This window comes from Pelodiscus sinensis, chromosome 12 (genome assembly GCF_049634645.1).
Source record: "Pelodiscus sinensis isolate JC-2024 chromosome 12, ASM4963464v1, whole genome shotgun sequence".
Taxonomy (NCBI): domain Eukaryota; kingdom Metazoa; phylum Chordata; order Testudines; family Trionychidae; genus Pelodiscus; species Pelodiscus sinensis.
Genome location: NC_134722.1, coordinates 25,881,585 through 25,953,673, shown reverse-complemented (window position 1 = coordinate 25,953,673; position 72,089 = coordinate 25,881,585). Strand labels below are relative to the sequence as shown.

At 43.6% G+C, this 72,089-nt stretch overlaps 1 protein-coding gene across 2 annotated transcripts; it reads left to right on the top strand.

Moving 5' to 3' along the window:
* The first annotated feature begins 35,674 nt into the window (after positions 1-35,674).
* On the top strand, positions 35,675-46,378 carry POP4 (POP4 ribonuclease P/MRP subunit). 2 transcript variants are annotated; one of them, XM_075940184.1, is made up of 7 exons: positions 35,675-35,825; positions 36,102-36,154; positions 38,803-39,026; positions 40,847-40,924; positions 41,097-41,158; positions 42,110-42,211; positions 43,121-46,378. In XM_075940184.1, exons 1-7 carry the CDS (start codon positions 35,819-35,821, stop codon positions 43,159-43,161), a joined length of 567 nt encoding a protein of 188 aa, XP_075796299.1. In that variant the 5' UTR covers positions 35,675-35,818; the 3' UTR covers positions 43,162-46,378. The 2 variants fall into 2 exon arrangements, with proteins under 2 accessions (XP_075796299.1, XP_075796298.1); XM_075940183.1 differs by lacking the exon at positions 43,121-46,378 and adding an exon at positions 42,632-42,848 and having other exon boundaries at positions 35,676-35,825.
* The last annotated feature ends 25,711 nt before the right edge of the window (positions 46,379-72,089 follow it).

The following is a 72,089-nucleotide window of genomic DNA, read 5'->3' as shown; positions in this document are numbered from 1 at the left end:
CAATCAACTTTAGTTTCTTAACCTTATAGTGGACATTGGAGTACTTACTATAAACACTTATTAATCTTATTCCAGAATCTCTTCCATTGGAACACTTCGGTGTTCCACCCTACACTGGTCAACAGCAAATACACAAATTCAAATATTTGTATGCTAAGATGCAAATTTTGAATGGATTCTTCCTAATGTGTTAAACACACTCTCTTACCTAGCAGAATCTAGCGGAGTGCTTCTGAGAGTTCATGGGGATGGGCTATGGATTATTGCTTGCTTTTATTTATATATTTTAAAATTAATGTACATAGTGCTCATGAAAACTGCTATATTTATCACAAACAAGGTTCTCTGTCAACAAAACATGCATCACAAAGGCAGTAATTGTGTGGGTTTCCTCAGAATATAACTGAATCCTCTTCTGGAGGGACTTCTGAGAGGGTCGTTCGGTCTCCTTGTATATTAAGACTTTGGCTTCTCTGATGAGACTGCCAATCATAGTGATGGATTTATGACTGAAAGCTTCTCAGCTAGCCATTGGATTGGAACACCAGCTTATTTCATATCTGCCACCATGTGATGGTAATTTTGAATCTCTACCAAGTTGTGCTAAATTCAGGCTGGTGACCCACATGTGATAGGCCCATGTCATAATTTGCTTAAATCCATTCAGTTGTTCATGGGTATGCAGTAGATGCTCAGCTACACAAAAAGCAGAACTTTGGAAGTACATGAGATGGATCCTGGAACACCTTCTACGTCATCCCTGTTTTAAGATGCTGGAAAGGAATATTCTTGTTCTCAGAAAGAGGTGGTGAGTGGGATTCCCCTTTATAGTGGGAGAGAAAAAGAGGGGTGAAAAGAAGAGGTGAATACCTGATGCTGCCTAAATTCATGACCAGAAGAATGTTCACAGACAGTTCTTCCATCTGAAAGTACTTTATGGGGTTACTAATGTTAACAAGAGCTGTGGTAATTTACTGATAAAGTGTTAGTCATGGCAATGGATTTTGAATGAGTTCTTAGATAAGTTGCACTTTATGCTGGTGAGGATGGCAACACTTGTCCCAGGAAGAAGCAGAGGGAAGTGACAAAAGGGTAAATAGTTGAAGCATAAAGTGGAGGAATGTTGTAGTCTAGTGCTCCAGTGGTCCCCAACATGGTGCCCGCGGGCACCCTGGTGCCCTCCGGGGCATTTATGTGTGCCCGCCGAGTGATCAGGGCTGGTCCTGCTGTGGGCGCGCAGCGCATGCATGGTGCCGGCCCCGGGTGCGTGGCGTAAGGGCGGCCCCGCCCCTGGGTGCCCGGCAGCCCCAAAAGGTTGGGGACCACTGGCTTAGTCTATACTCATGAACATAGTATCTGATTAGATAACATGATTTGCAGAAGATAGGCACGCTATACATCTCATAACAATTAACTTTATATTTTGGTCACATCTGCAGACGCCTATGACATCAATTAAAGCTTTGTGCACTGGGGGAAAGTGAAGTTACTAAGATTTTTAATGTTTTAGACTTTAATCACGTCTTCATCATTACTGAGGTGAGAATTATTATACACTAATGTAGGAAATAAGAGTTTCAGACCTCAATTGAAAAGTGAGACAGTAAACCAAGGATTTGGTGAAAAGGTTTTATTTGAAAAAGTATGAATCTTAAATACATCTTAAATCTATTAGGCCAAATTCAGAACGTGACACATAGCTTTACTCTACTATAGCATCTTCAATACTTATATTCTGACCTGACTAGGTCCCATAAAGAGCTGTGTATACAATCAAAAATAATTTCTTCCCAACATATAGGTCACAGCGGTGAGAAACTGCATTTTTGCCCCCTCACTCCTGGACATATTTTCTTTCTGGTGCTGTCTTCAAAGAATCTGCAAAGTGAGCCATCCAGATTTGAGCACCTCCCCAAGAAAGGCGCACTAGTTTTGTCTCACTTGGCCAACTCTTTCCTCAAATATACATATGTAGCGGAAATAATTTGCAGTTGACCCAGTATTTTGAGAGCATACAGGGGAGCTAGTTGGCTGACAAAAAGGGAGGCAGGACTGGTTATAATACAGTGGTAGTCTTAAAACTTAAATGTAGTGATAAGAAATATTCAGAAGGAAAATGGCGCTAACACCTGACACACTTAAAATGATATGTTGGGAGGAGGTTTTGCAGCTTTATTGCTTCTGAATGTGTTGGGAATTTTTACTGAAGTGCTTTGGAGAGTGCTACTTCCCCTGAAAAGGGCAATAGCTTCACTTCTCCTGATTCACATTCACAAAGGGCAACATAGCTTCACCGCTCCTACTTTAGTTTTAATGGCCAAAGCCTTGCAGCACATTTTGCTCTTTCATAAGATTCAGTCATTCTGATAGTGTATGCTGTCAGGGTCCATTAGGAATAGGTACTGTGTACTATCCAGCTTTCAGATGGTTTTGTTTCTTACAGTTGCCTACCATAACAAGTCAGAAGGTCCTTCAGAACCCAACACTAGGTTAATTGAATCTTTGACATGATACATCAGTTGCTGTGGGCAGGATTTGTACATTACTTCTGGTATCATGGGACAATACACATAAGTGCAGTACCACTGCGTGCTAAGAGTACGCAAAGATTTTTATGTACCAAGGCTAATAACCCAGTACACAGTTTAATGGACCTTTGAACTTTCATCATAATGGCTTCAGGCTGCCCTATCAATCTGGTTGCAGCTACACTTGTGTCAATCCACTGACATAAATGACATTAACTCCAAATTTACAGCAGTGCTACAGTTCAAATATGGCCCTTTGTGTACTCAAAATGCACAGGACAAATTAGCCTTTACAATACATATGTGCAAAATATGTGTTACACATCTGTAAAATGTTCCTTTTATGCCATGATCACTCAGCCAAAAATGTGTGATTTCTTCACAATGTTTCTCAAACTGGAGGCCCCAACCAAAAAGGGACTTGCAAGTCTATTAGGGGATTGTGGTATTGCTACCTTTTTTTCTCCACTTTTGTTGCCGGTAGTGCTGCCTTCAGATCTGGGTGCCTAGTCAGCAGTTGTTACTATCTACTCTGCCTTCAGAGCTGAGCAGCCAGAGACCAAGTATCTCAGTCCAGGATGTGATTTTCACGGCCATAAATTTGATAGATGTCTATATATGTCATCTTTAAAAATCAAATATAGACCACTAGCAACAGCAGACAGTTTTACAGACTGTCTACCAGGTGCACTTACATTTTTTAACGTCTTCCAGGCCTATGTCAGGCAAAGCTCCCAAAGAAGGCAGCTGATGAAATCCTGTCTCTATTGAAGTCAGTGGCAAAAACCCCATGGACTTCAGTTACACCAGGAATCCACTCCATAAGGAAAGGTAGCAGGTTTAGGCCTTTAGTTAAGAATGTAAAAAGGACGTTTGAAAAAATAGTTTTTCATTTCTAACATGAAATCAGATTGTGAGATTTATTTGAGCTGAAATTTAGTAAATAAACTGCTTCATGATGGAGAACGTGTCCATCAAAAACAGGTTGGTAATGTAAGTGCTGCCTCTGTAGCACCTTTTACTAAACAATAAATTTTGTGCCTTAGCCAGATGCTGGCTAAGTTCATTATTCATCATCCCAAATCTTCAGGTAGTTATTATTCAAACTCCCTTCATGCTACTGTTAATGAAATCGGACAGAAAATTGATGGGATCAAAAATGTTAGTCTTACTGCTTTTAACAAGGAGGTTGGAGGGGTGCTTTTGTGATAATATTAATTTGTAAGATATTGGTTTTAAATAGAAGGTTCTCCTTAGTGCAAAGTAACACAAGGCAATTCCTTCAGGGTAAGTTTTGCCTGATAGAGAACTGCAATATTTGGTCTATAATTTGGTTGATTTATTATCCCTGAAGTATACTAACTCCCTCTGAGACTAGAGTTTCTGCACATCAGGATAAAAGCATTTAACAACATTACATGGTTAGCATTACAAATCCTGGGAGAGCACTGATATAACAAATGAATGCAAATTAATTCAAATTGAGAGAGCGAGAATTTAGACGGGGAGACAATTTTATCAGAAAAAGGATGATGATTTTTTTCCAGTAAGCTCCTAGTACTGTAAATCACTGAATTCGATTAATTCAAGAGATGAATCATCAATTTGGTAGGGCCACATCCTGCTTGCTTTATGTGTGTGAGTTGTCTGGATGGGGCTGCTATCGTTGTGAGCATGACACACAGGCTCATTGGTGCCAGCCAACAAAGAGTTCTCTACTCTGGCAGCAGCTCCTAAGAAGTCTTACAAAGTTGCTACATCCAACACAGTCCTTTAATAATATTTATTGATATCATGGAAAATATATAATAAAATCTTATTAAATACTGCACCTGCTAATGCATGGGAGATGTATGTATAGATCACTGCTCAGGAGTTGTATAGAGGTGCTGAAATTTGTGTCCAAGGCAGTGTTGATAAACAGATTTTGTATCAGGCAAATATTGTTGATTCTATTAGCTATGTAACTTATGCATTGTAAGCTAAATCTGCATATGGAATAAACAGAACTGGAAAGATATCAGAGACTAAACACCGAGTGGCTGTCCTATTTTTGGGGTGCAAAGTTAAGAACTTTGGGGATGAAAGTAGAAAGCAAAAAGGGCACCATTCCCCCTTGGAAGCAGAAAAGGAGAGTGCTTTTTGCATTCATAAAAATTGGATGCCAGCTTTGTTGCCTGGTGGTTGCTTTAATGGGTAAATCATGTTAGAGAAGAATTTTTGCCTCTTAAATCAACCATTTGTTTCTCTTAAATCTTTAATAATAAATGTCATGATAACTTTCACTATAACTGTACCTCCATGCTGTGATTGTTAAAAAGGACCTGACCTTGACTTAAACCGATCAAGTTGTGCGTCTATTGTTCTCTTGGGACCAACAAACCTAGTCATTTCTGTGAGGTCCAGTGATAGACTGGACACCCCATAGGGGAGATTTCAGAGGGGCTCAGAGTCTGGTGTGTGCCTATTGTTACCTGCAAGGCAAAGTAAGGATGGGGGAGTCCTGTGAAGGTTAGGCTGGTGGTGTGTAGGGGAACTGACATCTGATTAAGCACAAACAGACCTCTCTTGTGCTGAGTCAGGGGGCAACAAAGTGACTCACATTCCTGGGCACCCTGAGAAAAGGAAACAGCAGGCAAGCAGCTTTTGAGCTCTGATGCAGTCTACAGAGATGTAGGAAGTCAGTCCATGTATAGTTCAAACACCATGAAGTTGCAGTGAACAGAAAGAACAAAGATCTTTGGCTCCAAATATACAAAGCTGTACAACTTGAGCTACAGTATTAGAGATCTCTTATTCCTGATGGCAGTAGCTATAGTAAACCTGTTATACTTTTTGGGGCCAGTCACTGGAGCGTCACAGGCACTGAACCAATTCAGACACAGTCTCAGAAGTAATCCAATAAAACTACTGTCACAGTATCTATTCTATGTTCACATGTGGAATAAATAGGGGGATGGGAAGATATATGAGCATAAAATACAAAAAAAAAGATTTTGACATTCTGACATTTATTTTACAACAAAAATGCAAATTATATGGTATGTTTAGTACAGGCAGTCCCCGAGTTACGCGGATCCGACTTACGTCGGATCTGCAGTTACGAACGGGGTTCCTCTCCCTGGTCTCCAGCAGACCAGGGAGAGGAAGCAAAGCGGCGGAACACGTGGGCAGCGGACAGTGTCCGCTGACCACGCGCTCCGAGGCTTGGCTCTGCTTTGTCCCCCCCCTCTCCCCCTGGTCTCCAGACCAGGGGGAGGGGGGGGCAAAGCAGAGCCAAGCCGCGGAGCGCCCTGCCAGCTGACAGCCCAGAGCGTCTGGGCTGTCAGCTGATCGCATGCTCCGCAGCTTGGCTCTGCTTGGCTCTGCTTTGCCCCGTCCCCCCCCCGTCCCCCTGGTCTGCAGACCAGGGGGACGGGTGGGGGCAAAGCAGAGCCAAGCAGAGCCAAGCCGCGGAGCGCGCAATCAGCTGACAGCCCAGACGCTCTGGGCTGTCAGCTGGCCGGGTGCTCCGGGGCTTGGCTCTGCTGTGCCCCGCCCCCCCATCCCCCTGGTCTGCAGACCAGGGGGCCGGGGGGGGGGCAAAGCAGAGCAAAGCCGCGGAGCACGCGGGCAGCGGACAGCCACAGCGCATCTGGGCTGTCCCGCTGCCCCCGTGCTCCGTGGCTTTGCTCCAGACACCTGTGGTACAGCAGCTGGGGCGCTGCCAGTTGGTCCCGTAGCGCCGCTCTGGGCGCTACTGGACCACCCGGGCAGCACCCCAGCTGTTCTGCCCCAGGCGTCCTGATTCAGCCACTGCTGGTCAGATTCAGCAGCGGCTAAATCAGGACGCCTGGGGCAGAGCAGCTTGGGTGCTGCTGGGTTGGTCCAGTAGCACCGAGGAGCGGCGGCGCTACTGGACCAACCCAGCAGCACCCCAGCTGCTCTGCCCCAGGCGTCCCCAAGTCAGCCGCTGCTGAAACTGACCAGTGGCTGACTACAGGAAGCCCCCGCCCCGGGCTTCCTGGAATCAGCCGCTGATCAGTTTCAGCAGCAGCTGACTTGGGGATGCCTGGGGTTCTTAAGTTGAATCTGTATGTAAGTCGGAACTGGCGTCCAGATTCAGCCGCTGCTGAAACTGATCAGTTTCAGCAGCGGCTGAATCTGGACGCCAGTTCCGACTTACATACAGATTCAACTTAAGAACAAACATACAGTCCCTATCTTGTACGTAACCCGGGGACTGCCTGTATTGCAAATTCTGATCTTGCTTCATTGTATAGATAGAAAATAAGCATAAAAAACCTAGTTATTAATAGGACACACAGAGCTTTGATATGAGAGCAAAATCCTGCTCAAATTTTCAATACTTGGTATACTGGACAAATCATCATAGAATCATAGAATACTAGGACTGGAAGGAACTTCGGGAGGTCATCGAGTCCAGTCCCCTGCCCTCATGACAGGACCAAGTACTGTCTAGACCACACCTGATAGACATTTATCTAACCTACTCTTAAATATCTCCACAGATGGAGATTCCACAACTTCCCTGGGCAATTTATTCCAGTGTTTAACCACCCTGACAGTTAGGAACTTTTTTCTAACATTCAGCCTAAACCTCCTTTGGTGTAGTTTAAGCCCATTGCTTCTTGTTCTATCCTCAGAGGCCAAGATGAACAAGTTTTCTCCCTCCTCCTCAGGACACCCTTTTAGATACCTGAAAACTGCTATAATGTCCCCCCTCAGTCTTCTCTTTTCCAAACTAAAATCAAGAACATCCTTTTTCAATTAATATTCTTTTTGTATGTGAAGAAGTGGAAGTTTTGGGGGGGAAACTGCATGTAAGTGTGAGCACAAAGAAACCAAACCAAAAAACTGTAAATTATTTAAAGAGAGCTGATCATCATCTTTGTGAATAATCATAAAAGCAGAATTGTATGTGTATATAGAGCAAAGTAGTATTCAAAGCACTTCACTGCTGGTCAAACGCTTTTGATGGTCTATTTTTGAAATGATTTGTGAAATGACAGCCTCCAAGCCAAAGTCGTCTCAGTTTAACCATACTACCACAGTGGCACCATCAGCAAGCTACACATCCGATCCAGAGGTGAGAAGATGGTCTATTCCCTACACTGAGTCAATCTTGCAACATTTGAACGGAGGACAAGAACAACAAAGAAATGTCATGTGAAAATATTTTTTCTTGTGATGATACTGTACTGAGTTGGCTCTGGGTTTAAGAGTCTCCTATGGAAGGTAGATTGTTGGGGGTGCAGTTCAGGCTCCCTTCTCTGCTTGGAATAGATTAGACCCGAAATAAACTCCATGACAAAATTGATATTTGTGTCTACATCTCCTGACTTCTCCCTTAACAGTGAGATGCTCTGTAGCTTTAAGTGACATCACCTGCTAGGAAACCAAGTAGGAAGAGAAGGAGGCATTTAAGGAATCTGGAATTTGCCATGGCCCTCTGAGACCAGTGTCACAGAGGGACGGGATGAGGTATGGTGCTAGGCATAGAGGCTGTGCTTGTGATGTTGAATTCCATGTAGCTTATAGACTACATGGTTTGAAGGGCCTCCACTGACACTTTGAGGTCACCAAGACTAATTTTAAAATAGGAAAAACTAAAAAAATACCTGTCTATCAAATCTGGACCATGGAGAACCAAACACATAATATTCAGAAAAATGTACTGTAAAAGAACACATTGAATCTATTCTTTAATGCCAAGGAGCTTGTTATCACATCCACAGTGACAGCCAAACCTTTCATTATAGCAGTTCATGAGAGTTCAAAACAAATGAAAATTAAGAATAAAATTGACAAGGAATGTGCAGCAGATAAATGAATGGATCTCTGTGTAATGCTGTAGATATGCCTCCCTTAAATGTGCCACATACCTAATGGAAAACTCCTCTCCAATTTAATAGCACTGAAACTAATAGGATTATATAGAAATGACTCAAATTGTAAATAATATATAGATGCATGTAGAGGAGATGGGCTTTGTTTTATTACCTACAGGTGTATAGCCATATCTTGCTAAAGGAGGATGCTTTAGTTCAACTTCTTGTTAATGGGCTTGATTCAGGTGAAATTTTAAAGCCTGAGTTATACAAGAGGTAAGACTAGCTGACCACAAAACATGCTCCTTACTGTCCTTAAAATCTTTGAATTCATGTGATTTCCAATGAAGCTACATATGATGGTTTTAGAAAAGGTATAATGTTTATTTCTTCTTACATGTCATAAGAGTCATAGTAGTTCCAGCCAATGTTCCCTCTAATCTTTTCCACTATGTGCAGATTTTGTCCATACAGGTGCAGAATAATTTGTATGTGCACTGAGGCATGTGCAACAGAAACAAAACCAAGCTGTGGGTATTCTGCTAATCAGCTGGGCAGCATCTGAATTTCTCCTGAGTGGCTGTGCAAGCACTCACTTTACAGAGAGCACTGGTTCTAACAGAAGGAGTATGGTCACCAGTGTTCCCTCCAATTTTTTTCATCTATATGTGGAATATTTCTTGTTATGTGTACCAAGGCAAGCGCAGATGTGCACCACAAATAGAAACACATGCTGCCAGCTGTGGGCACTCTGCTAATCAGCTGGCTGGCATTTGACTCTCTCCTTGGCAACTGCCCAAATGCATAGCTTCCAGGGAACACTAATGGTTACTAATTTCCACTTCTGGGCCATCAGGTGTAATATGCATTGTGTCTGGAACTGACTGTCAATATTGAGTCTCTCACCTAAATTCACACATGCTTTGGTAAAATCCTAATACCATACTTCTGGGGTTCATACACTCTATCTTTTTTCTAAATATTTTTATTTAAAGAAAATATTATAAGCCTCCAAGAACTTATATTTACAAAGTGTATGTAAAGTGTTGGATTTAGTGTTGCATTTTGAATTTATTTTATGTAATGCATTCATTCACTTTTGGTTTGCGCTGGATAGTTGCATTTCAGTAGTTCTGGATTGTCAGAATTGCTCCAAGAGATAGACACTATCTGAAAGGTAATTGTTACACTGAAATTTACTCCCTTTGACCATCCCCCAGGTAAATGATGTGCCCAGCATGAATATCATGGCTAAAAGCTAAGGGGAGGCACTCAACATAATGGAAATTCCATGTACTGTACTAGATTATTACTTGGATTGGGAGTCCCACAACGAAGTACGAGGGGAAATATGAACCTCTTTCCCCCCAACTCCAGGTGTAAGCAAGGGGGAATCAGCTTACCCTCTTACTCATTTGTCAGGACTGGGCTTGTATTTTTATATTGAGTATAGAACTACAGCAAATTACCACTGCCCTAAGAAAAGAGGAAGCAGGGATGAGATTTGTGACTCATGGGCGTGTGTGACCTGAATCATGGACACTCATGGGCTGGCATCGGCTTATGCACCACCCTGTTTTCAGAGCTATGCTCAAACTCCAGACCAAACCCAAGAGTGATCATTTTTGAGACAGAGTGTAGAGTAAGGAGTAAATGGATACAATTAAGAATATGGTAAATTTAGGGTATCAAGGAAGAGCTCCTCATGGGGTTATCATTAGAAGAGTAGCCTTCCAGTGCAATTGGGAAAAGCCCTATCATCCAAGATATTTATGGCTGCAATAGACTGGATAAAGCATTAGGAAAAACCTCTGTGAGGAACAATCCTATTGTGGCCTCCAGGGAATGGACCAATAGGGGTTTATTTTCTTCTTCTTCTTCTTTTGATCTCTTGGCACTAAAAGCCACATGAAAGGCCAGATAATGGATTCTTTAGTCACAGTGTTGATAGCTTACTCACAGTTCTTTAAGTAACTGTTCATCATTGCAAGGGATTCAAACCTCACCCTTGCAGATCAGCCTTACGAAAGGAGCTTAAACACACTGAACTATATGTAATTATACTGAGAGTGACAAGCTTCAAGGAGACAAGTTGGAACCTTCCTTAATGGTGTGTTCACAACTGTGGGGTAAATTAGATTCAGTGGCCAGAGTGTGAAATCACCACCAAGTTATGAAAATGATCAGGAAATCGATTGTATTCTACATCCTCCCTTATACAGTGCCCAATCTTGCAATTTTTACTCAAGTAAAACTGACAATGACTTTGATGAGAGCTTTGCCTAAGCAAGGCCAGCAGGACTGGGTCTAACGAACTCAAAGAAAAGCTGCATCTTTCAGTGTTCTTAAAGAGTTCCACAAGTCAGTTCACAATTTAAAATACAGCTTTCCTATTATACTGTAAGTAATCTTGCATCTCTGACAAGTATTAGGACTTTATCCATAATAGGCTGCAAACTGAAACATTCCAAATTGCCATTTCATTGCACAGCAACATACATTGCTTCAAGGTTTGGAAAGCTAGAAATATATATTCAGTATGTCATGCTGTGAATGAGCCATACAGTGCATGTGTGTGGGAGCTGTGTTCACTTGGGAATGCAGATAAATCATTGAATAAGGCTTGTGACATAGTGTGCATGTCTAAATCTGAGTTAGGCAGAGAAATAACTGTACTGAGTGATGATACAGATTGAGCTATGGCTGCCTGAGATATTGATCTCTCTCTTGGAACTGCAGCTCACAATGTGCAATGCAAGCTAAAGGTAGCAATCAAATAAGGCCACAAAACTTATAATTTAATTAAGGAAACATTAAATACGCTACAATCTTTACCAAATTTCACATCTGCAATATATTTGTGCTAGTTCAACATAATATAGTAAAAAATAATTTGGTGCAACAAATAATGCTGTATACAGTATAATCAATTTATAGTGACAATTTAAATGTACAGTGTGGTGGAATGAACATCTTCAGTTGGTAAAATGGAATAGAAGGTGCTAGATGCACTTTGGTTATAGTGACTCTCAGTTAAGTTGCTGGTTGAACAAACAATTTCATTTTAAGTGAGATTTCAGTGCCATTGAAGACCAGTGCCAAATTCCTTATACAGTGGAATCTCTTAGCTGGCTTTTAAGCATAATAATACTTAGTACTACTTCGATCCACAGGATAATGAATAGGGATGCACAAAACAGAAACATAAAATCTGGTACATGTTGGTGAATAAGGCATAAACCAAAACTGAGGTTTTCAGTTTCATTGGTTTTGCCTTGTCATATTTTTCAGCAATGCATGGAATCAGGTACAGCACCATCTTTCTGCTTCTGTAATTCTACGTGCTCAACCCGTGTCAAAATCAGACCCAAACAAACAGTAATATAAACATGTATGATGAATATGTGTCAAAGTCTGTGTTTATTAGCATGTTACAATAACAAACAAAATGTATGACTGCAAAAATGAAAAGCCGAGTTGCTACAAAATACAAGAATGGGGAACTAAAATGTATCAGTGATTACATGCATGCAATACATTAATGATTTTATTATAAGACCCATTTTGGTAGGTCATCTTGCATTATAGCCAAACCATTTTATTTCATTAAAAGCATCAGTATAAAGATTATCTATAATTTTTGCTAGTAACAGGAAAGTGTCAGTCAACAGGGGTGTAAATGTTCATGGAAAAAGTCAGCCAAGTTTAGGATCATTACCCAGTGCTAATTTAAACCTTGCCTCTGTGGTCTTTTCTAGGGGAGCAGTTTCAGAAAAAGCACTACTGATGTTCATTGATATAAAAACATCATGTGTTTCACACTGTATATTTCACTTGAATCAATGTTCACCTATTGCTGCTGGTGTGTATAAAGGATTGGAGGAAAACATTAGTTTGATTTGCTGCCTGTAACTGAAAGTCCAATTAATTTATAGAAGGAGAAGTATGAAAGCTTCAGAACAGTATTTCCTTTACAATGCAAAATTTGCTAGATGTTGTTTTTATAAACTGGAAGAGACCTATAGTTAGGGTTCTACCAAATTCACAGCCATCAAAAACATGTCAAATAGCACAGCTGTGAAATTGACCAACATGGACTGTGAATTTGATATGACCCTACCAACAATGGCTGTAATTCTTCACTTGAAAATAGTTGTGATGAAAGTCAATCTATTTCTTTTAATTTGAAAATTTTCTACACTTGCAAAATATAGTATCTGAAATGTCAAGGAGCTATCTGAAATATTGGGATTGAAACTTGGCAGGTTTGAGGAGTCTGAACATCTCAGACTGCTGTGAAATAGACTCTTCAATAATAAAAATGTTACAGATATTTATATTTTCTTAATACGCACTGAACCATATATAATAATGTGGCATTTTCATAAATGAATCCCACTGATAATCATTTTCACTGTGCAGCTCTACCTAATTGGGGTGTAATGAAGTGCGTAATTCAAATGCCATGGAGCTTGAGGGCCTAAAGAGAGGTTTAACTGAACTAGCAGACAGTTGTCATACTAGCTATCAGTAGAATTTCAGGCTCTAAAAAGAGCATAGAACATAGGTAGAGCATTGGTGTAGTACATGTTGGTTTGTTATTGCAGGCAACTTCCTGCCCAGTTACATTGTGGAAATCCACAGTAGTCAAATGCACAGTATTATTTACTGTGGGTACTTAAAACAGCTTAATTCAGGGGAAAATATCTGAATAAAAAGGATTAATATAACACCTCAAAAAAGGCAGGACACTAAGCCAAATTTTCCTTTCTAAGAACATGCATTCTGTAGTTTGCACTTATAGTTTAAATAAGATTTTAATTTTCTCTGTTAAACTTGCACTGATTTTTCTTTTTTTTTTAATTAGATGAATCTGAGACTAGAAGGCCAATTTATGAATGCGGAGAATGGAGAGAAGTAACTAATGGTGTCCCCCAAGGGTCCATACTCAGACTAATATTATTCGACATATTTATAAATGATCTAGAGAAAGGGATAAACTGAGGTGGCAAGATTTGCAGATGATAGTAAACTGCTCAAAATAGTTAAGAACAAAGCAGACTGTGAAGAGCTTCAAAAGGATTTCACAAAACTAGGTAATTGGACAACAAAATGGCAAATGAATTGTAATGTTGATAAATGCAAAGTAGTGCACGCTGGAAAAAATCCCAACTACACATACAAAATGATAGGGACTAATTTAGCTATAACCACTCAAGAGAGAGATCTTGAAGTCACTGTGGATAGTTCTCTGAAAACATCCACTCAAGGTGCACCAGCAGTCAAAAAAGCACTCAGAATGTTGGGAATCATTTAAAAAGAGATAGAGAATAAGACAGAAAATATCTTATTGCCTCTATATAAATCCATGGTACTCCCGCATCTTGAATACTGCATACAGAAAAGGTAAACAAAATTATTAGGGGGGTTGTGATGGGTGCCATATGAAGAGAGATTTTAAAAGTCTGGGATTTTTCATTTTAGAAAAGAGGAGACTAAGGGGGGAATATAATAGAGGTCTATAAAATCATGACAGGTATTATGAGAGGGTAGTGCAATTTGAGAGGTCCCACTACCGCACAGACAAGGAAAGGTGGAGAAGGAGAAAAGAGCGGTAAAAATTGCCCCATGTCCCTCCAATAGCTACCAGCACCTGCCCCTCCTGTAATAAGACCTGTGGGCTCCAGAATCAGGCTGGTCAGCCATCAACAGATCCACATATAGCAGGGTGACAAGAAGATGTCCTACTCATTATCGAGTGACTGCTGAGAAAGACATGACAAGTATGGAGTAAGTGAATAAGGAAATGTTATTTACTTGTTCCCATAACAAAAGAACTAGGGGTCACCAAATGAAATTAATAGATAGCAGGTTTAAACTAAACAAATGGAAGTTTTTCTTCACGCAGCTAAGTGTCAACCTGCGGAACTCCTTGCTGGAGGATGTTGTGAAGACCAGGACTTTAACAGGGTTCAAAATCAGTTCCATACATACAAGATGTCTAGGAAGGAGCATGGCGGAAAGGGATCTAGGGGTCATAGTGGACCACAAGTTGAATATGAGTCAACAGTGTGATGCTGCTGCAAAAAAAGCAAATATGATTCTAGGTTGTATCAACAGGTGTGCTGTAAGCAAAACTCGTGAAGTCATTCTGCCGCTCTACTCTGCACTAGTTAGGCCTCAGCTGGAGTACTGTGTCCAGTTCTGGGCGCCACATTTCAAGAAAGATGTGGAGAAATTGGAAAGGGTACAGAGAAGAGCGACAAGAATGATTAAAGGTCTAGAGAACATGACCTATGAAGCCAGGCTTCATGAACTGGGCTTGTTTAGTTTGGTAAAAAGAAGATTAAGGGGGGACATGATAGCGGTTTTCAAATATCTAAAAGGGTGTCACAAGGAGGAAGGAGAAAATTTGTTCCTCTTGGTTTCTGAGGACAGGACAAGGAGTAATGGGCTTAAAGTGCAGCAAGGGAGGTTTAGATTGGACATTAGGAAAAAATTCCTAACTGTCAGGATGGTCAAATATTGGAATAAATTTGCCAAGGGAGGTGGTGGAATCTCCCTCTCTGGAGATATTTAAGAACAGGTTAGATAGACATCTGTCAGGGATGGTGTAGACAGAGTTTGGTCCTGCCTTGAGGGCAGGGGGCTGGACTCGATGACCTCTTGAGGTCCCTTCCAGTCCTATGATTCTATGAAAAAAGAACTTAATAAATTCATGGAGATTAGGTCCATCAATGGCTATTAGCCAAGATGCGCAGGGGTAGTGTCAGAGGCTGGAAATGGATGATAGGAGAGGTATCACTTGATAATTACCTGTTCTGTTCACTACCTCTAGGGCATCTGACATTGGCCTCTATTGAAAGTCAGGATATTGGGCTCGATGGACCTTTGGTCTGACCCAGTATGGCCAGTCTTATGTTATATTTTTATGGGTTCTGAATGGCCTCCAAATTTGCCAGCAGAAACCCCAAAATTCTCTCACAGAAATTGCTTCTGCAAAGTAGGCCAGTAGACAGTTTGCACACACAGTTGTCACACTGGTACCTTTAAACTTGCAAAATTTCAGTCACAAAATAAAGTAAAAGCGATAACACGGCTACCCCTCTGAATCTAAAGTAAGGGTAGTTCAACTCAGTTATGTCAGCTGATCTACAGGTGGACCCTGACAATGACTATAGTCTTTATTTAACAATGGGGTGGTGAGATGTTTTAAAACTTAATGTATGAAAGGCTGGAAGGTTTTAAGTTATAAGTAGCTTACACTGATGTAACTTTTAGGATCAAAAATTAGATTTGTATACCGGTACCCTTTCTTTTTTAGCAAAGCAAACGTCAAATTTGGAAAGATTCATTAAGTTGTTGTTTTCATTTATTAGTAGCTCCTAAATTGGTTAATTTCTTTCCCATAGTAAATTCCCCATATTGTGAGACTAAATGCTGTAATTTCTATTGATCTATTACCACAGTCTATTTACTGAAATAATTAAAATGATTTATTAGGTCAGCCCAGTGTCTCCGCTGTTTAATAAATAATGTTGCACTGTGAAAGGCTCAGATATTCTTAAATGCTCACATATTGGCACCTACAAGAACCAGGAGTAAGGCTATATTGCCTTCTCCTAAGGGATAATTCATGGAAATCAGTGCAGGCATCGTCAAAATGCTTGTTCATGTGTAGGGTCTCAGTGAAAATGTAAGCTCAGATTCTGTTCTTGTTCACCGATGCCCATCTGAAATAACTCCTTTGGCATTAGTTCAATTAGCCCTGATTTGCAGTGTTATAACTGTGTATCATTGGAATTATTCTATATGGGCATTGGTGTAACAGCTCTCTAGGCTGTGGAAAGGCATTTTAGTAAAAGGCTGAGTACCACTGTTTGCTGCTCATGGCCGTATTGGTTAAAACTAATAAGAGTTTTCAGATTTTCCTAGTAAACTTCCCCATATGGCTGTATTTACATCATGCCCCAGATCCTGCTAGCTGAGATTAAACCATGCAACAGCAGCAATCAGCATGAACATGACTTGGGTTTGCTTTTTCAAGCAGACATGGAAAAAATACTGAGGTTGTGAGGGAGGGGAGTGGAGGAAGGGGAAGAGGAGATTCATTAGGTATATATGAGTTAGTAAATTACACTCAACGTGCATTGATGAGAAACCCAGAGAAGCATTGTTTATGGTAAAATCCACATCTTATGCTAATATACAGGTTGACTGAATATGTGTTTGAAATACTTTCTACTGGCTAAAGTCCTGATCCTGTAGAGTATGGTGGGGAGAGGGTGAGAAAGGATGACTTATTTGGGAGAGAGCTCTTCATCAGTGCAATGAGGATTCATGCTGATAACTCCCAGAAACACTAATAGAAGTTACAAAAGTGAATCACCTCATACCATGGACAGAATAGATTCCACAATAATTCTGAAAGAAGAATCGGGGCCCATGATCTCCACCTCAGCTGAGTGGATAGCTAAATAAAGCAATAATTGTAAAAATAATTACATTTTAGAATATAGGCTGCAGTATTTTAATTTTGAAGACATATGTATACTATGCCGAACTAAGCATGAAGCTTGCTTTATTATTGTAGTCTAGCATGCATTGTTTTGGCTTTATTCATTTGTGACATGATGGGGAGAAATTATACTAAGGAAAATGCCCTTTTGGAAACATTGAATTTTTAAGCTGTTTTGTTGGATGCACTTTGAAACAGACGTCATTATCTTCTTTCTTGACCTTAACCTGCCACCATTTCCATTTTGCTTCAAATGGATCCATTATTCTACAAAATGAATTCAGCTGGAACTAATTGTTTTATTAAATAAAGTTTATTTTTTAACTGACGCTCCAGGCACTAAGAAAAAACACTTCTTGCTATGGCTGAGGTAAGTCCAGGTCAAAAACTCAAAAATAAGTATTAGCAAATGGATGTAATCAAGCTGAAGGACAAGTGAATATTCTACCTCAAAGCTGGAAAAAATAAATGCGAAACAGCAGCTTTGTCTTCTGCTGCCTAACCAATGCTACTTTCACACATCAGGGGTGTATATTTTTAAAAGAACCCTGCCATACTGAAATATAACCGTAATTGTTTTTATTTTAAGTTCCTATAAATTATGCTTTCATATTCATATCTGGACTTCTAATAAGAGGCCTAATTTTCAAGCCAGCAACATCCCTTGGCATCACTGGTTCTCTGCACTGTTGAAAATTTGACTCCCTATTTTAGGATTAACTATGGATTTAGGACTTTAGCAAAAGACACACATTTAAAACAAATTTTGACCCCAATTTGACTTTGAAAATTCTCAATAACAAATTCTTTTTCAAAGTGGAACACTGACAAACCAAAAGCATAACAGCTCAATAAAATAAATAGCAGATTGCTAGCACAGACATGCTCTCAAAATATGAATATCAAGCAGTTCCCATGAGGCAATGTATAGCACATTAAATTATATTTACCTGATTATTGATTAAACGTATGATTTAAAGTACACGTAAATTCTTTGTGATTATCTTTGATGAACAAATGATTGAGATTCAGATTAATCAGAGGATCCTTCATGTCACAAATACTTTGTCTCAAATAGCCATTTTTCTAGTAAGAGTGGCCCTGATTCATCAGTGTGGTGTCCCCAACCGTATGCTAATGTTATGCCCCCCTAAAACACCATAAAACTGGACTAATAGTGTTGATTCTCACCCAAGATGTTTGTTAGACAGAGCTCTGTGCTCATTCCCTGCAGAAGAGCACCATTGTCCCTTGGCAGCTGTCTGCAAACACAGTCCAGCTTCAGCTGCAAGTCAGTGACTGGTTACCTCTGTTTGCAGGACTGTTCCAACTAAATATTTTAAGAAGTACACAATTACAGGAGCCCTAAACCTGCTACTCTTATATTTCAACAAGCATAAAGAACTGAAATGTCACTCTCTCCTGGAATAATCCTTGGCATGCACAAAGGTTTTCTCTTCTTGTTCCATTACAAACTGTATAAATTAATCTCATGATAAAATTAACAGAGAGATGAGGCAAATGAACCTGTATCACCACATTCATCTATCAGCTTCCGGCATTTCTTGAGATTAGGGTTCATTTAATTAACAACCTGGGAAGCTAGCTCATTCCAGAGCTGCAGCTGTACTTATTACTTTTGACCTCTTTAGGCGCAAGCCTCTATATTTTATTAGCTTGTTGTTGCAGAGATTGAAGGAATATCTTGTGGTGAACAGGGCAGGGCTTTTTTAATGTATTACAATGGTGTTGACCCTAAACAGATCTTTTAAAATGCAGTACAATACTTCATCCCAATCAGAAGTACGCAGCTCACAAAAAGCTATATTGTGTATAGTCTGATCAGATACCTTGGAATGAATTACATGTCTTTTCCTGGCCACCCCTGATAAAATGATGAGCACTCTCAGCTTCCATTGATTACAGTCTGAATTGAGAACCTAGCATCTTGCAGGCATCAAGACTTGGATCTTCTGGGTACTTTTTGTTTTCTTCTGTATGAGAATCTAATGGAAAATCTCAGTGCAATAGAGTCCTTCCATTCATGGATAAGCGAGCTCAGTTTAATTTCTGTTACTGGAGTCTACCTGGGCTTCTCTTGAAGTTTCATGTCACATTTCATATGATTAAGGGTCCATTTATAAACGAATAATACATGACTGACTAAGCTGCCACAAACATATTGCAAGCGTGAGTATGAGTGTGACATCATATACTCACATCAGTAGAGAGTACAGGCAGTCCCCGGGTTACGTACAAGATAGGGACTGTAGGTTTGTTCTTAAGTTGAATCTGTATGTAAGTCGGAACTGGCGTCCAGATTCAGCTGCTGCTGAAACTTATCAGTTTCAACAGCGGCTGAATCTGGACGCCAATTCTGACTTACATACAGATTCAACTTAAGAACCTCAGGCATCCCCAAGTCAGCTGCTACTGAAACTGGTCAGCGGCTGATTCCAGGAAGTCAGCCACTGGTCAGTTTCAGCAGCGGCTGACTTGGGGACGCCTGGGGCAGAGCAGCGGGGTGCTGCTGGGTTGGTCCCAACCGGCAGCGGCCCAGCTGCTGTACCACAGGCGTCTGGAGCAAAGCCGCGGAGCACGGGGGCAGCGGGACAGCCCAGATGCGCCATGGCTGTCCTGCTGCCCTCGGGCTCCGCGGCTTTGCTCTGCTTTGCTCCCTGTCTCCCTGGTCTGCAGACCAGGGGGACGGGGAGCAAAGCGGCGGAACACACGGGCAGCGGACAGCCCAGACGCATCTGGGCTGTCTGCTGCCTGCGTGTTCCGCCGCTTTGCTCCCCATTCCCCTGGTCTGCAGACCAGGGAGACGGGGAACAAAGCAGAGCAAAGCCAAGGAGCACGCGGGCAGCGGACAGCCCAGACACGTCTGGGCTGTCCGCTGCCTGCGTGCTCCGCCACTTTGCTTCATCTCCCTGGTCTGCTGGAGACCAGGGAGACGGCCCCGTTCGTAACTGCAGATCCGACATAAGTCGGATCCATGTAACTCGGGGACTGCCTGTACTGCAGATAGTTACAAGTAATCTGTTGAGCCTTATGGAGATCAATAGCAATTAATTAAATCCTCTATTAATAATGTATTAACTTGTGACAGAGTATAGGGAGTTAACAGATGAGCCTGCACTCTGATCACTCTCACACCAATTGGTTCCCCAGAGAAGGTTGATTGGGGGTAATAATCAGGTGTGGGCAGGACAGCCCACAGACTTCCAGGCTCTGGGCAAAGTAGGGGGTGTGGGACAGGGCCCCCGGAAGGGGTGAGGCTTTGGGCAAAAGAGGTGATGCCTGGGAGCTAGCCTTCACCAGCTATCCCTTCAGCATTGCTGTGGGCTTCTGCAGTGATTTGAAAAGCCCAGGGCTGCCATTACCACTGTAGCAGTGGCTGGGAGGGAACGCCAGGCCCTTTTAAATCACCAGGTCCTGGGACAGCTGGCCCCTTTGCCCCCTCTATTGGAGCTTGAAAACCTTTGAATGTCTGCACCAAACATCCATGTCTTGTTGCCTTAGAAGGGCAGAGTGTTAGAGCAGGGCTGGGCAAGAGGCTGTCAACAGGCCAGATCCAGCCCATTTACCCCTTTCATCCAGCCTGCAGCAGCTCCCAGCCACACCCCCTAACAGGTTTCCTGGGCGCCTTGTGGGAGGTGGGAGACCTTTCAACTCCTGCTATTTAAAGGGTGCGCACCTTCCCCAGCGGCTACCAGGCAATGCATTAGCGGCGGGCCAGGACCTGCGGGCCTTTTCAACTGCTTCTATTTAAAAGGTTCAGACCTTCCCTGTAGCTGCTAGGGCGTGAGCCCTTTATATAGCAGGAGTTGAAAGGGCTCGCAGCTCCTGGCCCCGCTGCCAATGCGTTGCCTGGGAGCTGCAGGGGAGGTGCGAGCCCTTTCAATGCCTGTTATTTAAAAGCCCCACCCCTTCTTCCCGAGGCCTCACCACTTCTGGGGTGGCTGGCAACCACGTCAGAAATGTTTGAAGTGGCCCCCCTTCAAAAATTATTGCCCACCCTTGTGTTAGAGGCACAGCGCCTCCAGTGAATGTCAGAAGGAGTTCATCACAAGTTGCCCCTATACCAAAGTATCTATAAGTTAGCACAGATAGAGCCTTGGAGCTGGCCAGTGTCACGCTCCTTGCTGCAGTAATGAACAAGGGATGCCCAAAGCATTATTCTGCTAGGTGCCTTAGGCTATTGCTTCTCTAATGCAGGGGAGGGGGATATTTGCTGCTGCAATACTCCCAGTCCTCCTCAGCCAGGAGGGTGAGTCTGTGGCTAACTATGAGGCTGCAATCGTTGTTTACAGTGTAAGGGGGCAGATTCTCAAAGTTATTTAGATGCCTAAAGCTCTTTGAAAATCTGGCCCTTGGTCTCTCGAAGCAGTCTGCATTGTCTAATAGGGAAACAATGCCTCCACCCCAAACATTAAATCACACTGTAGCTAATCCGTATGGGTATGTCTACACTACCCTCCTAATTCAAACTAGGAGGGTAATGTAGGCATACCGCACTTGCAAATGAAGCCCGGGATTTGAATTTCCCGGGCTTCATTTGCATAAGCCGGGCGCCGCCATTTTTAAATCCCAGCTGATTCAAACCCCGTGCCGCGTGGCTACACGCAGCACGAACTAGGTAGTTCGGACTAGGCTTCCTAGTCCGGAATGAGTCGTGGAATGAGGAGTAACGGTAGTTCGAACTAGGAAGCCTAGTCCGAACTACCTAGTTCGTGCCGCGTGTAGCCACGCGGCACGGGGTTCGAACCAGTCGGGATTTAAAAATGGTGGCGCCCGGCTTATGCAAATGAAGCCCGGGAAATTCAAATCCCGGGCTTCATTTGCAAGTGCGGTATGCCTACATTACCCCGCTAGTTCAAACTAGCGGGGTAGGGTAGACATACCTTAAGGGAATACCTGGATCTTGTTGCAATGACTGTGCAGAGGTGCTTACGCAAAGAATTACATGGAAAAAAGGATACATTTCTTACGAAGTATCAGAGGGGTAGCTGTGTTAATCTGAATCTGCAAAAGCGGCGAGGAGTCCTGTGGCACCTTATAGACTAACCGAAGTGTTGGAGCATAAGCTTTCGTGGGCAAAGACCCACTTCGTCAGATGCATCACTTCTTACAAAGGGCCTACATAAATGAGTTGACACACCATGTGACCATTTGTGCCTGTTAAATGGGACCACCCCTGTTTTCAGGGACTCTCCTAGTATCTATGACTTTTTTTTATCTGGTGTCTGGTTCCTGGTTTGTTTAGGGTTTTTTTGTTGTTGTTCTTTTGTTTTGTTTTTTTCTTGTAACCTTCTGAGGAGCAAGGAGGAATTCAGCAGAGAGATACGGAGGAAGGAAAGGGGAAAGTAGTTTAAAAATTAGGGAGAGAAGAACTAAAAAGTAATGAGCAGAGAGGAGAAAGCTAGAAGGCACAGAAGAGTAAAAAGACAATAAGAGAAGGAGAAATTGGGGGAAGGGAAAGAATGGTGCCTGCAGACACAATGGAAAAATAGAGTAAAGGGGTTGGACCTCAGAGGATAGGGAACACAGATGTAAATACTATTTCCCCATGTTCTGCCCTTTTCTGAGGCATGTCTAAGGTTTTAATCTGAAGGAGGGGAGGTGTTATCTTACCTGAAGAGTGGAAAAGGCAGACAAGGACATGCTTTTCCTTTCCTCCCTCAGCTGTCCTCTCTGCGCACGTCCTAAGCCTGACCAAAACTCTTCCATGAACTCCAGCCCTACCACCATCACCTACACCCATGGCCCTATTTCTTGCTTTACAATTGTGGTCACTGTGGTAATACTGCTTTTTAATTCTCCTTTTCTTGTCCCAGCTTCTGCTATTCATGTGGAAAGTAGTGTATTGCTGCTAGGTTAATTATCATTATCCAGATCTGTAGGAAACCTGTAATGCTAGAACAAAAGGTGACTACATAACATTAACTCCTGGTTGGAAGTAGGCTGTGCAGAATTAGATTCTACAGAGAAGCACTGATAGTACATCATCTCTGTATGCCTGTAATATCAACAGAGAATGCCCCCAAAAGACATAGATGTGACTACAATTCTGATTCTTCAGGTACCTGCAGGTAAGAACAACCCTGTTCATTGGTTCTTAGTCTATCAGTCTATAGCAGTCACAGCATGTCAGGTTATTCATCAAGAGAAGGAATGGAAATTCAAATAGGATGGGAAATGGCCACGTACAGGACAAATCACCACTGATAGCAAAGGAGACAGCTGAGATGTCACTATTAAATAATATCAAATGTCAAGTGAAAAACCAAATGAGTTGGGGCAATGATACTTCTGTACATAGTAAAGAAAGTCTCAAAATTTCATTTGTTCTACAGGAGTGACTATTTAGCAGTAAACAGAAATGCAATACAACAATTTGGCACAGAAAATAAAGATGACCTTCTCAGAATGAAACTACAGGAAAAATTCAGGTGGGCAAAATGCAATTATTCACACTGGAATTGGTTTAGGATATTGGGGTTTACAACTGCAACACTTCTGTCATGAAGATCATCATGGGACTCTGAGGGTGTGTCTACAGAGCAACATTATTTCGAAATAACTTAGTCTGTGTCTTCATAACAGGCAGTTTTTTTAAATAATGTCAAAATACTGTCAGGCTGGAGGACTTCTTACTCTGACCCCTGTAACCCTCATTGTATGAGGGGTAAGGGAAGTCAGAGGAAGAGTGCTCTATTTTGAAATAAGTTAAGCCATGCTGTGTAGATGCACCCTTAGTGGTCAGACTCTCCATTTCTACACTTTATCCAAAAGGCATCATCCTGAGATGCATACTGACTCTTAAGACTATGGTGGACCAAGGATGTCAGCTACTGAATAACCAGTGCCACTTCCTGTAGTACCTAATTTTGCACTAGCAAACTTCCATCTAAGTAATCACAGACTCTACTTTGCTTTTGAGAGCTGACAAGATCACAGTACACAGCAATATGGCTATGGTCCAATATATTTCATGCACCTCCTTTTAGCAAATTCAAATAACTAAGTACAGTGAATTTTAGATGTAAATGAGGGCATGTGGGCATCTAACAAATCTGTCATAGAAATGGCAACATTTTATTTCTACAAAAGTGTGGCTGCAAGTAACTATGGGAATACAAGGGAAGTCCTGTTTAATGCCCCTTTAAGAACAGGCCCTGCGGTATGGTGAGCCCTTCAGCAATACAATCATATTCTCGCAAAGAGTTCAAAGAAATCTGAAGAGTCCCACAACAAAGGCTTTATAGCCATGGATATGAAGATAATGGCTGACAACACATTTTCAGGAATATTCCTAAAATGTTATTGCAACTCTACCTTAGAAAGTTTTGAGAGAGAACTAGATGCCTTTCATCTATCAAATTCTTCATTCAAACCAGGCTATGGTTATCAATGTAATAATATTTGATGGGTGCATGTTACTCACCATTGATCGCAGAAATACAAAACAGCCATAGATGCGGTAATTTGCACAGTAGGAGTTTAGACTCTGAATGACCGAGTGAAGTTTTGTGGTGCATTTTCAGGCATGATTATGGAAGTCTTCACAGCATCTCTGTATATCACACCTTGTTACATCATATAATATCAGTCTGCAACTTCCATGATTACTAAAGTTCCCTTACTTCTTACAAATATTTTACAAAATGAAACAAAAAAATTGTCTCTCTCTCAAAATTAGAAAACTTGAAAGTCTTTACCAATATGGCTGTTTTTATAGATATCACATCATCTGGCTATGGAAGTGGTTCTTTTTCTAAGGCGGCTTTTCTTACTTTTATGTAAATTGTTGTGATTCAGATATATCTCTCTTTCCTCCATAGCATCTGAGTTTTTGAGTGGATGTGTGTATATATCTACATGAATGTATTTCTAATGTCTTCTTAATTTAGTAGCATATAGTAATATGCCTACTAGTTGTACATGTAAATTCTTTAATGACTTGAAAATCAAAAAAGAAGCCTACAAAAAAATGCAAACACAGACAACTTGTTAAGGAGGAGTATGAATGAAACACAAGCATGTAAGGACAAAATCAGAATGTCTAGGGCAGGGGTGGGTACTAAGCAGCTCATGGGCACGACTAGGTTCACCAGGATAGACTTTGGTGGGCTGCTGGTGCTTTATTTATTGTTGTGTACACAGGTACAGCCAGTTCAGTTCTCATTGGCCACAGATTGCCATTCCCAGTCAATGGGAGCTGTGGGAAGTGGTGTCTCGGTCCGCACTACTTCCTGACCTGCAGATGGACAGGTAAAAAAAGTGCCGGCAGCCCTTGGCTGCAAATGGCAAAACTGAGCCAATAGGAGCCGTTAACAGGTTTCTCAAAGTGGTTTTGCAGTGTTTTGCATGCTCTAAGGTGTTTCAACGAGAATTATATTGTTTCTTAGCTGTTACTAATTAAATGTTCATGGGTTCAATTATAATTTATATTAAGGCTTCTTTACACTGTTCTGAGTGAGTTATTCATTACTGCCCCTTTAGACAACTGAAGTAGTTTATGTAAAGAGGCCTTAGTGTAAATGAGAATCTGGCCTCTATGTGTTGAGAGAAGCTGTAAATGTGTACTACACAAAATCATTTTAATGAACTGCACTGGACGTTTCAAATAGCAGACAGATATTGCTACCAGACTTGAACAAACATGCCTATAAGACATAAAAAGACTGTCTTCTGCAGATCCACAGTCACTGGCATGAGACTTTTTCACTTTAATTCTGATCGTAGGCTGCCATCTAGTGAAAAAGGTATTAGTTACACTGTATTTTTGTCTCATTCAGAGTTTATTTTCTCAGAATTTCCAATCACAAGCTTCAAAGATCATGAATCAGACCCTGCAAATAACTACATTAGCTTTAAAATCTAGAAATGTTAAATGATATACTTTGGGTATTTGTTTTATTATCTACCTTCTTTCTTTTCCTTTAGGTTGAGCCATATGTTCAAACTATTCTCCAAAACCATGAGAGCCAGTAACTTTCTTTTTCTTTTGAATGAAAGTTTAGATTCTGATGTGTTCACAGAATCCCAGGACTTGATTTTAAGAAATCAATCAAATTTTAAATGTCAAAATAAAATCAAAAGAGAGGGCAACACTATTTTTTAACCACATGTATATATGTTTAATATTCTGTGCTTTTAAGGCAAATGAAATAATCTGAAACCAGATTGATAAGAAATAGTAATCGTACATTAGGGTCAAAGGCGGGACCTGGCACACTACAACTGAATGTAAATAAAACAGTGGACTGATTTGAAACAACAATAATAACAATTAGACGCAGGTGACTAAAGTTAGACACCTACATTCATAATACACACACAAAAGCTTTGTTGTGACACAAATAGAGTTGCTATTCATATAACACATGTGACAGAAACCCGGGGGGGGAAGGGAAAAGACAGTTACCTATTTCCTTAACTGGTGTTCTTCCAGAAGTGTTGTTCGTGTCCATTCCACCTGCCCGGAGGATCCTCTGGTCAGCCATGGCCTCATCCCCCAGCTGCCTGGAGGGGACCTGGGCCAACTGCATCTGCACCTCCCCTCCCTTCCCCAGACCCAAGTATCTGCTACTCAGCCACCCTGGAACCTGCATAGGGCATATCAAAAGAGTCTTTGAAGATGCTTTTCCCCAGAGCATGTTGGGTCAGAGGGAGCAAGAGGAGGCACAGCTATGGCTGACCCAGGGCTTTTCTGGCCAGTGTTGGGGGAGAGGCTTCTCTGGGTGGGGGTAATTTTGGCTGGCCCAGGACTTCTCTGATGGGGTACAGGCACTCAGGGCTTCTCCAGGCAGCGGGGCCTGTGGCTGACTCAGGCTCCTCTTATGGGGGGCACTTGGGGCTTCTCTGGGCGAGGGGTGGGGCATGTGACTCTGGCCATGGGGAGGGGGAGAGAAGGTGTGAGTGGAAGGAGTGGAGCTGAGGGCTAGCTTTTCCCAAAGAGGGCTCCACACCCTGCTCACACACCTATGCCTGTGACCCACCCAGGTGATTTTAAAGGGTCTGGTGGGTTTCCTTGGGCTCCTGGGCCCTTTAAAATCACCTGGGCCCCTGAGCAATTTCTTCCTTTACAACCCTCCAGACAGACCCCCACCAGTGGGCCTCAATGCAGCTGTTGACAGTGATAAATTTATGCCAGGTATGGGGAAACCCGCAGCGTGCTTCATTCATCTGGCTTACTGCTAATCTCTGCACTGTGAGCTGCAAGTCCCAAGCCTGTTCCTGCACTTCCGAGGTGAAGGGGCAATCAGGAAAGTCCTGTGTGCTGTCCTTGCCCCCAGGGCCAGATCTACAGCTCCCATTGGCTGGGAACCAAGGCCGGTAGGAGCTGGAGGGCAGTCCTGCAGGTGCAGACACCATGGAAAGCTGCCTGACCCATCAGTCTAGGGGTTGAATATGCTGGCCATTTCAGGGAGCAACACAGAACCTGCCTTAGCCCCATTTTATCACCAACCAGGAGCCACCAGAGGTATGTACTGCCCAGCTGGAGCCCACAGCCTGAACCTCCACCTGCAATTTTCCCCAAAAGACCCCTAAGATTGGACTACACACAGTTTTTGTACTGCTTTAAATATAGTAATTTAGAAACAGATACTGTTAAAGTAATACAAATATCTACTGTATGCCATTATACTGGTGTAAAAGTACTTTTACTGGTTATAGTTTACTAACCTAAATAGAATAAATGTATACATAAATTTAGGGAATAAATTATACCAGTATAAACACCTTTCTACCATATAATTGTGGGGATGGCATCACTATATCTATTTCTAAACCCCTAAATTACTTCATCGCTTTAAATGCTTTGTATAAGACTTTGACAATTCTATGTATTGATGAAAAGGAATTATAATGATGTCCACATTGTTTTACTTCAGTGTTTTTCTGTCTGCATTTCACTTAGTTGTTTTCATTTCCATAATTTCACTTGCCCTTCTTTTTCTACAAAATCCTTCTATATACACTTTGGTTTTTTGTCTTATGCTTCCTCATATTTATTGGATTAAATTTTCAACTCCTTTTCCTCTGAATGTTTTTGTTGAGATATGCACACTCATATATGTATTCCTCCCTCATCCAACATTAAAATTAAATGTAAATTGGAGGATGAACACATAGAAGTGCTGGAAGAGACCGGCTTCCCCAGGCACTGGTATAGCCTGAATCACTGGATTTACACCACCAGCCTAGCCAGCACTGATTTGATTGTTAATCTCTTCAGTGCCTCAAGAATATCAGCATATATCCAATGTGCACTTGTAGGGTATGCCTACAGAGCAGTGTTGTTTTAGAATAACTTGAGCTGGAGGACTTCTGACTCTGACTCCAGTAACCCTCAATTTGCAAGGAGTAAGGGAAGTGGATGGAAGAGTGTTCTTCCTTCGTCTTCCTGCTCTGGTGACAGTGCCAAAAGCTGAATTAAGCTATTTCAACTTCAGCTATGCAATTAACGTAGCTGAAGTTGCATAGTTTAATTCAACTTTTGTCCTGCTGCGTAGACAGGCCGATATGGCTCTAAAGACTGGTAGTGCTTATCCTGAAACTCCCATTCATGAAAATTGAGCTTTTCTTAATAGCGGTGATAATTCAAAGAGTTACATCTTTTTAAAAGAGAGAGACTGCTTGCTGTGGTGATAGTGCTGAATGTTAGGAAGATATTTAGGATGATGCAGTGGATACCCTTATCCACTGGGTCTGGGAATGGCTAGCTCACTACAAAAAAGTAATTTTCACCTTTTTTTGGTATTCTCATCTTCTCATCAGCTGTTGGGAGTGGGCCTGATCCCTGCTAATTGAATTAGCCTCATTTGCACTGGTCATCCGAATAGTAATGTAACAATCCCATCTTTACATATATCCCTGCCAAAATGAAATTTCCACTTCCCTTCAGCAGGTCCTTTGTCCTGCTCCATCCCTGTGGCAGCCTGGGTTGGCTGTCTGGCTACTTGCAGGGTGGGCAGAGTGTGTATGTGGGGGGGGGAGTGAGACTCCAACCTACCACTTTGTACTCCCCTTGTGGCTATCCTCTAAGCCACTCCAGAGCCCAGCCCATGAAATCTTATGCCCAAATAAATGTATTAGTCTTTAAGGTGCCACAGAACTCGTCGTTTGTTCTTCTTTTAGCAAACCAAAATCTCTGCAGATTTGGTAATTTAGGGTTTAGGTAATATGTACCAGGATAGTAACTAGGAGTTATAGTGGACCACAAGCTGAATATGAGTCAGCAGTGTGATGCTGTTGCAAAAAAAGCAAACATAATTCTGGGATGCATTAACAGGAGTGTTGTGAGCAAGACACGAGAAGTCATTCTTCCGCTCTACTCTGCGCTAGTTAGGCCTCAGTTGGAGTATTGTGTCCAGTTCTGGGCACCGCATTTCAAGAAGGATGTGGAAAAATTGGAGAGGGTCCAGAGAAGAGCAACAAGAATGATTAAAGGTCTAGAGAACGTGACGTATGAAGGAAGGCTGAAAGAATTGGGTTTGTTTAGTTTAGAAAAGAGAAGATTGAGGGGAGACATGATAGCCGTTTTCAGGTATCTAAAAGGGTTTCATAAGGAGGAGGGGGAAAACTTGTTCATCTTGGCCTCTGAGGATAGAACAAGAAGCAATGGGCTTAAACTGCAACAAGGGAGGTTTAGGTTGGACATTAGGAAAAAGTTCCTAACTGTCAGGGTAGTTAAACACTGGAATAAATTGCCCAGGGAGGTTGTGGAATCTCCATCTCTGGAGATATTTAAGAGTAGGTTAGATAAATGTCTATCAGGGATGGTCTAGACAGTATTTGGTCCTGCCAAGAGGCAGGGGACTGGTCTGGATGACCTCTCGAGGTCCCTTCCAGTCCTAGTATTCTATGATTCTATGGTAGCTGTGGCATGAGAGTATGGGAGTATACAGAGGCTAATGGGGAGCTATTAGTAACTTGGTGGTGATACCAGGGAATGGTACTGAGAATTAGATAGGACTAGTATCTCTTCTGGTATCAAGACACGGATGGCACTGGACTGGGGAGAGAACTGTGTTGAGGACATAATATAGAATGGGTAGTATAGGGAATTGGTGGTATTGCATCGGCAAGTGGCTGATATCAAGAAATAACCACAGGGTGGGATGAGGAAGGCATTAGCCAGGGGATGGCATTAGAGAGGGAGGGAGTGGTGTGGATGAAGGAATGGTATAGGTGAATTACTGAGGAGAGGATGATATTAGGGTCATATGTGCAAATGGCTGTAATGAGGGCAGTATTTGTCAGGGCCAGAGGTGAATGTAATTTAAATTTCTTACAGGTACTGTAATATTGCATCATGCCGGTAGGGAGGTGGGGGCTCAGGGCAAAGGGCTAGTAGGGGTTTACGTGTGGATGGAGTACGGGGTGGGCTCAGGGAAGGAGTTGTGAGGATATGGTGGGGGTTTGCAGAAGTCAGGGCTACTTAGCATGGCAGTCAGCAGCAGAGCCCCTGAGAACCCAGCTAGGAGTGTGCCACACCTCCTCCTGAGGCGAGCACCTTATCCTGTCAGCGCTTTCTTACTGGAGTGGGGCACTAGAGTGCACCAGCTTACTTTCACCTCTGGTGAGGAAGTTGGTTTCTGGGAGATATCAAAGAGAAGATGGCATTCCAAGCAGGGCCATAACAAGGGCGGGGCAAGCAAGGTGCTCACCCCCAGGCACATCATAATCAGGGGCGCAAAGCTCAATAAGTAAAAATAATAAGCTGCAAAAGTAAAGAGTGCGACGCATGCTAACCTAAGGAGAGGGGGCGAATAATTATTTTGCCCCGGCGCAAAAATACCTAATTATGGCACTGATTGCAAGGGGGTATGTCACAGGGTTCTGTAGGACAAGGATGAAAGTATTGGGAGCGGCTAGAATCAGGGAGTGAATGAAATCAGGAAAGGGGTGAGATTAGAAAGTATCTGGAAGGTATTGATAAGCATGTGGTAGTGACAAGGGAGGAGTGCTTTCAGGGTGGTATTAGGATGGTGATAGTAACAAGCATGGAGTAATATCAAGGAGGGAGAAAGGATGGGAGGAAAATCAGGTAGGTTGGAACTGATGAACATCAAGGAAGCATTGATTGTGTGATATTGACAAAGATAGTATCAGAAAAGTATTAGGCAGGGAGGGTACTGGGAATATGGCAAGGGGGTAGTATCAGGAAATGAGTAATATTGGGAGAAAGGTTATGTCACAGATAATTATTGTGACAGGGTAACATTGGGAGATAAATGAGGTGACAGTTACTGCAACAGTGAATGGGGGAGTGAATAGTAGATGAAAGGGGGAGTGTAGGGGCTGGCATTAGGTGTATCAGTGAGTGGTGGGTCTGACACTGGGGGTCTGTCTACACTGCAGAGTTTTTTTGGAAAAATGGCCATTTTTCCAAAAAAACTTCAATTACATCCACACTGTACTCGCGTTCTTTTGACAAAAATCAAAAGAACAGAGGGATTTTCCGACAGTGGTAAACCTCTTTCTATGAGGAAGAACGCCTTTTCCGAAAGAGCTCTTTTGGAAAAAGGCATGTGTGGACGTGGAAGAGGGTTTTCTTTTGAAAGAAGAGGCCTCCTGGAAATAACACAAGTGCCTTGGTGGCCACTCCGTCCAAAGTAATCACAACTCTATAGTTCGTGACTCTTGGCACCTCTTAAAGCTGCAGGCACCCTGGACAAGTCTTGTGGCAGAAAGCTGGCCCTGGAGCAGCACCCTGATCACGTGGTTCTCCCTGCCACCGGCTTCCTCACCCATGGCTCAGCCACAAGCCCCCAGATACCCTCCTGGCCCTTGCAGGGAGCATGACCAGGACCCACCAAGAGGTACCAAGCAGCGGGTACTCTCCTGGTCTGGAGTGGAGATCCTGTCCCTCCTCAAGCTGTGGGGGAGAGGAGGAAACCCTACAGGATCTCCGACGCAAAGTGGACATTTATGGCCAGATGACCAAGGCCCTGGCAGAGTGGGGACACCCACCCCGGACCTTAGAACGGGTCTGGTGTGAGGTGAAGGAGCTCCACCAGGGCTATGCGAGGGCCAGAGAACGCAGCTCACACTCCAGGGCAGGACCCCACTCCTGCCCCTACTTCAACCAGCTGCACCAGATCCTGGGGGGTGGGGAAGCCCTTTCACACACACACACACACACACACACCCTTAGTCATCGACTCCGGCCTCAAGACAGAGGAGGAGGAGAAGAAGGAGGACACAGCAACCACAGTCACACTGTCCCTGGAGCTGGTACTCATGAGCCTGGACATGTCACAGGCATCGTCTGACGCCGGGGAGGGATCTTCAGGTGAGTGCTCTCAGTTTTACACACACACACGGGGTGGGGGAGGCGGGCACAGAGGGGATGGTGTGTGAGCGTCGCTTGGCCCTCTCAGGCTGGACATCATGCTGCAGTCTATACATGTGGAACCACGTGCAGATTTATTGTGCATGATGCGGACTCAGCAGGCAGCCCTTGAGCACCTCCAGGCTCCTGCTCCCAGGCTCAGGGGAGGCCACACACACATCTGGCCCTGGGTGGGGAGAAGCCCTTCCACTGCCTGACACGGTTGGAAGCAGGCTAGCCACAAGGGCGCAGGCACAACCCCAGACACACCAAGGATCCCACACACAGCACACAGGCACACCTGCACGTGCGAGGCACCACCCACTCCAGCAGACAGCGCTGTGAGCCACAGGTGTGTGTGCCAGCCCCAGGGAAGGCCAGGCTGCTCCAGGTTCCTCTGCCACCCATGGGATCCCACAGTGACTGAACACTTCCTTTGCCTGCTTGTCCGTCGGGGGGAGGGAAGCGGGCAGCATGTTTCCCTGGGCACCTCAGGGCCCGTGTGAGGCAGGGCCTGCTGTGGAGGCCACACATAGCTTTGTTCCTGGGACATTCCCCTCCTCTGGCCCGAGGACTGTTTGTCACTGCTCACAGAGGTGGGCACGGCCTCAAGGACAGAGTCTGCATGGATGACTGACCGCCCCTCACTTTTTGTGTTCTCCAAAGAATGGGTAATTACATTTTTGGGTGTAAAAAGTACAAAAATAATAAAGCGCTGTAAAACTTAAAACAAAAATGCAGTTTTCTCCAAGTTTGCTATTTCTTTGAAATACCAGGTGCAGCTTGACGCCGACCTCCCCACAGCATTTCAAAGTGGCAGCACCACATGGAGCCAGGGGTTAGCAGGGGAGTCCTGTTGTCCTAAGGCTGTTGCTACACTTCAAAGGAGGAGGTGCCCTATTGACTAATCGACTAGTCAATTACTCAATATTTAACATCCCTAGTTGACACTGCTATGTTGGTAAGGGTGTCACTCAGTGTATTGGTGAAGAACTGGATGACAATGGATGTACTCGTAGTGCCAGTGGTATGTTGGCAGCAAGATTAAGGAAGGGAAAGCCCCAGGCTAAAGGGGCCCTGCAAAAATTCATATTTTAAATTCTCATATTTTAAATTTGTATATATATTTGTATTTTTGTTTGTTTGTTCTTGTAAGCCGCCTTGAATATTTTAAATAGGGTAAAATATTTAAATAAATAAATAAGATCTCTGGGCAACCAAAAATGCAGATGTTTTTGCAGGGTCCCCTTATCACTGGGCCCCAAGTTTCAGCCACTAAAACCGCTGCATTCTGACCCTATCTTATGGGGGGGGGAGGCGGCTCCATGTACTGCTGTTCTCATCCTCTCCCATGTTGAATTGGAGCTGCAAGTGCCGGAAACTCCATCCAAGCACTTCCCCCACCTGCAGGCTCCACTCCACAGCTCCCGTTGTCCAGCAATTGAGGCCAGCAGGAGTTTCAGGGGGTAGTGTCTGTAGGGTACCATGCAGAGTCACCTGTGCCCTCACCTGACAGCATATGGGTGAATGTTAGGGTGACAGTCGATGTACAGGGTGACAGTGGTGTGTTGGTGGGGTTACAGTGTACAGGTGAAGGGATGGTGACAGTGGATGTACGGCAGCATGACAGTGAATGTATTGGTCCCAGGGTGACACTCAGTGTGTGGGTGACAGTTTGGGTGAGAGTGGATGTATCAGGGTGACTCTCGGTGTATAGGGGAGGGGATGGTGACAGTGGATGTACACGGAATGACAGTGGTGTGTTAGTGCGGTGACCCTCAGTGTCTGGGCAGGGCCGGACTGAGCCATTCCAGTGCCCTGGGCAGACAATTTAATTGCGCCCCTGGTTGGGGGAGGGCCCAGCCCGGCCCAGCCCAGCTACCACTGCTGGCGCGCAGCCCGGGGCTACCCGAGGCGGGCCAAGCCTGGCCGTTCAGGGCCCCACGGCTGCAAGGGGAAGGGTGCTGCTGGCCGGCGCTGCGGGGGTTAATGTGGCCCCACCCTGGGTGGCCACTGCACGGTGGCTGCTGGGAGCTGCTGCAGCCCACGATCCCCATAGATTGGTGCCCCGGGCAGCTGCGTGGCTAGCCTATGCCTTAATCCAGCCCTGTGTGTGGGTGAGGGTTTGGGAGACAGTGGATGTATAGGGGCCAGGGTGATACTCAGTGTGTGGGTGAGGGTTGGGCAACAGTGGATGTATTGGGGCCGGGGTGACACTCGGTGTGTGGGTGACTGGGTGACAGTGGATGTATTAGTGTGACACTGAGTGTGTGGGTGAGGGTTTGGGTAATAATGGATGTAGACAGCAGTGCATTGACAGGCTGGGTGAATCAGGGGTGGCCTGATGGAGACAGTTTCTGAAGTTCCTTTCTGCTGGAGTCTTATGAGCTCATGGGTGTGCAGAGCGTCCGGCATGTGGTGTCCAGAGCGTCCCGCTGACCAGTCTCACACTCTCTTGACTCATTGGTCAGCAGCACTTCGGGGCTGGTTGGGAAGTAACAACTAAGGATGTGAAGTAACGGTTAATTGACTAGTTGAGTAGGCGATGGAATTTCTATCGACTACTCAACTAGTCAATAGGCACTTGCACATTTCAAAGGAGGAATTTGGAACTCCACATGTAGCCCGGGCCAGCGGGAAGTCCCGCTTACTCTGGGTTGTACGTGGTGTGCCAGCTCTGAAATGCACAAGAGTCCCCAGCAGTGGCTCTTGGGCATTTAAAGAATCAGCGCAGCATGGAGCCTGGAGACAGGAGCAGACTCAGGGTCCCCGTTGACCCCGGGCTCTATGTTGAGCTGCCGATTTAAAATGCCATGTAGAGCAGGGGTCAGTGGGGAGGCTCCCCACCTGACCGCCGGTTCAACGCAGCATTTCCCCAGAGTCCAGGGTCAGCTGGGGACTCCCTAGCTGTTCCCCGTGGAAATGCCGTGCTAGAGCCCGGGATCGCTGTGCGGTGCTGCCACTTTGAAGTACCCCCTGTTCCCACCCCTTGGCTGCCACTATCTGATAGAGACAGCAAGGGGAGGAATCCGCTAGTCTACTGATATTTGATAAGCATTTGCTTATTGGATAGTTGATTGGTCCTTTACAGCCCTGGTAAGTAGGGGTGAAGCTGCAGTTCCACTCCCCTCCACAAGAGGCAGCATCACGCAGCGACCTCCCTCCTTCCTTTCACTTCTTGGTGGCTTCCGGCTGCGCTTTTGCGCATGCGCCCTCCAACTGTTCAGCAGCCTGTGGAGCACGTGCGCGCCCCTTTCATGGGGGGGGGGAGGGCAGGTGTTACTTGAACAAGCACTCCTAGCTCGCAGCGCGTGCGGCCCACGTGGGGTGGGGATGGGTGGGGCCACGGGCGCGGTGCGCTTGGTCCTTATTGGCCTTGGGGAACAACGCCCCCCAGAGGCTGTTGCATTTCAGGGCGCGAATGCTTCGTGGATAATTGCGCCCGCGAGAGGGAGGGAGGGAGGAGGAAAACTCTATCCACCACGCATGCGCGGTCTCTGCGGCGGCTGCCCTTGAAGCGCGAGGGGCCGCCCCACGCTCAGTCGCATCGTCCTGATGTCATCGGCGCGCGCCGGAAGCGCCGCGTGTTGCCAAGATGGAGAGTAAGGGCTCGGTGGGCTCCTGCCTGGGGGTTTCTGCAGCCCCCCCCCGTTTGCCTTGCGCCTGTCCCGCGGGGGCTCTTCTCAGCCCGCCCTCGAGCGCTCCTCCGTGCGTGGCCCCGGCAGATGCGGGGGGGGGGGCCCAGTCGCGCGCAAGCGCAGGGAACGCGAAACGCCCCCCCCCCCCCCCAGCTCTCTAGGGCGGGGGCGGGTCTGCCAGACCCCGCAGTGGGGGCGGGGGGAGCGGTGCCTCTGCTGACGGGGCGTTTTGTGTTTCAGGCGTGATTTACAGCAAGCTCCCGCCGCAGGCTGCCAAGCTGCTGGATCTCCAGGTACCTCTGCTTCCCCTGAGCCTGTGCGCATGGGGCTGTGCACCTGCGATTTTTGTGTATGGCTGGCGCTGGGCGTTAACAGTGTCTGTTTCGGATCAGTCATTTGGTCCAGATCTTGTGGTTTACGGTATTTTTCCTCTCCTAAGAGAGGTTAATCAAGGCATCCTCACAGGGATCTGTAAAATTTGTATCTGCACCCGTATCCACAACGAGCTGTGGATATGCAGGGATAGAAAGCAGGATATCCAGAGATTTACAGGGCTCCAAAGATGGTCTTGGCATTGAGTTCTAGTCTTGGCATTTTGTCCAGAGTCATTCAGTAAGCACAAAATAGTTTCCACTTTGATTAGCAACTTATTCTCAGAGCTTCAGTGCTCCCAAGTTGATCTGTGCAGGCAAGACCCTGCACCTATGTGGAGTCTGGTTAGAGACAATGGACCTCAAATCAGGCCCTGGGCCCTAATTTTTTCTTACATTTACTGGGGGGGGAGGGAGTCATCCTGAATAATTATGCCTAATGATTTGAATGTCATTGGCTCTTCTCCTACCTGCTCTCTGAGAGTCAAATTTGGAGCCTCATAAACTTCATTGTGTTTTAGTGAATAATGCATCATGTTACAATGTTGGGTAAACTGGCCTGTCTTTTTTTCATAACAGCTGGTGGTGTATGTTTAAAGGAAACTTTCAGGAAATAACTTCTACATATCCCTGAAAGTAATGTTTTCTATTTGAAACAAGATTCTTAAAAATCTGTGGACACTTCAGGGGAGACACTTTTTTACTTTTCTTGCACAAATTATGGTCTTATCTGTATTTTACTTTTCATATTAGGACATTCCTATGAGAATGTTGGCTCTTAACAGAGAAAATTTGGAATTGTATAGCTAAATTTTTTAGTGGCATATGAACTCTTGCCTTTAAGTAATTTGTTTTAAGTCAGATTTGTCTGATTATTGATAGATGACTTATTTGTAGGGCCCTACTAATTTCATGGTCGATTTCGTGGTCACAGGATTTAAAAATTAGTACATTTCATTATTTCAAATATTTAAATCTGAAATTCTACAGTGTTGTAATTGTAGGGGTCCTGACCCAAAAAGTAGTTATGTGGGTGGGAGGGTCACAAAGTTATTGGAGGTTGAGGTTAAGTTATTGGAGGTGGAGGTATAATCACAGAATACTAGAACTGGAAGGGAACTCGAGAGGTTAAGTCCAGTTCCCTGCTCTCCTAGCAGGATCAAGCACCATCTGGATCACCTCTGACATATATCTGTCTAACCTGGTCTTAAATATCGCCAATGATAGAAATTCCACAACCTTCGTAGGCAATTTATTCCAGTGCTTAACCACCCTGACAGGAGGTGTGGTTTTTTTACTTCTATCCTTCCTTCTGCGCTGCTGTTGGTGTGGTGCTACCTTCAGAGGTGAACAGCTGGAGAAAGGTAGGTGCTGGCCAGGAGTCCAGCTCTGAAAGCAGAGCTGCCAGCAGCAATAGTGTAGAAGTAAGAATGGCAAAAGGTATTTTTGCCCTCACTGCTGCCTGCAGAGCTGGGACCTCAGACAGCAACCACCATTCTTTGGCCACCCAGCTCTGAAAGCGGCAGTGCACAAGTAAGGATGGCATGGTGCCCAGTCAATAGCTGCTGTTCTCCAGCCACCTAGCTCTGAAACTGGGAGCACAGAAATAAGGTTTGGTAATACCATTATGCCACACCCTGAAATATCCTTCCACGCCTCCTACAATTCCCTTTTGTATCAGGACCCCCAATTTGTGAAATGCTTGTCTTTCCTGTGAACTGTGTATCAGGGTAGGGCTGTTAAAATGAGTTTATTCACGTAAACGTGTAGCTGCTGAAATTTTCAACAATCATAGGTTATCATGCAGGGGGCCAGTCAGCTCCTGACTATCTTCCCCTCCACTGTGCTGCTGCCACTGTATCAGAGGATGCAGCATGGGCAGGGACAGGCAGCTCCATGTGAGCTGGTATGTGCAAGGTAGCCAGCTTCAGAGCCAGCTCCCCACACTTGCTGGCTTCCGCCTCCGTCCATCCCCTCTTCCGTGCATTGCTGCTTCTGTATCAGAGGCAGAAGCTTGGCAGTTGGGCTGTTGTAACCATCCACTTTAACCAATGAGCCCGGGCTCATCAGTTAACTGTGTAAACAGCTACACTTTCACATCCCTAGTTCAGGGTAGGGTAAAAGCACACTAAAGACCAGATTGCATAGTCCATGATGCATTTTTCATAGCCATAAATTTGGTAGGGTCGTACATACTTGAACTGAGTAACTTCACTTCTGTAAGTTATCTAATGTCTCTGCAATAATTGTCTTATAACTAACAACTAATGAATAGATTTCCATGTCCCAAAAAATAGTCAGATAGCACTGATATGGCACCCTTTTAGCCTTTTCAGAGAAGAGAATGTTGGGATGGTTATGGGTCACTAAATTACTGCCCTAATTCTAGAATTGGTTCCCTAATTTAAGGATTTTGAAGCACTTTGGTGGGTCAGTGTGGAAATGTTTCTAGAATATTAGTTTTCTGCTGATATTAAAATTTAGTATGTATTTAATAGCAGTACCGACTACTGATGAGACAGCTAGTCAGTGATATTCTTAACTTCAACTTTTTTGTTTTGTTTTTGGAGCCTCAAGGATCAAAGGAGGCAGAAGCTTTTGTAAATGCTTTTCTGAAGCGTAGTATGCCACGACTGAAAGATGAAGCCATCCAGGATAAGCTAACCCGAAAAGCTGTAGTTCTAGAGCATTGTCCTAGAAGAAGGAAAAAGGAAAAACGGAAGAAAGCAAAAGGGTTTTCTGCCAAACAAAGGAGAGAAATGCGACTCTTTGAAATTAAACCAGAACAGCAAAAGTAAGAACTTCAAAGGCTTTCTTTCTGTAAGTTATCAGTAAAAGTTAAAAGCTTCTTAAAAGTAGTGTACAGGCAGTCCCCGGGTTACGTACAAGATAGGGACTGTAGGTTTGTTCTTAAGTTGAATCTGTATGTAAGTCGGAACTGGCGTCCAGATTCAGCCGTTGCTGAAACTGACCGCCAGTTCTGACTTACATACAGAATCAACTTAAGAACCCCAAGCGTCCCCAAGTCAGCTGCTGCTGAAACTGATCAGCAGCTGATTCCAGGAAGCCCGGGGCAGAGCAACTCTGCCTCGGGCTTCCTGTAGTCAGCGCTGGTCAGTTTCAGCAGCGGCTGAATCAGGATGCCTGGGACAGAGCAGCTGGGGTGCTGCTGGGTTGCTCCAGGAGCGCCGCTCCTCGGCACTACTGGACCAACCCAGCAGCACCCCATCTGCTCTGCCCCAGGCATCCTGATTCAGCCGCTGCTGAAACTGACCAGCAGCGGCTGAATCAGGACCAGAGCAGCTGGGGTGCTGCTGGGTTGGACCAGTAGCGCCCAGAGCGGCGCTGCGGGACCAACCGGCAGCACCCCAGCTGCTCTGCCACAGGCATCTGGAGAAAAGCCTAGTCTGCTGCGGGGGGGGGGGGGGGGGGGGGGGGCGCGTACTAGCTGCGCCCCCCCCACCCCAGCAGACCAGGAAGATACGGGCGGCGGACAAAGATGCACCGCGGTCCCGCCGCCTGGGTCCTCCGCGGCTTTGCTCCCCGTCTCCCTGGTCTGCTGGAGACCAGCAGACCAGGGAGACGGGGAGCAAAGCCTCTGAGGACGCTGGCAGCGGGACAGCCGCGGGGCGTCTGGGCTGTCCCGCTGCCGGCTTCCCCCGCGGCTTTGCAAAGCCTCGGGGAAGCCGGCAGCGGAGCAGCCCAGGCGCGCCTGGGGTACCCCGCTGCCCGAGCCCCACCCCCCGCCGCCCCCCCCGCGACTTTGCAAAGCGCGGGGAAGCCGGCAGCGGAGCAGTCCAGGCGCGCCTGGGGTGCCTCGCTGCCCGAGCCCGGCTTCCCCGCGCTTTGCAAAGCCGCGCTGGGGGGGGGGGGGGGGGGGGCTTGGGCAGCGGGGCTGCCCCGCTGCCCGAACCCCTCCGCGGCTTTGCTCTGCATCTTCCTGGTCTACAGACCAGGGAGACGCAGAGCAAAGCCCCAGAGTACACGGGCGGCAGGACCGCGAGGACATAAGTCGGATCCGCGTAAGTCGGGGACTGCCTGTACATGCAGCAGCATGTATGTATTGGTGTTAACAGTTATTAATTAGAAGAACTTTTAATCTTTTGTTCAGATAATTTCATTCTCTGTTTGTCATGACACTTGCAATGCAAGGACAGTTTTGTTTTGTTTTTTTTATTAATATTTTACAGCTATCTACTGTGCACTGTGAAAATCATTAGCATTGCTGCCTTTCTGTGCTTGTAAATCTTGATATGGTGAGAAGTCAATATCAAATTACTATATGGGGCCACAGATCTCTAGTAAGATTAGAATGACAGTGACCAGACTTAGTATCTCACAGTGCATTAAATGCTCTTATTAAAATGCATTCACTTTACTTCATTTCCCAACTATGGTTGCAAACAGAACAGTAGTTTCTAAGCATGTAAAATGTACGTGCATTTTTTAGAGAGAACCTTATTTTGGAACGTTATATAGCTAATGACTTCATGGGATACTCATAGTAACAAGTTCTAACTTTGCATGTATATTGTAGTTTGTTTAGTAGTTGTATCTTGCAGACCTCTGTAAAGATATTGTATATTCTGTCTTGTCTCGTGCTGACTATTGTAGATATGAGTTGTTTCTGCCGTTGCATGAACTCTGGAAACAGTACATCAGGGATCTGTGTAATGGGCTCAGACCAGATGCGTAAGTTGAGTTTATTTTAAAAAATTTAAGATTGGTCTTTCAAAGACTATTGTAGTATAATCACAATTATAAAACATGTTGTATATTTTTGTACATACAAATATGTACTGACTTTTAACACCATAAACAAATTTCTTGTAAATCAGTTTTTAACTTATGTATTTTTTTTAAGACAACCACAGATGATCCAGGCCAAATTGCTAAAAGCTGATCTCCATGGAGCTATTGTTACAGGTATTACTTTTTTTTGTTCCTTTTTTGTAGACTTCTTCCAAAGTCCTGTGGGGTGACAGTCACCTTACACTTTATATTGTAGTCTTAGTATTTATGTAAACTCTCCAAATGTTATCTATTTTGGAGTAGGGATGTAAGCGACTAGTTGACTACCCAGTAAGCCACTACTCAGCTAGTCGCTCCTTCCCCCCACCTGCTGCCTCTGTATCAGAGGTAGGAAAAGTGGGGAGTAGGAGCCGGTGCTGGGGGAGCTGGCTGAAAAGCCAGTTTCCCCCACACTGTCTCCATGGTGGGACAGGGGAGGCAGAGGCTCGGGGAGTGGGGGGAGGGAAATGGCGCAAGCCGAGACCGAAGCAGTCCCAGCTTATGCTGGGTCCCAGACACTGCACCTCTGCCTTTTAAATATAGTAAGAGCCCTGCAGGGACTCAAGCAGTGGGGAACCTGGGGCAAGCAAGGACTCCAGCAGTCCCCACTCACGCTGGGTCCCAACTGCTGCATCCCTGCCTTGAGGTACAGCAGTCAGGACCGGGGGAAGCAGGGACTGCTTGAGTCCCCAGTCTCACCAGGCTCCCTGCTGTGCCTCTGCCTTTTAAATGTAGTTAAGAGCTGTGGGCTACTTGATTAGCTGATTAATCGAAATTTAACATTCCTGCTTTAGGGTCACATATTCAGACCACGTTATTTGACCTACTACCCTTCCCAGACTTACCTGCTATAGTTCCTTTAAGTACTTCTGGAAACTCTTCTTTGTTAGAATTCATTGTTAATATGCACAGCCACCAATACCTGTGTGATTGCTACTAGTATCAGTTTGACTTTATACTAGAATTCGATATATTCATTCTGAATTACTATCTACCTTTTAAAATTATGGTGCTACAAAATGGATTACTAATTAAATATGTTTTTGTTTTCAAATTTGACTGAGTTATCTGTTTTGTTTTTTTAAGTAACTAAATCAAAATGTCCCTCTTATGTTGGGATCACGGGAATTATTCTACAGGAAATGAAGCATATTTTCAAAATTATCACTAAAGAAGACAAATTAAAAGGTATGTAGTACAAGTTTTCAGTATCTTTCATATTTTGAGTAGTCAGAAATACTGTTCTTGCATACTACTCATCTGCTGCTTTCTTTGTATGCCCAAATGACAGTGTAGGCTATATAATACTTATTAATCAGAATTATGCAACTATGTTCTTGTCAAACAGAATTCTTACCAGAGCAGAACAGCCATGGGCAGATTGGCTTTGTGGAAAATAGCAAAATATATATGGAATGTTTATCTGTCACTTTTGATGCTCTTTCTGAAATACTTACAGGATGTTTGAAAACATTGGACGCTCTTAAGCATTGGAATTATTGAATTAAGGCCTTTTAAAACTTGGTCATGCCAAATACCAGAACTTTGAAGGACAGAGATTTTCAGTAGTACTTAACTGACAACTTTTTTTTTCTCTTTAACTTTCAGTTATTCCCAAGCTTAACAATGTATTTAGCTTGGAGGTTGATGGCTTTATTTCCCACATCTATGGTAGCAAGTTCCAGCTTAGAGCAAGTGAGCGTTCTGCAAAGAAGTTCAAAGCAAAAGGAACTATTGATCTATGACTTTAAGGAAATTCGAAGAGATTGGGGCTATGCTCATAAACTGAAAACCAAGTTTAAAAACGTGGACTTCTACATCTTCTTCTAAAAAATTTCTTTATACAGAAGTATGAATTACAAGAAAAATTTAAATTGCATCTATTTTATGTATGGGGGAGGGTTTGCAGTAATGTGTCAATATTTCATTTCTTGAAAAATAGAATAACATTTTTCATCCTTTTTTATAGTAAACTATTTGATTCACATCTCTTTATTTAAAAAAAAAAATCCTTTTCCAATTATTGCTTCACTTAATGTAAGTTTTTGGTTTTGTTGTTTTAGTGTATATAATAGATTTCAATTTACTTATTTGCAGATAAATCATACTGTGAAGCATGTTACTTGGAAAATGGATGAATCCCAATTCCTGTTGTTAAAGGATGTCTCTGACTTATTTCATGGACAGACAGGGTTACATAGAGGAAGTCTTCCATACATCTTACAGTGCTTGTAAGAAGACTGTAGAAGATTTAAGGCTTCTACACTATGATCACTGTTTGGTGGTATAAATATCTGATATACATGATATAATTTTTATTAGTTAAATTTTATACAGTTGCTTTAAACTATTTTTTTCTATACCAGGAGCAGCTCTTTCAACTGATCAGTTTCACATTGACCTATGTGTTCTTATGTATACACACACCAGTGCTTACAAACAATATACAGATGAGGGAAGCATAAATGTATAGATAAGATTGGAGCAGTCTTTCTAGCTGCAAAGAATGAAACTATAGCCTGTCTCTCTCACTGTGGTGGGACTTGACTCAAGAAATTTAAAGAAGTGGCTACTCTGCCAGATTACCCATTTTGGCTGTCTTGCATTTGGAAACTGCAGAGATCCCTTTAAAATAATAGGACGCTTGTAGATTTCACTGTGAAATAGAATATAACATTCACAGGGGAAGGGTTTACTCAATCCTTTTTCCACCTTCCTCCAAGTCCTCTGATTCTTTTTAAAAACTCCAAATACTATATGGAGACCCCTCTGTTTTGAATCTGACAATTATTAAATCAGATTGCTCTTCCCTCACAGCCATCCTAGTGTGGCAAACAAGACCTAGTCAGCGACTCCTCCTGATGGCCTTTTAAGGTTCATATGTGAGAGAATATTTAAAGGGGGGAATAAATTTAACACTCCTAAAAGCAGTGCTGAGAGTAAGTTTTGTAATGCAAAGCTTCTTTATTGGTGTACTTTGCCTATGTTGAGGAAATGAAAGGAATATCCTTATACATTTTGCCCAAGAATTGCAATTTATTTTTCAAAGACTACTGTGCTGAAACGGTTTAAAAAAATTGAACATAGGCTTATGTTGTAGTAAAAAGAAAGACAATATTAAACTAGTCAAGATTTTGAAGAGCACCTCTGAAAACAGAAAATGTCTTTGTAGGTAAAATTCTCAATGCATAAAATCTTCCCTTTCCAACCCTAATATTTTGATATGTATTTATTGTATATAATGTGCAGATGTTTGCACCATTAATGTGTTTTGTATGTGGTTCTCTGGATTTTAATGTGAGTTTGTTTAATAGGTAAGAGAAGAAACATCCTTCCAATAACTGAGCTTTTTCAGTCAGACTCTGGAGTAAAGGGTTCCTTCCCAACACCCTATAATCTCCTCTTTGAAATAGCATATAATCTTGTGCCAGGGAAATTACTAAATGCTCAAATCTGTGGTGCTGCTACATAACTACCCTCTAAAGAATGCTTCAGAGTGCTTTCATCTTCTTGAAGACCAACTGAAAAACAGTGAATTTCCTATCTCTCGTTGCTCTGGAGTTCCTCTCCTTCCTAAGATTCTTATAGTATGTAGTGATCCCTGGGGAAAGGGCAGGGATCAGTGTTCATGTCCCACTCTCCATTAGTGCCTGGGCCTAGCCAGGAAAACCAATTATCTAACTAGTGGACCAAATCGATGATGAATTCCAATCACGTGCACCCTGAGACGTTGTACATATGCTGAGGATTACAATGGATGAGAAGCTGGATGGGTCACAGTGACTGTTAACAGTGTTGCCAAGAAAGCTAGTGGTATATTAGGCTGTATTGGTGGGAGCATTGCCAGCACATTGAGGGAAGTGATTATTCCCCTCTCTTCAGCACTGGAGAGGCCATACCTAGTGTACTGCATCCAATTTTGGGCCCCCTATCACAGAATACATGTGGATAAACTGAAGAGAGTCCAGCGGAGATAAATGAAAATGATTAGGGGGCAGGAGCACATAACTTGAGAAGCTGAAGGAACCTGTCTTATTTAGTCTGCAGAAGAGAAGTGTGTATGGGGGATTTGGTAGCAGTCTTCAATTACCTGAAGGGCGGGGGGGGCAGTTCCAAAAAGGATGGAACTAAGCTATGTGAATCTATGCCTCAGTGATGGCAGAGGACAGAATAAGAGCAATGGTCTCTAGCTCAGGGAGGGAGGTCCCACACTACAGTGTGGGAGGTCTGGGTTGGCTATCAGGAAAGAAAATCACTAGGAAGGTGATAAAGTACTGGCTAGGGAGGTGGTGGAATCTCCATCCTTACGTTTTTACAGTCCAGTTCGACAAAGCTGGGGCTAAGTTGATTTAGTTGGGGTTGGTCCTGCTTTGAGAAGGGGTTGGACTAGATGATCTCCTGAAGCCTATGATTCTAACTCCTTGTGGGAACAGTCATATCTGCTCTCAGCCTTCCTGGCTTGTTTGTCCTAGCAAAAGCTGTTAGAAAAAGAACAGGCTGAACCAGAGGTGACTGGGGTAATAGGGTACTTTTATTGTTGATACTCATTTGGTCTCGGATCCCTCCTCCCTGGGATATGAGCAGTGTTCCCTCTAAGCTGTGTGGCAGCACAGCTTCATGGGTGATTAATCAGTCCTGCTCGGTCAGAAGCTCAGGGCTCTGTGCACAGAACTTACTGACTGGATACAGCTGTGTGCTCATCTATCCTGAGCACGCAGGGAAGGAGGAATTAAAACAAGTCTGTAAATCCTAGAAGTAGGGTATTCCTGTGCCATGCTCCACTAACATGGTTGCAACTACCAAGACCCCTTATTTGACCCTTACACCCCCCCAACATAAGCTATTTTAGATAATCTCATTGTAATAGACAGGAGGAGTGCTGACCAGCCACTAAGAGGTTAAACTCAGATAGCTAGTAAAGGTGTTGGCTGGGGAGGGGCTGGGAGAACCAATCGAGATAGTGTTGAAATTTGGATTGGATATAGATTCCTTGTCTGCTTTGTGGGAGAGAGAAACCAGGAGTTGACACACAGAATGGTTTAAACCCAGACAGGGCTACTGTGTCTCCAAGGAATTTGGGGCATGGCAATGGGCCAAACAAAGAGAAAATTAGAAGCAAGTAAAAGGAAAAATGAATCTAGTCGTGTTCTGGGTGATTTTTCTTTATTTTTGTGGTTTGGTTTGAACTGCTCTATGTGAATCTATGCCTCCCCTCCCTATTTACGACCTTGCATTGTGCCCAGAGACTTTTCTCTGTGTTTTAATTTGTTTTCCTTAGTTGTTCTGTAACATCTAGCAACCAAGTATGCTTTTTCAAGTTTCTTTTGTTTTATAATAAAAATCACTTTTTTTTAAGGTGGTGATTTGATTCTTATGTCCTGAAAGGGCTGTTTCTGTGTGAATCTACATACTTCAGACTGAAGGGTCAGCTACCAGAGACTGCAGCTTGTTTTTCTCTCTTTTTTTTTTTTTTAAGTTCTTTGGGGGCAAAAGAGCTTACGGTACCCCGGGGGGTAGGGGAGGTTCAAGGGTTCACCCCTAGTTTTAGGGATAAAATTACTTGATGGTACTAGCAATTCTCCGAAATCTGTGTATTGTGCTTCTGCAGGGAAGTTTTGGATAACCAGCGCCTGTAGAGGCAAGATTTTTTTTTAAGCTCTCTTGCAGGCCCTCACCTTCTGCACTCAAAGTGCCAGAGTGGGGAACAGCCCTGACTCTCGTAAAATAGAATTTCCATTACCTGAACATCATAGTAAACCTGCTCTGACCCAGTTCCTATGTGACAGGGCTTTGGTGTCCTATCATTGGGCCTGTGAGACAAACTGTATTCTGCATCTTATTGGACAATTTACCTCTGCTCACGTACGTGTGTGTGTGTGTGTGTGTGTGTGTGTGTGTGTGTGTGTGTGTGTGTGTGTGTACGCACCTGTCCCTCAGATCAGAGGCAGTCATATATTTGTTTCAAAGTTTCATTCTTCAAGCATTCCTATTTGCAGGTCTTGTTAGCCAACACACATAGATTAGGCATAGAACATGCCATATTAATATTGTATTATACCCAGCATGTTGGCAATTGTTAACCCAATTACGTTGTCTTTTCTACAGTTCTGTCCACATTGCTCACTTTTTTATCAAGAGAGATACACCTCTCTACAAAGCAAAACATACCTGTTGGCATTAGCAAATATAAAATTTGTCAAACACAAGATATGTTTGCTCTGTGTCCCAGTACAGATTCCTTCATGGGCCGCTTATTTAAAATGTAGTATCCAAAACAGATAAAAGGTACAGAACAACAAGGTAAGGAAATGGTAGATTAGATCTTATAAAAAGCTTTCAAACTTCTGGTTATCTCTGCTATAGAAGTGGTTTGGGGGGGTGTATTTTGGGGAGTGCACCTGTGTGTGGCAAACTGACAAAACTATTAGAAACAACTTCCCAAAAGGATCAGTAACACAGTAACTCTTTCCTGTACTGTAGTATCACTTTTTACCAATAAATTGGCTAGGTTTGGTTAATTGGTCTCTCGAGTATATTTCATAATGAACTACAAGTATAGTCCAACAACTGGATGCATTTGTAGCATCATACTCTCCTGAGGTTTCCACCAGGGTTGCTGCATTTATGAAAACTGACTTTTATGTTTCTCAAGAGGGCTTCAAAATTAGTCTAACGGTGGGTTCACATTATTATTCACATGAGTGCTAAGCACTTAAATTTGAATAATTACTGAGTTTTTAAAGATCTAAGAGGAGTCCAACTAGAATTTGAAGCTTAGTGTGCCGTAGAACCAACCCTGCCACAATACTCAAGTAAAGAGACACAGCATTCATAAAATTATATCAATAGCTCCCACAGTCTTCACAGTTAACATTTGCAACTAATGCATATCAAAGCTTGTTAAAAATGTACACATTTCACTAATTTTTACTCTTCCTATGTTCTATATTTGATTTTCATACCATCATGAAGCAAGATTACCGTGTTTTTATGAAATCCAAGTTACCTTGGATTTTTACTAATAACCTACTTGAAGTTTAAACTGGTAATAATCTTATTTAAAAGTATCCCGCATAATAAATATATAAAATGAAGACTTAGAAGTGAAAATAAGTAGTGTTTAAGATAGTTTTGTTTTGCAAAACCAGACTTGGTTTGGAAGCTGGTCTGAAATATGCAAAGCAAAAGGTACTGTGTATGTAAAACTACTGCACTTTGGTTTGAGTATCAAGGGTCATTTTAGTTCAGTATTTAATGCATGGGAGTGAAGCATGAATATCTTCCAGGCCCTGTAAGGTCTGTTAGCACTGTCGTCCAAACCTCTAGATGGCGGTTCTATCTGGTACCCTTTTTTGTGAACACAGAATTCACTTGAAAAATGTTAATGTAATACAGGCAGTCCCCGGGTTACATGGATCCGACTTACATCCGATCCCTACTTACAAACAGGGTGAGGCAACCCTGCACTAGCTGCTTCCCCCCAGCAGACCAGGGAGACGCTGAGCGGCTTTTCTCAGCAGACACCTCAGCTTGAGAATAAAGGACTGCAGGAAGTGAGGTGTGGGAGAATAAAACTGAGCTCTGGAGAAATGTTTGGCTAGAGTTTCCCCTACAATATGTACCAGTTCCGACTTACATACAAATTCAACTTAAGAACAAACCTACAGTCCCTATCTTGTATGTAACCTGGGGACTGCCTGTATATTTATTCATAGTCTGAAGTAATATCATTGTAATAAATTGCATTTTCATAGATCTCTAGCCACCTTGCCCCTACTTTATTTCCACTTTCTCTCTCTGCCTTGGCTACAATTACCTAGTGCCAGTGGTAAATGGCAGCTATCAGGAAAAAAAATTCTGAATACCCCAAATGATGAATTCTTCCCCTTTCAACCTCCTTCCCACCTGCCCCCAAATGCAACACTTATAGTCCTCGACTTCTGCCAGGACCAACATAGCACCTAATGTAGCTGTTTATTAAGAAGGGAATAATCCCAGTTTTCCAATGAGGAACAGTCCTCAAACAGACTAACCCATTGGTATATTCATTTAGTATATTCATCTGATGTCCATCAGCCATTGTCTTTAATGCTGTCTGCAAAGAACTAACATAAGATGGGGGCCTAATGAATTAACTTCACTTCTATTTCATGGCCCTGTATATCTCTTTGGGGAGGCAGTCAGATATTACAACAATTAGCTACTTTTTCCACTTTTGAGACCTGTATAGTCAGTTGTGTTGCTAATGGTCGCTGGCTTTGGTGGTGAATATTATAAAAAAATCATCTCTTTGTAAGCAACATTTCTAAAAGTTTTGCTTCAAAGTTTGTTGACATGAAGTGGCATTGTTTAAAGCTATCCTGTACTTCAGTTTGGGATTGCCAGCAAAACTTGCTTGTGGTTTTTCAGTTCATCCTGCATTCATGTCAGTAAAAGCTTTTAGACTGTCTCACTATCATGTTTGTGTCTTTTCTCTTGTATTTATATATAATATGGCTAACGATGTATAACTCTTCTTGGCATTCCTCTGCCTTTATCTAAATATCTATCATGTCCTAAAATAAATAAGATTTTAATGATAACTAATACCCTCTTTCACAGAAGTAAAATAAACAAATTTCATCCTGTATTTCCAGTTTGCACTGCTTAAGTGCTGTCTTATGTAGCCCAATACCATTAAAACTTACATGTTAGGGCGTTTCCTTTTGTAAATAAACCTCCGGTTACTAGGCTTTTATACCTGCACTGCTTTTTAAACGGCTTCTAGCATTTACAACCACACTTATAATGGAAAACTCGAGTCTACAATAATTTCCCATTTGAGTTTTGTTGAATTTTTAGTAGGTTCACTTGTAATTGTTGTCCTCAGCTTGATGTACAACTTTTAGGCCCATTTACACCTCTTTCTCTAACTCCTTACCTTCTTCCACTCACTGTGTATCCACCTGGGCTCTAGTCTCTGCCTCTTCCTAGCTTCAGAAAATCCTTCTGGCTATTTCTAGACTAACTCTGCCACGTCCAGGGAATGCATCTGCTCTTCCGCAAAAAATGTTGGAAGTGCAGACACGCTCTTTCGGAAGTCCTGTCTTCCTCATGTCATGAGGAAGAAGGGTTCTTCTGAAAGAGGAGGTTTTTCTGAAATTTGGCCCAGTGTAGACTTGTGAAATTTTGGAAAAGCCTCTTCCGAAAAAATAATAGGAAAAAGGTACACAAACTGTGGAGCACAATTTATATACCTTTTCCAATAAAAAGTAGCAGTCTAGATGTAGCCTCTGTGAGGTAAGCTTGACTTTATTCTAGAGCAACAGTTTTCAAACTGAGTTGGAACCCCAAAGTGGTTTGCAAACAACCGTCATCTGGGCTAACTTAGCCTTACTGGGCCCAGGCCTGAAGCCAAAGCCTCACCGGAAAGGGCTCAAGCAGAAGCCCAAGGACTACAGCCATGAGTGGTGGGGCTCAAGTTACAGGCCCCCTGCCTAGAGATGAAGCCTTTTGGCTTTGACCTCCTTCCCAGCTGGAGGGATTTGGGCATGCTCAGACTACAGTCCCACTTCCTGAAGTTGTGAGGTAATTTTTGTTGTCAGATGAAGTTTGTGGTGCAATGAAGTCTGAGAATGCCAGCTCGTATATGGTTGCCTTGTATTGTCCTTTAGAATAGATTCTTATGCCCCATCCCTACCTTTTTTTTAAGAAGCTGGTGGCACTAGCCTTTTGAAATTTGTCAGGTCTTGTCCTTAGAGATGTCTTGTACTTGCAATTCCATTCACATTTAGCTGAGTTACAAACTGCTGAAAATCACCATTTCCCTTCTTTCTCTTTTATTCCTCAGGAAAATGGTGGCATAACTAAACACAAATATTCTCAAGAGCCATGCCCGTGCCATTCCCCCAGCAGCACATGCTGTACTCAGAAGAGCTTGGAGCAGCTGCAGCAGATCCAGGGGAGGGGTCAAGGTGGGGAAGAGAGAACCTGAGGCTATAGCTTCATGCACAATCCACCTGCACTGAGGGCATCACCAAATCACCTCTCCAACCCACCACATGGCTACAACAACTCATGTCTCTCCCTTAACATGTTGCATGCGACAGCAGCCCTTGCCTCTTGGGATGGGAGTAGAGAGATTGAGCAGGCTTCCCTGATCACGCCAGCTTCAACATCAATTGTCCCCCATTATTTCTCTAAACTCGGTCACTGACAACTACCAACAGCTATTCAGTAGTTTTCCCATTTCTTTCAAGGTCATATCTTGTGGAATTATCTGTCATCTCCAAGGCTGCGTCTAGACTGGCATGATTTTCCAGAAATGCTTTTAACTGAAAAGTTTTCTGTTAAAAGCATTTTCGGAACAGAGCGTCTAGATTGGCACGGACGCTTTTCCACTAAAGCACTTTTTGCGAAGAAGCGTCTGTGCCAAGCTAGACGCGCTTTTCTGCAAAAAAGCCCCGATCGCCATTTTCGCAATTGGGGCTTTTTTGCAGAAAACAAATCTGAGCTGTCTACACTGGCCCTTTTGCGCAAAAGCTTTGTGCAAAAGGGTTTTTTGCCTGAAGGGAGCAGAATAGTATTTCCGCAAGAAGCACTGATTTCTTACAGTAGGAAGTCAGTGCTTTTGCGGAAGTTCAAGCAGCCAGTGTAGACAGCTGGCAAGTTTTTCCAGAAAAGCGACTGATTTTCTGGAAAAACTGGCCAGTCTAGACACAGCCCATAAGTTAAAGCACCACCATGGGGATGTCTCACCAGGAAGAAGGGGGAATTAAAAGTATGGTTTATGGGGGGAAAGGTATGGAAAAAACCAAGAATTGCTTTAAAATAATGTCACTGATGAGTGAGTAATGGGAAGTGTATTAAAACCAGACTGTGTTTCTGTATAAAGACTGTGCAACAGGAGCCGTGATTTGCTGTTAAAAGTCAACATGATAAAAGAGCAGGAAATGTCCTGTGCTTTTCCCAAGGGTCTTTGGAAATGTAAATCATTTTGTTCCCTACAAGACTAGAAAGAACAGTAAACACAATGATATGGAAACATAAATCACAACACAAATTTTCACTGGCCTGATTTTAATTTAACTCCTATTCCTTGATGTAGTATCTAATTAAGACATCTGTTAAATGTCTATAACATTAATTTAATAGGGGGAAGCTAATAGAACTTTATTGGCCCAGTCCAGTTCATTAACATTAAGGGCCTTTAATGGATGTCTTAAATAGACATCATTAGTGAGAACACTGTACAAATTAGAATTAGGCCCAATCATGTTTCATTGTGCTGTGAAGGACACATACTCATATGTGCTCACACCACATGAACAAAATATAATTTACTGGCCATAGCGGAGGTTCCATTTTTTACTAAACTATATTTCAGCAATCAAAAATGAACATCACATAGCAGGCTCCTTACGATAAATAATATCAAGGTGTTTCATTATTTACAATGGTGTGTGCTGAATAGATGTTCAAAGGTCTCTTCAAGGTAATCACATGCTAGTAGCACATAAAGACGGATGACAAATGAAGAATAATAAGGGATCTGAGCAGCTCAAGCACTCAAGAAGCCTTTACTGCAGTTGGTAAATCACCTAAAGAGTCCTTTTTTAATGACTCTGTGAGACGTTCCAAACAGCTTTCATAAATCACTTAAGCAACAACAAATGACTGTACAATACCAGCTATCATTGTCTACCCTAGACTCCTTGAATTGTGGGTTTCTAGAGCAAAAAAACAGTCAACTTCCCCCTGCTATTTGTGAAAGAAGGGAAGCTATATGACACTGGAAAGACACAACCACCCACTAACGTTTTGCTGTTGATTCATGATTTCTTCCCTTCATTAACTGATGTATGTAATACTTAATGGATTTGATACGATAATATAGGAGAACTAATCAGAGCTATCTGGGACACACCTACCCCATCACATGTTGAACACAAGCTGACATGCAGTAGGAACACATTTTTTCATCAAGTCTTTCACACTTCTTTTGAGGACTGTTGTCTGTAAGCCAGTGATCAGGCTTGCTTTGCAGACACCTATGGGTTTTTTTTTCCAGATTGCGTTTAAATTTCTACTTTCCCACTAATAACAGATATACTTACTTAATATATGTAATAAGGAAACTGCTTTGAAGTGTGTGTATATATACACTATGTAGTCACTTCTGTTACTGCTACAGTGTAACTATGTCAGGTTGAATTTGGTAGCTATATAAACCCATGGACAACAGTTAAAGCCAGAATAGGAAGAAGAGAACTAACTCCATTTGAAACACCAGGATCAGGTAAGGTAGGTCATACCCCATATTAAACCAGGTGGCCCACAGAAGTTTTACTCACTTGCACAATATGGTTAATTGTTTCATCCAAAAGTGGACACTTCCAGCAGCACTTGCTTGTCCTGCTGGACTAGTGTCTTAATGTTGATTTAGCAGGCAGAGAGTCACACTGAATCAACAGTGCTACTTTTTTGAGAGGGTGTTCTGCCGGGCACTGCACCATTTTTGTAGTAATAAGACAGAAAATGAAGGTGAGGCCAGCTTTAGTGACACTGGTGGTCTTAAACTTGTGGGCACATCTGCTCTCTGCCTGGAGAACTCAGCTCAGTTACATGCAAGAGTATAGACAAATATTTATTTTAAAATTAAACTTCACACCTATGTCAGGCTGAGACATTTTGGTGCTCAGAAAATCAGAAGAACTGGATAAGTTTACATTGAACCATTTAACATATTTTTTGCATACATGGCGGGGACAATGTCTTTGTAGAAACTAACTTTCAGCTTTGAAGTATCCTACAGCTATAAACTTAAAAAACAACAAAAGGTCTGGTGACACTTTATAGACTAACAAAACATGTAGATGGTATCATGAGCTTTCGTGGGCACAGCCCATTTCTTCAGATGACCAAAGTTACCTACAGCCATAGGCAAGGTTGGCCCAGTCATGGCTCTCCTTAGCCTCTTTTTTCTTCTGCCCACTCAGAAGCATCTAAATACCATTGAGAATCTGGGCCCAACATCACTCTCTCACACCCCATATAAGTTTGTTGTGTTCCAGCATCACCACTCGCCTCCATCATATGACATTTGGAGAAAAAAGGTGTACATTACCTCAAGACTGATATTGCCAAGTAAAATCCTTGTACCAGGTTTTAAACCTCAGTTGGCTAGTTGGGGTACACTCAAGGTGGAAGGTAAAGTGTTGACTGAGACAGGCTATACTGAAGTAAAAATCTGCATGTGCCTTGTCTCCATGAAGCTGTTTCACTGCAAGAAATCTGTCATGAGTGATAGAAAAACACACCCTGCTCTCTGACTGAAGCCAGGGCCAGTAACAACCATGGTTACTCTTATCCCAATGATCTTACCAGCTTCCTACCTGCAATAATCTTTCCAATGGTAGGTGACTGAAGGACACTGAATAGCCCTTATGATGAAACACACAGCTCCAAATATGTCAGCCAAAAAAAACCACCCCCAAACCTGCTGGATGATATTTATCTGGGCTTAGAATTTCCCCTAGAGCTTTCCACACACTCTAGTTCAACACAGCATATTGAGAACTTTGCTCTTGGGTTACCTGTTAAAACTATTTTAAAAGCCTTAAACAGAAATCACGGGTTTTATGAAACTTAGTGAAAGGTTTCACCTTCCTGTTTCATGCTGGGTAGTTATAGTGCCCCACCACCAGACACATATGGCTATGTCTACACTTGCGGCTTCTTGTGTGAGTAATATGCAAATGAGGCTAAGCGTGGAATATCGCCGAACCTCATTTGCATACCTAATGACCCACCATTTTTTTCAGAAGAGGCTCTTGCGCAAGAAGGAGCATCTACACTGCCCCTTCTTGTGCAAGAAAAACCCTCTTGCGCAATGCCGTTACACCTATTACTTTTCAGGAAGAACGGCATTGCGCAAGAGGGTTTTTCTTGCGCAAGAAGGGGCAGTGTAAACGCTCCTTCTTGCGCAAGAGCCTCTTCTGAAAAAAATGGTGGGTCATTAGGTATGCAAATGAGGTTCAGCGATATTCCACGCTTAGCCTCATTCGCATATTACTCGCGCAAGAAGCCGCGAGTGTAGACATAGCCATAGTGTGACCAGATATGCCAATTTTAAAGGGCTAGTCCAGATATTTGGGGGTTTGTCTTATATAGGTACCTATTACCCTCCCCCTCTCCCCAAACACACACACACACACGCACGCATTATCAATTCTCCATTACCTAACTCCCTGTTCTGAGCTACACAGACACACAAATGTTATCACTTCTCCATTACCTAACTCCCTATTCTGAGCTATATTCTCTGTGGTGTTTAGTGTGCATTTTTATTATGATAAAAATCTTGTTCTGTATGCTCATTTAATTAAATTAATTAGAAGAAGTGGAAAATATGGGATCAGCCATGTCACTGCTGCTGGGAGTAGCCGCTATATCTGGCAAATGCTCCCTCCCTTCCTCCTGCCCTGATGGCTGAACAAAGTGTACCTGTGGTCTATAGGTATTTCTAAATCACCCAGTGCTGAAAAGTCTGCATGCTGGGCATGGATTACAGAAAACAGAAAAGCAAAGAAAAATGGTGTGTTGGTGGGAAGTGCTCTCCCCTGAAAAGTCCTTTATTGGGCTGTCATTACATCAGTGTCTGGCAGGAGCTCAGTGGTATTTCACTTACGTAATGGTTGTAGGAGCAGGTCCTTGATTGATCATCGAGATGTTCAGCTTGTCCACATGGGCTTTTCTTGGGTGCTTTCCACTGTGCAGCCACCCAGCAGTACCCGGGACTTCCTCATTAGGGCTGTGAGTCTGCCTTGGAGATCTCAGATTCCGTGACGTTCCGGGACCTCTGGGACTTGTATAGCAATGGGTGTACTTGGTCTCGGGGGCTGCCTGGAAGCCTCGGGGGCAGGCATCCCAGCCACTGCTAGGGCAGCCTCAGGCCACCACACAGCCCCACACTGAGCAGCAAAGACCTCAGGCTGCTGAATGCTGCAGCTTCCCCCAGCAGCAATGGGGTCTTGGGCCCCTGGACCTTCCCCCGTGGCAGCAGGGGTCCTGGACTGCACACTGCTGCTCAGCCCCCAACACCAGTAGTAGTGCCCCCACTCAGCAACAGGAGGGGTCCTGGGCCATGTGACACCTCCCCCAGAGCACATGCTGTGCCCCTGATCCCAGGGCACTCATGGTGCCCCCAGGCTGCACTCCGCCCCTCTCCCGCTGAGCACCTGCAATGCTTCCAGACTACTTCCTGCCCCACAGCACCTAAAACTTAGTCAGGGGTCTATAGCACAAGTCATGGATAGGGCACAAGCCTCTCAATTTTGTTTAGTAAAAGTCTTGACGTGTCTATGAGTTTTACTAAGAATACCTATGACTGAAATTAGTCTTCACAACAGACCAGTGCTACAGATCTTAGGTGTGCTGCTGTTCAACTGCCAAAAAGGCGGCATGAATCCTATTAATGCCCACCCTGTCACATTCGGTCACCCTGTCACACCCTGTCACAGTTGTGGAGGATGGGTCAATAATTTAACTAATAAAAGCCCACTTGGAGAATGGTGGTTATGCACTATATCCTTCCACTATAACATTGGTCACCAACCAGTAGATCAGGATCTACTGGTAGATCTTAGAGCCTCTGACAGGTGATCCTGACTGGTTTGGCCAGGAAGCTATCAAATGCTGGCACTTCAGTTACCCCGCCAGCCACTGTCATGCTGCTCCTGTCCTCTGCCTTGGAGCTGCCCCCCTGGTAGCCTCCTGCTTGCTGCGCAGGGTATAGGAGGGAGAAGGGGGCTCGCTTATGTCACGGTGTCCCTCCTCCCGCTACTTCTATACTCTATCTCTACACAGAGAGAAAGGGATGGAGGGAGCTTGGCAATGCAAATCTCTGTCACTCTCGCACACTGAGGCTATGTCTAGACTGCCCCCTTTGCGCAAGAAAATATGCAAATGAGACAAAGCGGTGAATATCGCCGCACCTCATTTGCATACTTAATAAGCCGCCATTCTTGTGCAAGGGGCTTTTACATGGCTCCTTTTTGCACAAACCCCTCCTCTTGCACAAGAGCCATTCTTCCTGAAAAAATATGCAGAACTAGGGTTGCCAGATGATTTAACCAAAAATACTGAACCCCCTCTCCCCCAAAAAAAGCCCCAGGGAAAAAATTCTGTTCAGAAAAATAAAGGGGGAGACTAAAATTGTTAAGCAAAAAAATTAAAAACGTATTTAAAAAAAACCCAGTGTGGCCCCTTTAAAAAATGCTTTTGAGGCTTTTTGGCCCTAACAGGCGGCCGGCAGCCCTCCGCCATCTTGTTTCCCTGCTCCGGGCCAGACAGCTCCCTTGCGGAACCCGGTAAGGACCCAGATTTTCACCTGCTGTCCGGAAAAAAATCAGAAAATACCGGATATTTTAGGACATTTTAGGTGTTCAGTATTTTCTGCATTTTTTTATCGGACAGGAAGTGAAAATACCGGACTGTCCGGGTCAATACCAGACGCCTGGCAACCCTAGGCAGAAGGGCTCTTGCACAAGAGGGGGCCAGTCTAGACATAGTCTGTGTGTCGCTGTCATTCTCACAAACACACACTCCTTCACACTCATCTCCTGACCCAACACAGACGTGGGGGGGGGAGGGTTGTAACATTTTTTACTGCTTGTAAAGTGGGTAATTTTTGGTTTGTGACTGGTCTGTGCATTTCATAATTTTCATTTCTCTATTACACTTACATTTAATTCTTTGAGTGGTGAGTTCTAAAATGCCTAACCTGTGGGGGCTGGAGTCATTATCCCTGTGGTAAGTGCTGCGCCTGGACATGACTGGCATGTCCCTGCAGCACCCTGAGAAAGGCAGAGCAGTTTCCATATGTCTGCAGACACCACTCCTGCTGCTCCCATTGATCAGTAATGGGGAATTGTGGCCAGTAGAAACTGTGGGTTCAGTGCCAGTAGATGTGGGGTAGCACATGGAGCCACAGCTGTACATGCCAGCTGCTTTTAGGAGCGGTACAGGGCCAGGCTAGGAGTAAACCTGCCTTACCGCCACTGCTCCACCAGCCGTCTCAGTTAAATGGTGCCCAGCCGGAGCCTGCTTCCTGAACCTCCTCCTGCACCCAACCTCCTGCCCCAGACGTGAGTCCCCCTGCACCCAAATGCCTTCCTAGAGCTTGCACCTTGAAGCCCTTCCTGGACCCCAATCTCCTGAGCTAAGATCCAAGCCCCTTCCAAACTTCTAGGCTCAAGATCAGAGCCTGCACCCGAACCCCAGCCTGGCAAAAGTGAGTGAGAATGGGAGAGGAAAGGGGATGGAGTGAGCAGCGTGAGGCCTTGCAGAAGGGATGGAAAGGAAGTGGGGGCAAGGGTATTTGGGTTTGAGGTAGATCTTACATTGCACTTAAATTGAAAAAAAATTATTTTGTTTTTAAAAAGGTTGGAGAGTACTGCACTATAAAAATAGGTCCTAGAAGAAAGAGAATTTAAAAAGATCAGGGAAAAGTACAGAGTTGCTGTGGGGAGGGAGATATGACTTAGGTGACACCTGTGTGCTTTCTCCACCTTCTTTAAACACAGCAGTGGAACCCTCAACATTCTGGGCAGAAGGGTCTGGTTGCTCCTGATGACGAGTAAGGCTACATTTAAGTCATAGCTGTTTTTAGCACAAGTCATGAACAAAAATTCACAGCCATGACTTGGGCTATATGTCCCTGACTAAATCTCGGGCGCTCAGGGGAGAGGGGGATGCACCATGGGTAATTGGAAGGGGCACCATGGGTGCTGGCATGTCTGGCCTGTAGTTGCTCTGGTGAGGGGGATGCCGTGAATGCTCAGAGGAGTGGCAGGAGACACTGTGACACAGGATCCCCACTGCTGCTGGGGGGGCGAGGGAGCATAATTGTCTGAGACTGCCCCTGCAGTGGCTGGTTTGCCCCCTGACCAGCTGCACCCAGCTGCAGAAGTCACAGAGGTCCTGGAAAGTCACGTCATCAGTGATAGATTTGCAGCCTTGCCTATTACTACAAATCTATCTTTAGTGATATAGAGCTCTTATTTCCCTAAACTCTCAAAATGTGCTCCCAGCATCATTATATGCCAAATAAAGATTGCACTGAAGAACAGCCTCAGTCACAGGAATGTGATTTTATTCAGGCAGCCAGGCAAGAATCAATCAACACCAAAATGCAAAGGAATTTCACCTTTTGCTTTGCCATCGTACGAGTCAGAAAGTCTGGCTCCTTTCCTTTCTTCACCTTGTGAGGTGCCTGCGTGGACTGAGAGGCTGTGTCTACATTGGCATCCCTTTCTGGAAAAGGGATGCTAATGAGACCAGTCGGAATTACAAATGCCGCGGGGGATTTAAATATCCCCCGCGGCATTTGCATGAACATGGCTGCCGCTTTTTTCCGGCTCGGGGTTTTGCCAGAGAAAAGCGCCAGTCTAGACGGGATCTTGCGGAAAATAAGCCCTTTTCCGCAAGATCCCTTATTCCTACTTTCAAGAAGGAATAAGGGATCTTCCGGAAAAGGGCTTATTTTCCGCAAGATCCCGTCTAGACTGGCGCTTTTCTCCGGCAAAACCCCGAGCCGGAAAAAAGCGGCAGCCATGTTCATGCAAATGCCGCGGGGGATATTTAAATCCCCCGTGGCATTTGCAATTCTGAAGTGTCTCATTAGCATCCCTTTTACGGAAAAGGGTGCCAGTGTAAACACAGCCGGATTGTCTACATTTAAAAAAAAATGCAAATCCCACCGAGTATCACACAGCTCACCCAGGTATGCCATATCTGTGCAGCATTTTAGTTGGGATTTGTGTATCTGTGGGTGGAAACTAGCCGTAGACATTAATGTTGGTTTTTAGCGTAACATTTTCTTAGGCACTTTTTTGGCTTCATACTCCTGGGTAACATTTTCTAAACTTCCTAGGACAGATTTTTACAGCTATTTAGACATTGCTCAGCTCAGCCTTGCATCACCTAAGGTCTAGATCTTCAAAAGTATTTAGACACCTCACTCTCACTGATTTCAGTGGGCGTGTCTGTGTGAGCTAGGTGCCTAAATACCTTTGAGGAGCTAGGCCTAGGCTCCCAAGAGAATTAAACTGGATTATCATATCCTTAGGCTACGTCTAGATTGCATCCCTTTTTCGTAAAAGGGATGCAAATTAAACGTATCGCAATTGCTAATGAAGCGGGGATTTAAATCTCCCCCGCTTCATTAGCATAAAAATGGCTGCCGCTTTTTTCGGCATGGAGCTTTGCCGGAAAAAAGCGCCAGTCTAGACGCGGATCTTTCGGAAAATAAAGCCTTTTCCGAAAGATCCCTAATCCCTTATTTTAAGAGGAATAAACTGGCATCATCTGGGGACTCCCCAACTGATCCTGGGCTCAGCTGTGCGGCGCTGCTGCTTTCAAGTGCCCCCTGTTCCCCTCCCTTTTCTGCCTCTATCTGATAGAGGCCGGGAGCTGGAGGGGGTCGACTAGTTGACTAGTCGACTAGTCTTTAACATCCCTATTAGATGCACCCCTAGTGAGGTAGGCACTGAGCTTTCCTCTAAAGTTTGTAGAATGCTAACCACACTGACAGTGCTCATTAAATAACATTTGTTGGTATGGGGGGGTAGGGAGTGGGATTACACGTCTTGTGTATGTCAAAATTGCCCCATAAATCTGTATGAATGGTGAGTTTCTTTCAGTAAAATTGTCTGCTCTGCAACACTCTTTGCTAGTGTGTTCTGTGACTAAAGGATTATTTTAAAATTATGGACTTGCAAATGTTCGGCTAGATAGTTCTCGGGTGGTTAAGGTGCCCATTGAAGAATGTAAATGATGTAATAGCTATTGAACACCCCATTATAGGGCTGCTTAATTAATGTAAATGATAGTTATGCCTCACTCACAGAGGATTATTTTACACAGAGGAACATCTACTCACTGCCACAGTAGCCATTTCAATAGTTTTTATAGGAGCAGTTGCATTATGGCTTCATTGAGTAAAAGGAAAGTAGCCGTCCTAAATAATGAAGATGGAAGGCTTTATCGTGCCAATAAAGAGTTCTACCGTTTTTTATTTCAAAAATTAGCGTTTGATTGCAACTGTATGATAATGAAGGGGAAAGCAGCATTGGTACATGGAATCCTTCTGCAGGCTTGGTTCCTGGGGAGCTCTGGAACAGATTTTCATTTATTCTGTATGGAAATGTAAAAGAAGAGGAATTTAAAAATAATAATAATAAATTATTCTTTATCATGCACATTGGTGGGCCCCACCCTGCATACCTTGCTGGGGAAAAACTCCCGTTGAATTGAATGAGTATGGAGTTCTGGTTCTCACTCATTACATTTAATGTTAATGTTCTGGCCAAAGCCCAATACAGTGATGAAATGCAGAGTTTAGTCAGCCTTCCAATCTTTATCTCATTCTATTTTGTCTTGGTATTGCAGCGCCTTACTGCAATATTTTTTGCAAACCTATAGTCAAAGGACTTGGCATTTCTGTTCTAAAATGCTGTTTTAGAGTCATATATCACAGTTTATGTAGCTATAAAAATTCTGATGAGACTAAAACTTGGCATCTGAGTTCTCAGTTCATAAACTAATATTCTTAAAACAAATCCTTGCTTGAAAATACAGACACGTACTAGTTTTAGATGCTTTTTTGGGGGCTCTGTTGCTAAATAATTTTCTATCTAGTATCTTATGCAGCACCCATTACTGCAATATCTGAACACTTTATTTTTAAAGTTGGTACTTTTAGACCAGCAGGGCAATCCCAGGTGAGAACATTTCTTAGATATCAGCTTCTCAAAACAGCAAATGTTCAAAGAGAGTTTATTTTTTAAAAAGCTACAGCACATGAGCAGCCAATGTGGGGGCCAGAAAGCATCATATATACCTTATACCAAAGACACTTTGAGCCCTGACATAACTGCATAGTGGAGCTAGAATGTGCTGGAATAGCATTCTGGATCTATTCACATTAATCTGATACACTGTAGCAATATCCATGAAATTATATGGTGAGAGGTTTGCAAATTAAAACCGCTTCACATGAAATCTCCAGATGATTTTTGATTTTGTCAAACCCATCTAGCTCATATGTGTAGAACCCTCCTCCCTCCCATCCCAATGATTTTTTTAGGGTGAAAAATCCTGTTGGAGGTGATTTTTGTGATATGGATGCCTGTCTCCTGTCAACTGAGCTGAACTAAACATACTCTTTTCACACTAGCCTCCAAACAGCCACTGTAATAGAAAAGCTCTGCATTTTAATAACTAATTATCTTGGTCAATGGGAGGTTTGCCCAAGAAAGGACAGCAGTATTGAGGCCATAAAATTTATGTTCCTTCACCTCCATTCGCACAGTTCTTTTACTTTTCTGTATCTAGCCCATATATCCTAGAATTAATAGGTCCCATATATATCCCAGAACTAATCTCCAGTGAAAACACAGACAAGAGGTCTTTAAAAAAACAGTAAATAAAGCAGCAGTTCTATATTTTTCATCACATAGATAGCAGTGTGCCATTTCTTGTTGGTAATCATTTGCAAATAGGATTAGAAACAAGTATTTTACACACTCTTGTGTATAAAATACTCTGAGTTTTGTTTCCAGTGTTGTAAGGGTGTGTCTAGACTACAAGGTTTTTTCAAAAAAGTGTCCTTTTTTAAAAAAAACTTCCCCTGCGTCTAGATTGCTGCCATGTTCTTTCAAAATTAAATTGAAAGAACACGGCAGTCTTTTCGACTGCTATAAACTTCATTTTAAGAGGAAGAATGCCTTTTTTTTTTAAAGTGCTCTTTCAAAAAAAAGGCATTCTCGAATGCAAACAGGGCTTTTTCGAAAGAGAGCATCCAGACTGCCTGGGTGCTCTCTTTCAAAATAGCGGCTCACTTTTTTGAAAGAGGCTTGTGGTCTAGACGTACCCTAAATGTACTAAAAGCCAATTGTTTAGGAACTTAGGAGCTTTTATTAAAGAGTGATAAACATAATGTGCCACTTAATGAAATGAGAACTATACTGCATCAGAGAGAGATTTAAGCTCTTCATGCTTGTGCAATCAATTTTCCCTATTCTTAATGTAAAATAAATTACTAAGATGAGCAAAATGATCAATCATATTGATTAATCACTACTAACAAGAGTGATACACACTGGATTGACATTTATTATTTGGTGAAGGGAAACAGTGCTAACCTGTTTTTTTAAGGAAACGCTGCTTTATATTTTTTTTCTTTGGAGTCTGGCAGCTGCATTGCTGCCAGTCTGCCTCATAGAATCATCCACATTCTCTATTTCCCAGTGATGTTCTTGTGAGGACATATTATAAACTGTATGAACCTAGAAAAGGATATGGGGATGCGGAGCAGGGCTAAAGTAGTGGAGCAGTCTGTGGCTAAATTATAGATATAACATGAGACCCTGAACTGGAATTAGGTTTTTCAGGTAGTACTCCATTGAAGATGATCATAGAACAAGATTTTGTAGACTACTCTGTTTTTTTTCAATTGTATAGTGGGACCAATAGTTTATGGTCAGTTTTGCAAAGCTAGTTTTCCCTACATGCAGCAGGATGGGCTACAGCATCAAAAACCCAAATATCAAAACTTGTGCAAAGAGGATGTACAAAACTACCATGCTGATTTGCACTTGCCTTTCAATTGTGTAAATGATGGCACAAGCTGAAATGCTGTGGCAATCTGTGTATAATATTCCCACACTAATAGTTTTATAACCATGGTTCTATTGTACAGGCTTCTCAGTGCAGTCCCATATTTAACTTTTTGCTAACAACAAAATACATTATCCTTACTCTCTGCAAATTCTGATTTGTATTTTAAAAGCATGACACATTTTTGCATCAGTACCAGAAGATGGCGCAACATCCTAACAAAGTGAGTTATTCTAGCACTAACCACACATAGTCTCCTGCACAGATTTAAAAAGAGGACTTATTAAATGAGTTAGGGTAACCCATTGGGATCAGTTCATTGTTATCACAGCAGGCACACATCTGAGTGTCAGTCTCAGAGCGGATGTAGTTGTTGAACATGGCACAGGTTTTCTATATCACATCATACTGTATTTAAATATTATTGGACATCCAATCTGAAAAAAGTCATTAAAAGCCCACAGAAAAAGAAACAGTGTCATTTTGACCAGAAAGTTTGACAATTTATAATGTAACTATGTATTAAAAATAGTAGTATTCTGGGATGTTTGGGAAGTGTTTTGCCCCAGGTGATATATTTTATGTATTTTCAAAGGTTGGTGGGTTTTTTTTTTCTTTCATAGGCACATAACAGAATGTTTGTATCATGTAATATATCAAAATACTGTATATGTCATGGTGTATAGAATGGACTGAACTGAGAGAAGTTTTCCTGTCTGCTATTTCATATTTCGTGAATAGCATCCAAGGATTCCTAAACTGGCAACTGATGTTAATACAGCATACGCCAGGATGAAATAGTTTTAGAATATTTCCACTCTCTGGACTTCTGTCATATATGATGAAACAGTATACTGCAAAGCACAGATGATTAAATGGAGAAATCAAAATGAATGACAATGACCACCTTGAGATGTGAGCATGCATCATGCATGAATGTCATGGGTGAAATAATAATAGAGATGTAGCCATGTTAGTCTGGGCTCGCTGAAACAAAAGACAGGACTATGCAGCACTTTAAAGACTAACAAGATGGTTTATTAGATGATGAACTTTTGTGGGCCAGACCCATGAAAGCTCATCACCTAATAAACCATCTTGTTAGTCTTTAAAGTGCTGCATAGTCCTGCCTTTTGTTTCATGGGTGAAATAGGCAGTGTGATGCAAAAAAGTAGATTTGAAACCATTCTTGAGGAAACCAACACCTGTGTACTTCTGCCATGCACTGTGAGGGAAAGCACTGAACCTTGGCTTTAGAATTCACAAACTTAAGAATGAGTCAGTGAACCCTTTGAAATGGATGGCATTTGGTGATTCCAGGAACAATGATGTTCTCCCAGAATCTGAGAAGAGACACCACCTGAAGAAAGCTAACACGGGCATTGAAACATTTGCAGATATGGAGAAGATACATAGAGAAAACAGAATGGAAGCACAGACTTCTGGCAGACTTAATACACAGCATCCAATCACTCCACCAGCTCATGGACACTTACGTTACCCAAAGGAAAAAACTTGTCAGGTGCATTTCTGTTCCAGGAAAACTATGCAGTGGATTTCTCTCAACTACTGTTTGGTTCCCTAACAGCAAAGAGTGATAGGAAGCAGAGATGATTCCACTTACATTTCAGTGTGATCATGTGAATGATATTAAATGGAGCTATGTAACTATAGAAGCCAGACTTCTAGCCAGCTATGTATCATGCCCTACATGAGAGGGAGCCAGACTTCCAGACACTTCAGTGATATAGGGGACCATGTCACCTTTGAGCAAATATCTCAACAAATACTGTAAGAATCAGCGGCATCTTTGCACAAAAGATAAGACTCTGACCAAGTATTACCTGACTACATTTTAAGACAGCAGTAATACCAATAACAAAACAAAAGGGTGGAATGCAGTCTTCACCAACCAATCTCCACAAAGAAACTACCAGACGGAATGGCTGCAGATGAAATTGCTGCCCAACTATTATAAAAGTTGTGACTGAAAGAAGGACCAAGCCTTTCAATGCTGAACCAGGAACAAAGCCAGACAATAGCCACTTGTGACCATTGCAACAGCGAAAATGGGCCCACCTGGAATTGCATAAAATTTGTGCATGACCAGAGAGAATGGCACACCAGAAACAAAGACATTTGTAACTTGTGGGCCGCACAGAAGGGAGGGAGACCTCTTTGATCCATAAAAAGGGATAATCACAAATAATTTGGTAGTCTGAACAAAGCAATCAAACAGAAGATCAAGCAATAGCTATTGATTGCCAGATATTCAACAAGCTGATAGCTAGTGTCCAATCTGGAGATGTTAATAAGGAAGATTTGAAGAAGTATGACCTGGCACCTTTCCCATTTTCCCTCTTTAAATTGAATAGATCTCTAAGAAGGACCCAAAAGAGCAACACACATTTTTGTCTGGAGAAAAAAAATCTGCCAATGGTTCATTTCCCAGCAGACACAAGCCAATATTCACTGTCACTGACCACATGATGCTGTGGCAGACGGTGTCCACTGATACTGCCAAGGACAAAACTTTTGGGGGACTGTCTGATCAGCTACTGAACATTCTTTTTGGACTTAAATGTCAATACACCGGTGGTGGGGCTGACAATTATGCAGTTGAACAATCTATCAAATCTGGTGAGAGGGCCCACACAGGGAATGTCCAAATGCAAGACATTTGGAATCCCACTATGTTAACACCATTACCAAAGCAACAGTTGAAGACGGTATTCAAAGACTAACACCGACATTGCAAAGTTTATCCTCTGGGACTGGATCACAATGAATAACCAGAGATTGCCTTGCTGGTGGATCTCATGACATGGCACAAGTTGTAGAAGTAGTTCCTGGAAACTTTTCTGCAATACCAGAACTTGAGGCAGTCACAAGGTAGCAGATTCACGCACGTTCTTGCATGTTGCTCATGCAAAGCAAACTTTTGAAATAGGGTGGTTAACATGGCTTCTGGACTCAGATATTGCACCTGTGGGCCCAAGATATTGTTCTGTTCTAGGTCAAAACTGGTGTTGGCCTAAAAAAAGAGATGCATTTTTATGTACAGAATGGCTATGGAGCTGGGACCAAATACGTGTCTTGTGCTGCCAAACGTTCGTACCATCAATGGATGTGCCTCTGCTTGAGCGTTCAGGGGCTTGGGGAAGAAAGAGATGGCTGAAAACAGCAGCTGTGCACTCAGAGAAGTAGGAGGAGGAGTTCAGAGCTCTTCTCTCCCCGCCCTATGAGCTGCAGGCATGTGGGGGAAGAGGAGCTCCAGATTTCCTGTCTCACAGAGAGTTGGACTCCCCAGTATCCGGGCTCTGTGTGTCTGCCATTCATTTAGACTGCTTGGTCTCGGTTCCCCAGCCTTGTCTTGGGAGTGCTGCAGTCACCTGGGCTGATGGTATCTATTCTGCCTTCCTCACCCTGATCTCCATGTCCATGGCACTCACAAAGCAAACCCATTCTCAGCTCTCTTGGGCTCAGTGATGTGTCTGTGATATGACCCAGGCTGAGCGACCTCTCTTGTCTGGTCTCAGGGATCTATGCCTGAGGCATGCCACTTGACAGCTCCCTTACCGGCACAGTGCTCTGTCTGCAGAATGGACCGGTACATCCAGCCTCGGGTTCCCACTGTCTCAGCACAGTGGTCCTGCTCCACCAAGGGACTTAGAGGTGGCAATACTCAGCATTGTGATCCCTAACTCTGAGATGCCTACAAAATCACGGGCACAGCAGTGAGCTTCCCAGAGCCCTGAGGCTTATACTTCAATGCATGGGGAGAGATGGACATCACACAAGAGAGGACCCACATAAGCAGCTTGCTAGGCAAGGAGCTACCTAAGTAAGCCAATGGGAGATGCCAATGAGAAGGGGGTGTGCTAAGCCCCTTTGTGCCTCTGGCTGCATGTACCTCTGGTGTGGATTGAACGTGCCCATTCTTAGCTCCCCAGACTTCTGAGTTGGGCTCCCGTGGCATGTACTAAGCATTCTGGTTCTCAGTCACGACCTAGCTCAGCACTGCATGCTTGCTGCACTAGCATTGTCTGTGCCTCCAAGTAAAGCTCTGCTGGTGTTGCCTGGGTTGTCTGTCCCATTGTCAAAATGGTCAATGGAAAGGCTCTGTTCACCAAATGACACTAAAACTCTATCCCAGGTGCTGCTCGGAGTCTTCACCTGGCATACCAATTCTTAATCCAATCTGGCTCTGTATTTGCATTTCCAATTAAACACAGGGCATTTGTAGAGAGGGGAAGGGTGATTTATTTCAAGAGCCCCTGGACCATGACCCCAAAATTTACACAATGAATGGAACCCAGAGCCTTCTACTACAATACACATTTCCAAGCCAATCGGACTCAATGAACTTCAGAGCACTTGCCTTTAAACTAAAATGCTACTACAGCTGTTGAGTTTCTCACACCACTTGGCATTCTCTATTTTGCTCACAGTAGCCCTCCTCTGTAGAACCAACATCAAAGTCTAATACTGCTTGGATCATTGGATTTTGGAGCTATGTGTTGGTCAGAGACAGGGAAGACTAGTGAGAAACGTCTATGTGAGTACTGTTCATTTTTCACCCTAGCTTTGTGCCACAGAAAAGTGATTTCTTCCCATCCCAAGAACAAGTGTGACATATCAGCAGTGGTATGTCAGTAACCCAACTGTATGTTCTCACTTATTAGATTGTTTCATTATCTACAGTGTAAGCAGTTTGGAGCGCAAAGAGCAGAAACACTCAAACCTGGCCTCACAGCAAAGATGATATGGCAGCTAGGCCACTGCCTGTTGGTGGTTTTATAAATTAGAACCATTACTTTGAGTTCATGGCATGGACAGCCCAGACCTGACCTAACCAGAGAGTTAATGAAGACCCAAGCTGTCCCTCCTCAGTATCACTAGCAAGATTTGAACTTAAGTAATTGTGACCCAACCCAGTGGCAGCTTTTTCACAACCAGCAGTCTGTATCTCATAGGTATCCTTATTATACAGTGGTAAGTGTTGGGGTTCTGCTGAGACTTCTTCCCCTCACTTACCCAATAACTCAGTTTGACTACTGTTTTGCCACTCGGGTTTCTTTATTGACAGCCAAACAAACTACACTTGAATTCATTAAGTTCAAGTGTGGGAGCGGTTTACAGAATATACGACATATCCAAAGTTACACAGCAAACCCATCCCTTTATATACATGTACACATTGCACTGCATTTACTATACATTGCCCCACGTGGTTGGCGATTTGCTTGGTTATTTTTTAGAAACCAATCCCCTGTACTGCATGCTCTGTCCACACCCCATTCATGTTCTAGGTACTGCATCTTTGTATTCCCATCTTCTCTTAGCCATGTATCTTGCCCATTGTAAATGATTTCCTGAGTGTTCCCCTTATTTTAGCTAGTACAGACATTCTGTTTCCAGCTTGCTGATCCATTTACTTCTGTAATCCTCTCTCCTAAGAAATGCAGCTTCATCCATGTCCAATTAGTCAAGTCAAACCAGGCCTAGAGTGAGAAGCAAAACATCTGTGGATAAAGGACATTACGAATTGTTTGCTAAGAAGAGCAAAACAATTGAGAAACTGCCACTGTGAGTGGCTTCCTTCAGGCAGTACCTGAAATGTGCAAATCATCTATCATACATGCAGAATTATGCAACAGATCAGTATCTTCAAGCATCATCTGTCAGCAACAGATGAGTGACAAACAGTACAGGACATCTTGTTCCTAAAATGCTGCTGTTGTCACATGCTCCAGAAGTCATTTTCCCCTTTGTGCAGTGTAGCTGTGAGAGTATTTGTGCACCAAGGAGATGGAAAATACTACAGGGAAGAGAGGGTGTGCTTGCATACTTGCAACTGTGTATTGAACACAGGAGACACACTTTCTGAGGGAGAGTATCAAACATCTACATATGACTGTGACTGTTTTTATGAATAAATATAGCTCAAAGGGGACTTTTATTAGTCATCAGTAGCACACAGCTATATGTAGGTTTACATAAGTGTACAGAGTTATACAGTAAAACTCCATTAGTCCGGCATCCAATGCTCCGGGACTCCTGATGGTCCGGCACCATCAGGAACCCGGAAGTGCTGGGGCAGCCGGACAGGCTTCCCCCATTCAGCTGCTGCTGAAACTGACCAGCAGCTGAATCGGGGAAGCCGGGAGCAGAGCAGCTGGGGTGCTGCCGGGTTGGTCTCGTAGCGCTGCCCCTCGGGGCTGCGGGACCAACCCGGCAGCACCCCAGTTCCTCTTGGGGACGCCTGGGGCAGAGCAGCTGGAGTGCTGCCGGGTTGGTCCTGCAGCGCCAAAGGACGGTGCTGCGGGACCAACCCGGCAGGACCCCACCTGCTCTGCCCCAGGGGTCCCCAAGTCAGCCGCTGCTGAAACAGATCAGTGGCTGATTCCAGGAAGCCCCGGGCAGAGCAGCTCTGCCCCGGGCTTCCTGGAATCAGCCTCTGATCTGTTTCAGCAGCGGCTGAATCGGGGACCCCTGGGGCAGAGCAGCTGGGATCCTGCCGGGTTGGTCCCGCAGCACCGTCCTTTGGCGCTGCAGGACCAACCCGGCAGCACTCCAGCTGCTCGGCCCCAGGCATCCCCAAGAGGAACTGGGGTGCTGCCGGGTTGGTCCCGCAGCCCCGAGGGGCAGCGCTACGGGACCAACCGGGCAGTACCCCAGCTGCTTTGTCTCAGGCGTCCCCAAGAGCAGCTGGAGTGCTGCTGGGTTGGTGCCCTAGCGCCGCCCCTTGGCGCTGCGGAACCAACCCGGCAGCACCCCAGCTGCTCTATTGCAGGCATCCCCGATTCAGCTGCTGCTGAAACTGACCAGCAGCAGCTGAATCAGGGACGCCTGGGGCAGAGCCGGACTATCGTAAGGGGGGGCTATGAGAGGTCTGGGGTGACATCCCCTCCCACCCCACTTCAGACCCCTCATAGCCCCCCCTTCTGATAGTCCGGCATATCTGATAATCCGGCACCCCCTGGGTCCTAACGGTGCCGGATTATCGGAAGTTTACTGTACATTGTTATTCACATTATATAGTCATATGAGACATTCTAAAAATCATTACTGTTACATATGGCAGATACAAGTATTGTAATTGTATTCAATGACAGTAAGAACATAATCAAAGTGTATTATGTGCTTTCAACCTATGTATCTAATAGAGCAGATAAAATCAAAAAATGTATGTTTATAATTAGGGGTGAGGGATCTTGTTATCTTCCCAACTTCATAAAAATAGAAGACCGAAAAACTTTTCTCAAATCAATCCATTCTACTAATCATGGCAAATATTTTGATGTATTACCTGGTACATAGTATTGTGTGGTTTCATCTTTTGCTTTAACAGAAGGCAAAAATATGTGGGAACATACATCAAAAATATCAGCTGGGGTTAAGTATTTCCCTGTCTAAATATACTATTTTGAGTACACAGTTGTATTAACAATTGCATTTAGACGATCTGTATTAACTCAGGTAAAAATTAAACTGGTTCTATGAGTTATGGAACTTTTTGTGATTTTATGATTTTTCATCTTATTTAAACATTTCATAATATTAAAAACCCCACATCACTTCATCATCTATATTCACCGTGGAGATAATCACTAGATATGGATGTAACATGTGGAAGCAATGACATTTTTTTCTAGCTGATGGGTTACCATGTAGTCTCCAAAATGGGCCCCTGACCATAGACTAACAGAGAAAGAAGTCTATAAAATCATGACTGATGTGGAAAAAGTGAATAAAGAAGAGTTATTTACTCCTTCCCATAACATAAGAATTAGGGATCACCAAGTGAAATTAATAGGTAGAAGGTTAAAACAAACAAAAGGAAGCACTTCTTCACAAAATGCATAGTTAACCTGTGGAACTCTGTCAGATGATATTGTGAAGTCCAAGACTATATCAAGGTTCAACAAAGAGCTTGATAAATTCATAGAGGTCAGGTCCATCAATGGCTATTAGCCAGGCTGAGTAGGGATGGTGTCCCTAGTCTCTGTCTGTAAAAAAATGGGAATGGGTGTTGGGGGTGGATCAATTGATTAAAACCTGTTTTGTTCATTCTCTCTGGGGCACTTGGCATTGGCCACAGTTGGAGGACAGGATGCTGGGCTGGATGGACCTTTGATCTGACCCAGTATGGCCATTTTTGTCTTCTTATGAAGAGAGACACTGCTGTAGTATGAAAAATGTTCCATCACCTGCCATGAACTTAGCTGCTTTACTGCACTTATGTCTGTCTCTATGGCCAGTTTGGTGCATGTTATATCCTACTGCCAGTTGCTCTCCTCTAATGTTTCTATCACAATTGAGTCTTACTTATTGAAAATATGTTTTCTAAATCACTTTCCTCATCAAGATGAAAATTGGATACGGACCCAAACTAAGTGAAGCC

Bases quoted from the DNA above. Each gene is read 5' to 3' on its own strand.
- POP4 (XM_075940183.1), top strand. The intron at 39,027-40,846 runs GTAAGAACTTCA...TGACTATTGTAG, and splicing joins ATTAAACCAGAACAGCAAAA to ATATGAGTTGTTTCTGCCGT. The intron at 41,159-42,109 runs GTATTACTTTTT...TGTTTTTTTAAG, and splicing joins CCATGGAGCTATTGTTACAG to TAACTAAATCAAAATGTCCC.